We start from the raw sequence: 72089 nt of genomic DNA, 5'->3' as shown, positions 1-72089 counted from the left end.
TGGAGAAAAACAAATCTCAAAAATTGCAGGAATATGATGCTACTTCCTTGATCTCAAAGCTTCATGATTTATCTGCTACCATTTTAATTGATCAGGTATGAGCAGAATGTCTCTTATTTAAATGTCACCCCACATGACACAACTCTTTGTCTATTTAGTTTCAAATTTAGTTTGTTTTCTCATTCTTCTGGGTGCAGGGGGAGGATGACAAATTCTTACACGATCAACTTCTGGTACACAAGTTTGAGGAGGCATGTAGGAGTGTTAATGCTCCACTGTTATTGCGATTGCAGCCTGGTTATGATCACTCCTACTTCTTGATTTCCACCTTCATTCATGATCACATCCGCCACCACGCTCAAGCTCTTAAGCTCTAATTTCATCAGGTTTTGTGCACTTTGAAAATCTAGTGACCCGAAGCACTGTTAAAACAACTATGGACTATTTCCTGTAAAATGCTGATCTTTTTGTTCACTGCTGTGACTTTACTTTTGATTTGAGGATAATTTTCTCCAGTCGTAAATACTGTTGGGTCTGAAGCAATAACATAATAATGCAACATAGTAACGAGAAAGCAATATATCATAATAACTTCATAAGAAATAAATAATAATTAATAATCAATAATACAAAAAAAAAGTAAATCAAAATTTACTTGAAAAATCATTCATGTATGTAGAAAAAACTACGAATCAATGAAAAAATTATATTATTAAATAATGAATAAATAAAGCTTTTTTTATTTAAAATTAGAGTTTTTTTTTCAAGGGAGCAAAGTCTTACAATAAAGGGAAAGGGGGAGGGTGGGTTTGAACTTAAGTCTTATATCTTTTTAAAGTTTGCTTGGTTACAAATGCATTCTAAATTTATGTTTAGAGAATTTTAATTTAGATTTTTGTTGATCAAATTACATGAGATTGAATTATAAATGTATCGACAAAATTTCAATTTAATTATATCACAGATTGATTTTTATTCAACTTTTTAATCAAATTAGTACTCTCTTTTTCTTTTTTTTTCCTCTCTTTGGCGACTCTACCATTTTCACGCCAATTTAAGGCAACATTTACCTTTTATTTTAAACTTAAGCTTTTGACTTAAAACATTAATAGAATGTGGTTGGACCCACAGTATAATAATCTCCTCTTCCGATCTTATTAAAAAGAGAATCATCTTATAATAATCTCATTTAAAATTTATCTTGGTTAAAGAATTTATTTCTATTAAATTATTATAAAGTTTAAGTTTTTCTCTGAAAAATATTTTAGTCAAAATATTTATTGCATTTTCATTAGTATAGACTCTTTTAGTGTGTTTTCATGAGCTCCAAATATGACTATCTCCTAACAATTGATATTAAAGTAAAAAATTTAACTTAGATGCAGCAAATATGGTAATATGTGAAAGCAAAATATCCAAAAAAATGATGTACTAAGTCAATCGATAATTGAGTAGATGCTTAGGAAATATTGAGACAGCCTAAACCCACATAAAAAAAAGGTTAAATCTTAGGCCTAAGGTGCATTGGGATCATTCAAGATGCATTAGAATAGGTGCCTGGGCTAAAGAATATGTTAATCAATTTGTTCGCACCAGAAGTTTATCAAAACTCACAAATAAACAAAGAAAATTATTGAGGTGGTTTACACATGAGGAAACAATTTTACATCACTAAAAAATGATATTGAAATATCCTCTTTCTCTCTCTATATAAATACTAATTTTTTTTTCATGTGCTATGCACGTAATTATTAATCAAATTATATATAAAAAATAATTTTAATACTTTTATAGTAATAAAATTGAAATAACTACCATCATACTAAATTAAATTAAAAATATAAATTTAAGTTTGAAAAAAATAAATATAACAAAAATTTTAAATTAAAATTCCAGTAAAAAATAAATATTTAATCTTTCTCTATTTTAACTTTTTTTTAAAAGTATTCTTTTAAGTCTTTTGATCTTAGGTCATCACATTCATTCATTTTTTATATATTTTTCTTTCTTTTTAAAAATTTTTCAAATGGTTGTCTTCTATTACAATCAAATCGAATTTTGTACTTCTCTTTCTTATCCATTTTATACTTTTTTTTCCAATTTTTTCTTTTAACTTATTTGGTAGTAGATTTTTATTTTCAATTTTATAAATTTTTGAAGCAGTCGATTATTTTACTTTTTATCTATTTACTATTAAAAATTTAAATTCTTTTATTTTGATTTGAAACTATATTGTTATAAAGTTTTTATTGCATGAAATAAAGTAAATATACAACATTTTCTTTTTCATGATCAGTTACTTCTGATTTTGATATGTACTCATTTATGTCATATAAATTATTTTGTAGTTTAATTTTATATTAAAAAAATGCATACTTACATGAATTTTACTAATTAAAAAATATTAATTTATAAAACAAAAAAATGAAATGAACTATAACATTATTGTTTCAAAGAATACAATAATTGGTTAAAAAACTAAAAAAGCTTTGATCATTCAATAAAATACACATAATTAATCAATATCTTTTACTATCAAAACACAAAATTATGTTAAAGTATTCTTAATTGAAAAAATAAATTTATATTTTTCAAGAAAAAATCATAAAATATATTAATAATATAGATTTTTAAATTTTACAAATGAAATTAGCAACGTGACATATACCTTTTAGGTTTTAAAGTATATTAAAAAAAACTAACAAAAAAAAAGTTAACGATATGTTAATTTCTTAACTTGCTTGTAAAGATAAAAAAACTCAACTAACAATAAACCAAATAATTTCTTTTCTTCAATATTAATGTTTCTTAGCAATATTGACTTTAGTTTCATAAAAAATCATAAATACTAAATATTTGAAATTAAATATAAAAAATAATGATAGATTGAAATTAACTTGGGTTTAGTATAGAATAAATCTATAGAAGATAAAATAAAAACTAAGTTTTGTAACAATTTAATAATACACGAGATTACATTCATAAAGTAAAAATTCATTTAGGTATTGTAATGTTAAGGCATGATTGCATAGAATGATTAGAAATATTATAATTAATTATTGCAATAATTAAACATATAAATGTATATTTATCATAAAAAATAAAAAAAAAAACATACAAACTTACCATAATACGTGTATTAATCTTTTTGAATAATTTTTTGATAATTTAATTTATAATTTCGTATGAACTTTAATTTTAATTAATCTAAATTAAAAAATAAAAAATCTAAATATATTTAAAGACTCATGATGTACCATTAAAGAAAATAAAAAGTAAATTAGATTGTATCTTGAAAATGAAAAATCATATGTTTTACTTTAAATAAAGTTAAATGTTTTGGGGGCATGTACATTATGATTTAATAATTTAGACTAAAATAATTAGTAATTGAGAAACAAATAAAAATTTTTATTTATGTTTTTTTTAATATCATTGACTCATAGTATACCACAGCCCATAAGATGAAAATGTGTTTTTAATGAATTTGATTAAATTATTACTTATAAAATTAACAAAAATAATTTTTAAAAATAAAGATGAGAGTAATTTTAAGTTAATTTTAGACAACAGATCTATTATATCCTACAAATAAATATTTAATGTAGTATAATTTGATATAAATTTTATTTGTAAATTTTTAATAGATTTAAATTTAAATAACTACGAATAAAAAATTATATATTTTATGATAAATAATCTTTATTAAATAAATAAATAATGTTAGAAATTGAAATATAAATTTGTTATTTTTTTAAATTTATAAGGGTATTTATGTTATTCATTTTTAACGCTTTTAGATATAAATTTAAATAATTAACTAATAAAAGTTATATATTTAATAACAAATCATCTTTATTAAATAAATAAAAAATGTTAAAAATTTAAAGATAAATTTTTTATTTTTTAAAATTTATAAAAATATTTATATTATTCACTTTTAATATTTTTGGAATTCATATTTTTATTTATAGATGATATACACAGAGAATTCAAAAATTCAATAATTTAAAATTTTAAACTCAAGTAGTGTTAAAAAATATATATGTATAAACTTCTTTAATATGCTCTTATGGGCTTAAAAAATGACTTATCTCCCAACAAATACAACGGAACTGGTTGGAGTGCTCTTTGAGGAGAGAAGAAATATATTGCGGCTGACTAAAACATCTAAAATAACACCATCCGCACCAATATTTACCCGTATTTTCTAACGTAACTAACCACTAAATCAAGAACAATTCCCTTCCCCCCTCTCCCAAAAAGAAAAAAAAATCATATGTACATGCTATTAATTTAGTGTGAAAATGAATGCAATCTGAACGAATGACATATTATTATGTTCGTGATATATTCGATTATTTGTATTTAATAAAAATTTTTATCTTATGTTTGATTTTGTTTAAATATTAAAATGTTTAAATTTGATTTAGGATCAATTCATTTAAATTAAATGAATTTATTCATAAATATTAAATAAATATATTTATAAATACAAATAAACATAAAATAATAATTAATAAATTAGTCTTGTAAATCAATGACTTGGGTTTTCAAGAACAAAAGGGACATATCTATTTATAAAAAGTTTTCTTTCCTATATTGATTTTCGAGATGAAGAACATAAACAAAAAAAATCTATTTTATAACTTTTCAATTGTACATTTTAAATAATTAAAAGTTATATTTTAATAATATTTTTAAAATACTATGAAAAATTTTTAATATATATTAAGTGTATTTTTAAATGTATTAATATTAAATTATGATTAAAATTTTATTAAAAGATATTTAATTATAAAATAAATATTTGAGAAAAAATAAAATAAAATAAAAATAAATATTTATTGAATTTGTTCATAAATTTTAATCGAATTTATTCGAAAATATAAACAAACGAAATTCTGTTAGCTCATGTTGATAAACAGTTCATTGATTCCTTTACGAGTCTAAGCTACTATTCCATTTCCGTGTCTATCTCGTTCATGTCTCCCAGCAATTCCAGTCAAAACAGGACAGAACAAAAGCATGACTTCGCCAATAATAAGGGCGCAACCTAGTGGGCGCAAAAGACATGTGAACTGCTTCAAATATTGGTGGACATATGCCAGATGGGCGACGGCTAATGGTCAAAACTGTTTGCTGTGCCGCGTTCGGAGTTGATTTTGTCGCTTGTCAACAAATTCGGTGTTTTGTTATTTGACAGGGAAATTCGCTCGTTGACGATTTTTAGGGCGATAATCAAACTCTATGTTTTAAGATCCAAACCAAAATACTTCTCTCTTCACTTATAATTATCAAAGAAAAATTATTCGAGTAGAGTTTTTTAATTTTATAAATCAGGTTGAGATGATAATAAATATATATTTTTTAAAATTAAAATTTTTAAAATATATAAATAATATATTTTATTATTAATTTTATTTGTAAAATTAAAAAATTTTACTGATAAGTTTTCGTTATCTAATGACATAGTCATTATCTAATTACATACCGTTTCAAATAAGGTGCATTTTGCTTATAATTTGTTTTTATAATTTTATAGTTATTTAATTATAATAAAAAATTATTTAAGTATTCATCATTTATATAAATATAAATTTGATATAATATTTGAATAAATTTCATATAATTTTAAATTTTAATTAATTAATTATAATATAATTACGATAAATGATGAGTTTCCTAACAAAATGAGGGTAGAAAATGAAAACCATTACTCCATCTTTTTACACAGGGACATACTAAAAAGTCGGAAAAATTATCAATTGACTAGGCCGAAAGTGAAACATCATAAAGGTCTACAAAGTTTGCATTATTTACACAAAATGTCAGAATTATATTTCTTCTCTTTCCGATGGGGAGCATTTAAGGCATCATTATTATAAACCCTGCATAAATGTTTCAATCAGAGCTTGGATTATTAATTATACATATATATATGAGAGAATAGATAAATTTATATAATGTAAAATTTAAAAAATTATATATTTTTTTAATTATTGATTTTAATAAATTTAAAAAATAAGAAAGATAAAAAAATAAAAAAATAATTTAATCTTATTCATTGGATATATTAAAATTAAAAAAATATGAAACTTTTTTTAATTTTACATTTTACAAGTTTATTCCTCATATATATATATATATATATAGATAAATTAAACATTCACTTACATTAATTTCACAAAAGAAATGAGACCAGCTAATTCCACAAAAGAAAAAAGTTTTTTTTTTACTTCACGAGTTACAACTCAAAATTTTTATTCTTTTATTTTGATTGACTTGACTATAAATCAATTCCTTTTTTATTTAAGAGTATTGAATACACTCATAATTTTGAGCTTCATGTTACTCCTCAACGTTTATCCTAAGCCAGGATCGAACTGTTTATTAGATTCTTAGTTGCATCACTTATAGCTTTTTTGTTCATAAAAAAGCCAATTCAAAATTGTCTTTCATTTTAAGGAATAACACGTATCCATGTGCTTCATATTTGCCTGGAATTTGCTCCCACAAACATAGTCATCTCTACCCTTTATGAATCCCATGAGCCTTTTATTCATTCTTATTCAATCATAGTGGAAAAGCAAGGCAAAATTAAAAAATTCACATTGAATTTAGGGATAATCAAGCTTAAACTGATGATTTTCGTCATGTCAAGGTGACACTCTACTACTAAGTTATATTCCTTTCTTGCCTCATCGAAAAATAAAATTGGATAATTTTAAGGTAAAAGATCGAGAAACTTAAAAATTTCAAAACAATTTGCAGCAAGACTTTCCTTTTGCATTATTACAAATACAAAAATAATGAAAAAAATTGGATTCAATTATCAACTGCTTTTATTGAAAATGTGATTGATTAAGGATTTGAGCCATAAAACATCGTTTCATAAAACTTTACGATTTAATATAGCTCTTATATTTTTTTGGATCCTTAAATTAACATATTAAATTTAAAAATATTATTTTAAATAAATAAATCATAAACTTAATTTTAATCTAATAATTTAAAACATAAAAATTATATTAATATAAATAAATCTCTCAAATGTGTATATATGTATCTTACTTCTATATAGTTTTGACTACAAACCATTTACCTATATGCCACGTGTTTTTTTAGGATAAAAAAGAATTATTTTATTTGCTGGAGATAATAATGAAATTTTACAATCGAATACGGATAAACAAGGAATGAGAAGATAATTCTAGAACTAACTAGAAGTATGAAAAAAAAAAAAAAAGGAGAGAAATGCGAAACAAAACAACAATCCTAAATTAGTCCAAGCCAATCTTCACCTTTGTCAGATTTGGAAACTCACCTCTCCTTTATTAAGTCAGCTCAACTCTTTCCTTCTCCTCTTAGGTGAGTCACTTCTCTTGCTTTTCTTAATTTTTCACTTCAACCACACTCTTTTTATTTACTAAACTTCCATCAAAAGTTTTATTTGTCTACAAAATTTACTCATTTGCTTAACTCATACTCACCAATAACTAATCTGATGAGTTAGAGGACCAAAAAATGGCATTGAATATTTTCAATTGGGCATGTGATGGTAATGGGTTTTCCTCAAATTATTTTGTTTATAGCTTTATGTTTAGAATTTTGGCTAATAAAGATAGACTGAAAAGGTTTCAAAGGAGTTTAAGGGAAATGAAAGATCAAAGTAGGAATTTAAGGTTTTTATTGTTATTTTTGGTATATCTCATTACCGGAGCAAAATTAGCTTGGTTAGTTTGGATTAAAATTATTTGTATTCCATTAATGCATGTCTTGAGCAAGTTGGAAAGGTAATTCTTTATTTTGATTTTATTTTAAAAGATTAAAGAAGATAATTTGCTTTTGAATGTTTATGTATTTTCTTTTTGGATTAAAGAAAGAGAATAAAAAAAGAGCGAGATAGAGTTTTCAAGCATGTTTGAGGTTATTTTCCACTAATTAATGCCTGCAATTTTTAAATTTGTTGACAAAATAATGTTTTAAAATATTTTATGGCATATTTGACTAATTTGACATGTTTAAGGTAATTCAACTAGGCCAATGCCTTTACTACTCTTTATTGCTCTTATATACAAAATTTGAGGTGGAATTTGCTAATTTCTAAAGGTATTAATTGAGTTTAGAATTTTAATTGGTTTTAATTTGTTTATTACTTTTTGATATTCAATAAATTTATTATTTTTTTATAATTTTAGGATGAGGTTCTAAAATCCCAAAAGATTTGAAGTATAAACAAAAAAGGTAGGTTACATATCTAAATAATTCAAAATTTGGCTTCTTTGTTTTATGAAATTTTTTTTTTTAATTTTGTTAGAAATTTTTTTTTAAATGATATCATGATGTTTGTGATAACATCTTTAACTACTATATGGGTACTATTAGTCATTGTTTGTTAAAGTCCTTTCCCTTATGTTTGTTAGATTATGTTACTAAGTTTATTTGTTTCTTTTGCTTTAGTCACTTTTGGATTCCTAAAATAGCTATTTTTGCAACATTTGATAACATGGAATATTGAGAAGGTTTACATTTATTTCACTCACTTCTTTTTGTTGCAACATTTGATAAAATGAAATGCTTTAATTGTTAAAGCTTGTCCTAACATAAATTGTTGTATTTGTATAGCAGGATATATGACACCTAACACAAAAATGGGTCATTAAGCGTATGCTAGAGGTGAATATTATGACAAGTGATTTCTAGCACATCACTTGCAATGCCAATTTTTTTAATATTTATTTTATATAGATAGATATGTAAATCTTTAAATTATTTATTTGGTAGTCAAATACCTTTTTTGTTGGTATAATTGATAACTTTGTCAATCACTAGATTTTATGCATTTTTCCAATTTCAACACACATTTCAAAATATAGCATTTCTACCATCCTTGTAGAAATACTTGAACTAGAAATAAAGTTTTTTAGCGTGGGAATCGTCTTCTTGATAAGGTTGACATGGTTTTTTCAATTTTTGAAAAATGAAAAGCTTGAAGATTTATGTTTTACATTGACTTCCACGTTGGCAACAACATTATATTTGGCCTTAGGTACACCAATACAATTTGAAAAACATGTATCAAAAGCAAACATCCTATATGTAATGATTCTTGCAAAAAAAATTGAAGGTAAAAACACATAAAAGTCTACTTAAAAAAGATTTTTTTTTTCAATTTTTTGCACAAAAGATATGATTAGAACCTTTAGTTGTTAGCCAAGGCCCTATATGCATGAAATGCTAGAATAGACAACCTTTTTTGTTTTTTTTTTTTTTTTGTTTTTGGCTAAAGGATTATATTTTTCAAAATCAAATATTTAGTTAACCAAGTTATGTCTTTTATATATATGCTCTATTTATGCTTACTCATTGTTTTAGCGGATTTTATGATATTAATAATAGTCTTCCTATGTATGATGATTGTGGCATTAAATTTAAAGTTTAATGGTGACTCAAACATTTAAAGTCGACAGAAAATACTCAATTTTTTTAGATTCTTTCCTAATAAATAAAATAACATAGAAGCCGAAAGTTTTTTGTGTTGATGTTTATGTAGAATGCATCGTTTTAAACACTTATAAATAAATATGAGCCTCTCTTTTTATGTGAAGCCTTTATAAGTTTTCCTCAAAGTTACTTATGAATCAATCAATTGGTGTCAATTGTCACCTTTTCATCTTATTTAATCATCTACCTCTGGGATAAAGGGAAAAAAAAAACATTAACTTTATGATGTGAGTTCTTGGGCATATATGAGTTTTGGGGCATGTGATTAGTAATCAAACCTTTTGGATCTCAAGTTAAAGAATCAATTGAAGTTCAAATTAACAAGATTGACTCAATTAGGAGGTTACCATTCAATGTTATTTAGTTTTGTAACTAAATTACCTTTTAATTTGCATATATTCTTATCAAGATTGACAATACCATAAATTCTAAATATATATCTTTTAAGCTTTTGAGCTTAACTCTTTAATGTTGGAACATATATTATCTTTTTCTTTTGGACTTTGGCGTTTTTATTCATACTACTAAATTTAAGTTTGTGTTTAAGAAATAAGTTTTAAACATTAGAGCTTTTAATTTTTGGAGTTTTATGTTTTGCTAATTACATGTTGTTTGGTTGATTCTGTGTTGAGTTGCTTTTGTTACAGGTAATGTGTTATATAAATTTGGCTTTCTAAACTTTTCTCATATTATTTTAAGAGTTTATTTTTAATATTTGATGATATAGTTGTTGTTTGTTCTTAAGTTATGTTTTACATATATACATTTTTCAATTAGATTCTATCTCTTATTATATTGTTGTAAACATCACTTTATTTATTATTATTATTATTATTTTTTCTTTTTTTGACACATTTCGGTCGACCATTGATAGTCACACTGCGAGCGGCTTTAACAACCATTGCTAATGACTTTGACAACCACCAGCAGTCGCTCTAATAATCGATAGCTGCCTTAATAATAGGTAGCCAAAATTTCAAAATTTTTGCTCTATTTATAGAGCCACAAGAACGCAGAACAAAAAAAAAATCAGAAAGAAAAGCCTTGCAACAAAAAAAAAAATGAAAAATTAGATTAAAAATAAAAATTTTGGTCAAATCCCAAAATAAAATCTTGGTAAAAAAATCCAAGAAAACAAAAAAAAAAAAATCTTTGAAATGGGGTCTTAGCGCAAAAAAAAATAAAAAAAATCATTTTGGTCTAATCTTTCAAGTTATATATACGCAGTTGGAGGTCAAATTTTGAAAAGTAGGTTTAAATTAGTGTTTAAGGGGTTGGAGGGAAGATTTTTTGTGAGTTTGATTTTTTGGGCAATCGATGGACGACAATGATGATCGACGAACGACATGGCAACGACCATCGGGTTTTGGATTTCTAAAGAGACTGAGAGCGTCTAAGAGGAAAAGAAAGAAAGTGGAAGAAAAAAAAATGATTTGGCCTTTAAATAGGCCTTTAAAACGATGTGGTTTTGAGGTAAGATGATATGTGCATTGACTTAGGTCTGACCTAGGGTTTGCGCATTCGACCCGTAACCTAATTTTTTTTCAGGTTAGATTGGTTCTTGAACCATCAAAAGCTAGGTTCAGATCATAGTTGATAGCTCGCCTAGATGAATGTTGATTGATCTGGTTCAGATAAAATTTTTTTTTTTTTAATTTTGATTTATTTTTTTAATATTATTTTTGTTATTTTAAATTTTATTATTAATGTTTATGCATGTAAAAATATTTACATTTGTTAGAATAAATTTTTGTTGTAACAAATAATTAATCAATAAATAAAAATAAATGATGAATTATATAGTTAAAATTTTTAATAATTTTGTTGGTTTTAAAATAAACCTTGTAAGATAATAATAATTGAAAATAAAAATAGTACAAATAAAAAAATAAAAAATGTAAGAAAAGAAAATTTTTATCTGACGATGAGATTCAAAGGTATTTCGAGTAGTGATATCTACGAAATTTTTAAGTGAGAAAATTGTTTTTAAATACTATTAACGTATTGGAGTATTTATAAAGTGTTTTCAATATAATAAAATTTTTTTGGCTAAAATAGTAAATAAAAAATTAACTAATTTGTTAAAAATAAAATAATGAAGAATGAGGAAAAAAAATATCATCCGAATATGAGATTTTAAAAGTATTTTGAATTGTGATGCTTTATTAAATTTTTAGATGAAGATATTTTTTAAAATATTATAAGTGTATTGAAATATTTATAAAAATTTTCAATATAATAAAATTTTCTTTTTCTTCAATAAAACAAGAAGAATAATAATTCAATAAATAAAGTCAATAAAATTTTTAAAGGAGTAAAATAAAATGTTTGCATCAATATATTAGCATATTGCATTGCATGCACAATATAGATTTTTACAAAAAGTAAATTTAAGCTTATGAGAATGAGATTCTAAGGTATTTTGAAAAGTGATGCTTAAGAAATTTTTATGTGAGAAAGAGTTTTTATAATGTTATCAATGTATTAAAATATTTTAAGAATTATTTTAATAGAAAGGTTCTAATTTATTTTTTTTGAATAAAAATGGAACAATAAATAATAAAAGATATTAAAAAAAAATCAAAATTTCAATAAGAAAAATTAAGGAAATTATTTTTCAAACATTGAAAATAAAATTATTTTTATCAAAATTAATGGATAATACATAATTAATTGGTACTGTTTTAAATAGGTGCTGTGAATGTACTAATTTTTTCTTACAAGTAATTGATTTTTAGACCCAAATTATTTTTCAGATTTTAAAATTATTTTTTTAATAAATTTTAATATTTTATTAAAATGATAAATTTGAATAGGTGGCTAATCTCACATAGTCAAAAAAGATTGATAGCAATTTCTTTTTTTTTTGTTTTTTTATTTTTATTTTCAAATTTATCGAGTAAAGAGAAAATCATTATGATAATTGTTATTTTTACACACATACACATATACACATATATATGTTCATTATAAATTTTTATTATTGATTTTAGTGTATTAAATTCACAGACTCCACATCATACCTTCACAGAAACAAAAGTTGGGGCCGTCTCATTTGAAAGTTTAAGAAAAAAATCATCCTTAGCAAAATGTTCAAATTGCACAATCGTGATAATACTTTTCTTGCCATAAGCTCTAACAGTAACTTGAGGTAAGATCTTACCCTTGCTAAATAAGAATTGATCCTAGGTATGGTTGGAGCAACTTTTCTAATATATATATATATATATATATATATATATAAATATATAGATATATAGATATATATATATATATAAGTCAATTATACACGATAAAACAAAAAAAAAAAAAACACTCAAAAACATGTACACAAAGCTGCTTACATTTTATAATATTATAATTCTTTATCAATAATGCATGTGACATGGTATCTACAATTTATTGTGATAGCATATATATTTATATATAAAAAAGAACAAACAGGATACATGTTTTTAAAATTTAAATCATATATCAATTTGGTTTTTAAATTTGTTGATGGGGTTTTTGGAGGTCTTAATTAGAAGGAAAAAGATTAGGTTGAAAGGAAATATAGCTATGACCTATAGTCAGAAAATACGGTCAGATGACGTTGAGGTTGTTATTCCAAAACACATTTTAACACTCAAGTCAATGCGATGCTTGAGATTGAGTTAAGAAGTAAAGAAGAGGGAAATGATGAAATGTGTGTGAGAAGCTTCATTGGAGGAAAAGTTATAAAGAGTTAGGTCTAGTTCTGTGTTACTTTAAGTATTTGGTTTTCCACCTACCTTTTATGTGAGATCAACAGTAATATTTTAACTGAAACAGTTAATAATTTTAAGTAAGCGTGAACTATATTTAATGATCTCAGATAAATTAAGTGTTGATGAATCAATTTTAACGTGATTGTTTTGACAAGTTATTAATGAAACTTTAGGTGAGTTCCCTTTTTTGGGTAAAGGATGGGCAATCTACTTAAAATAAATGACATGATTGTTTATATGTGCTTCTTTTAGACAATTTAAAAACTCAACTATTTTAATTTTGACCGTTATTTAGATGTAACAAAATTACTTATGATTTTTATATTTTTTATGTTATAATGAAATAATTTTTTAATTAATCTTTTTTAAAAATAAAAAAAATGTATTAGAGTAGTTAACATTGAAAAAGAAAAGAAAAGACAAAAAAAAAGGTAGTAATACTATTTCAACGCAATTTTCTCCTTAAAACTTCCTTTTTGTCAATGGTGACCCAATGTCCATGATCATTGCTCCTCAATTTCTTATTAAAAAATTTAAACAACTTGCAGATAGTACAGATAAAGAGTGATTTTTTTTATATACAATTTGTAAAATTCTTTGATAAAAAAGTTACATATAAAATTTGTGAAATTTTTTATTAAAATTGATCACATAAAAATTAAATTAAAAAATTAAATTGATACATTAAAAATTTTATTATATATGTCAAATGTATAAAATTTATAAAAATTTATAAAAATTTAAAAATTTTGATACATTTTGTAGATAAATAATTTTTTAAAAATATTAATTAAAATTTTTATAATTAAATAAATATAAATTATTGTTTTATTAATTTTAATTAAACATTTCAACAAAAAAAAAAAAAACCAAATCTTGTCAACTGAAATGATGCCGCGGAATTAGTGTTAATTTTTTTTTACAACAAGAAGATAAAAAAAAAAGAAAAAAAAAACTTAACAACTAATCTAGAAATGGCAATCCTGCAATAAAGTACAAAATTAAATCTACTTTGATAAACTCTAGCTTGATAAATATTCCATAGATAAACTCAACAAAAAACACAGAGAGAAAGTAAAAGCTCATTTTTGCTAAGAAAAGTGTTCGAAGCATGTCAGGTGGATACCCTCACCACCCTCCGGGCTACGGCTACGGCCCTCCACCGGGTCAGTCCTACACAGCCGCTCCATACACTGCCGGCGCCCCGCCGCCGCCTCAACCCTACGGTGCCCCATACGCCGCTGCACCATACGGAGCACCTTCTGCTCCCTACTCTGTGCCTCCAGGGGAGAAGCCACCAAAGGACAAGCTCCAGGCACACGGAGTCGGAGGCGCTCCTCCAGTTCACGGCGGAAGTTATCCTCCTGCAGGGGGTTACGCTAGCCCATTCGGGGCTCTGTTGCCGTCGGCGTTTCCACCAGGTACAGATCCTAACATTGTGGCTTGCTTTCAAATGGCTGATCGAGATGTAAGTGGGTTTATTGATGACAAAGAATTGCAAGGAGCGCTTTCTTCGTATAATCAAAGCTTCAGTTTGAGAACCGTTCGTTTGCTCATGTATCTCTTCACCAACACTAACACCAGAAAGATCGGTCAGTTTGTTTTTTTTCGTACTTGCATTATTATTTTAAATTAAAGCTTTAATTTCACTGCTTTTCGACCACAATTACAATTGAATTACGAGTGCTGCTAAATTAAGTAATTTTATTTATAAAAATTAAAAAAAAATAAAATGTAAAGGGAAAAGTGGGGAGCGCATTAAGCAGGGCCGTTGAATTATTAGGTTAATTTTACATTGATTGACTAAAATAACCCTCGTATACCATTATGCCACACGTTTTCTAGGATTTGTGCAGTGCAGCAGGGATATTTGGGTCCATTCGAGAGGTGTCATGTTTATTACGCGGGGACATAGAAAAGATATTTTCTCAATCATCTATCCCTTATCTATTTCGACACAATGTATAAAGATGATGTGACATGTTGTAGGGGTTTTTATGTAATTAGGGTTCATTAATTATTTTAATTTTCTTGTTTTTTTTGTTTCTTGGGAGCATTGGATTTGAATCTTTTATGAAAATTTGACCTTAATGCAGGTCCTAAGGAGTTCACTTCAGTGTTCTATAGTCTTCAGAATTGGAGGGTAATTTCCATGAGAATGGTTTTTTTTTTTTTTTTTTTTCTATGATTGAATTTATGGGGTTTTATTCAATTACAAGAAAATGGGGGTATGGTGCGTGCAGGCCATCTTTGAGAAATTCGACAGGGACAGGAGTGGTAAAATCGATGCCAATGAACTGAGAGAGGCACTCTTGAGTCTAGGATTTGCAGTCTCCCCGGTTGTTTTGGATTTGCTTGTATCCAAATTTGATAAAACTGGGGGCAAAAACAAGGCCATTGAATATGACAACTTCATTGAGTACGATTTCTGTTTACCATGTTTCACTTAAAAAAATTTGCAGACCATTAATTTCATTGAATTAGTCTCATTCTTCTCTCTTTTTGTTTCTGATGCAGGTGCTGCCTTACAGTTAAAGTAAGCTCTCATTCTGTATTTCCATTCTACTCGATGAGTTTTGGTTTTGTGTTAATGGTTTTAAACAATGTTCTTTGTTTGCGTAGGGACTAACTGAGAAATTCAAGGAGAAGGACACCATGTACAGTGGTAATGCGACTTTTACGTACGAAGCGTTTATGCTCACCGTTCTTCCATTCCTAATTGCATAGGTTAATGGAAAATATAATAATAGTTTTGGTTTGTCTATGATAGCAATAGTATATAATAATAAAGCTTGAAAAAGCGTTTGAATTTGTCTCTTGTATTTTGGAGTCAATGCCAAGTTTTTATGCAGTTTTCACTTGTGATGTTCTATTGTTCCATAGGGCCCATGTGTTGTTACTTTCTGAAAGTTTTGCTCACGCTTGTCGCGGGCCTTTTACTCCTATTGGACTTCTTATTTTCTTATTGTACTTAATACGTGTAAGGCCTTTTGCTCAAGGGAGGCCCTTTGTTTTTCTTTAGCCCATATGTTTGTTATTATCGTTGCTGGAATAGGGAGAGAATGTGCTGATTATCTATAATTATTACATTATAATTAAACAATAACAATTCAAAAATTCAGAATTGCATGAGGTTAATTAAAATTTTATATGGAGTTTATATTTATAAATGGTAAATTTTTATATTTTTTATTATAATAATTGAATAATTATAAAATTATAATAAAAATAATTATAATTGAAATCTTGAAATCAGAAAATCTCATAATGCAAGAAAAAGATGGGAAGAATATAATATTCGATTATACAGTATAATTTTAATTTCTCTCTCTCTCTCTCTTATCGTTTTTTTCTTCTGGTGATCAGAATAGTTGCTATTTAGTATTTACCGGAATTTGTATTCGATTCATATTGATTCTGGAGTTAATATCAGAATATTCAAACCAAGTTTTGTATTAGCAACATAAATGTATGTATCATTTTTTTAATGGATGCGTATATATCATTGGAAGGTTAATACATAGATATCTTTGATAAGCGTATTGTCAGAATTACAGGAATCAAATTCAATAATTTGTTCATTGCGAAAGAATTAAGTATTATTGCTACAATCAAAATATAGTGATTGGGATAGAGAAGGGAGAGAATTAATTTTATTTGGATCATGGTGGAAACGTCTGTCACATATATTTAGCTATGGGACATCAATTATTTGATTCATCAATCTATTTTAAGTACAGACAGCACTCCCTTATATAGTGTTAATACCGTTATATGGGGTTCATCAATCATCAGTTTTCAAGTCTTAATTACCGCTCGTCGGTGGATCATACAGTAAGACAGGTCTTCCATTCAGTGGTTGAGTTGGCCTTGCGTTGTTTCTGTTTTGCTGAAAAGGAAAAAAAAGGAAGAAATCAACAAAGGAAATTGAAGTTTCATAGAGGTCGTAAGGGTAAATGCAGGTATTGAGATTAAAATTTCACCATGAAATTTATTTTTTAAAAGAAATAGATGAACCATTTGAATTAAATCTTATACATAATTTTATATAAAAAAATTTCAAACTCATAATGAGTAAATAAGAAATTTGACTCAATTTAGAAACACTTACAGGAGGAAGGACATGCTTTAATGCATCAACTTGAGAATGGGAGACCGTCTTGACCTTTATAATTAAGATGATAACAATATATAAGTTAAGAAACATTAATCCAGTAATATATAAGTTGAGAGGCGGTCAACAGGGATGTTGAGTAAAAGACCTGTTGGAAGACTTTCCAAACCACACCCTCTGAGCAGGAAGGAGTTGTAAGTGAACCCTTGTATCGATAATAGTTTCTGCCAGGAAACTTGATGCTTTCTGGATTAACAGGCCCCAGTGGTCTGTCTTTGGTTTTAAGAGTTTTTAAGGAGCCAAACAGCTGTTATGAAACCATGCAAGGACAAGAAAAAAACCAACTTAATTAAAGCAATAACTAAAAACCAAACCCAAAGATATTAACTATATAACATGAAAATTATATCAATCAACATAAGAAATAGAAGCTTTCGATTCATTTCGTTAAATCTCATCTTATTATTCATCTCAAGATTTGGATTCGAGAATTTTTATATGGAACCTTAAATTCCATCACTAGGTGTCCCTTTGACTGTAAAATTTAACTGTAACAGTACTTGTCATGAAAACGCTTTCAATTCAAGTGAAGAAGATTCTATATCCAAAAAAAAAAAAAAAACAAAAAACCAAAACAAGAGGTTGACAGACCCTATCAATGAAGGGATCAGGCGAGCCATATCGGTAAAGAATTGCAACAACCGCAGTCTGATTTTGATCGCTCGTATGAACTATGTGAATCTCCAACGGATACCTGTAAACAAAAGTATATGTAAACATTTCTTTTAGAGGAAAAGAGAAACAGAAACGGTGCTTTCCTTTCATTACAAATGAATTGAATTTTTTGAATGGAAAAGGCAATTAGAAAATAACAAGAAAAAATTATACCTAATTCCATTGAGGGTGTGCTCCGCAGGTGAGTGCCAGTGACAGTTATCCACTGTATAAACAGTCCCATTTATAGTAATGCTTCCAGCATTCCCTAACCATACCACCTGAGGAATATCAAAATTTTTTCAACTACTTGTACAAGTAAGGATGGGTTACAAAAAAAAAAAAAAAAAGAAGACAGGAAAAGTGGAAAACAGTCAATGTATATATATATTTTTTACCGCAGCATATTCGGTATTATTCCTCAAAACAGCAGGAGCTGATACGTAGTTCCTTTGCAAATCTCCCAATTCAGAACGAACCTGAACTGCTTCAATATTTATAGGAGATTGCTGTCGTCCAATGCTGCAATTTTTCCATTCTGGTTTGAGTAAGCCCCAACGCGATGGCCCCCTGCCTGATGCTTCATCGTAATTAAATTCATGATCTGTCGCACCCCCCAACCCCAAAATTTAGTAGGAGAAATTTTTTTTCTGATTTCATGAATTCTAAATATATAAAATTCTAATATATGTTGTTACAATTAGCTGCTATATTCTATAGCTTATCTTGAATATGAAACACAAATAAAAAGAAAATATATCAGCTTCATAAAATGTCCGAAGTCCAAAATTTTAAAAATCTTTGAATAATCAAAGGCCAATATATAGTTATTGTCAACAAAAGGTAAGAGAAATGAAAATGTGAATTAATACTGGCTTTGCTTTTAAGTGAAAATGTGAATTAATACTGCTTTTGCTTTTACTTTTCCTTTATCCCAATGAACAATAGTATCAGTAACTTTCATATATTAGCCAAAAATGAAATTTATAACTTCATTGTATTTTACTTTAATCTTGTCACTTTTTGTTCGATTACTCAACTTTCTTGTCTTTCAAATTTCTGGCAAGCAAAGTAATCAAGTAGGATAATATATAACAGACAGGCAATGTGATTTCATATAATGGGTTTCTAGCAAGAGAAAAAAAAAGTATGAGAAAAAAGAAAAAAGAAAGACAAGATGTGAAGGAAAATCAAGGCAAGAAAAAAGCATATATATATATGTAAAATGCTTAAAAGTTAGTTAAAAATATATAATAGAAATGATGATGCTACAGTAATGTTATTTAAAAGATAAATAAATAGATAAAAATAAAAGAAAGAAAGCATAAGAGAGAAATAATATATACCCTCAGACTCAGATTGAGAGTAAGCTGAGAGAATGAGAGAAGAAAATAGGAAAAAGCTAAAGGCGAAGGGTGTCTTAAGATTGATATTGCTGTACTTCATGGTTTGGTTTCCTTCCTCTGTCTCAACTCTCAATCCCTCAAATTCCTGACATGGTTCAGCTTCTTTGTCAGAGGGATTTAAAAGGAAGCTGGAAGTGGCGAGTGCAAGAGTACGTGCGACAAGTCTATGCATGGCCCCTTTTAATTACTCGCATCATCTAGACTACGCTTACACTATTCCAAAATGGACAACATTTTATGTTTTAGAACTATTTTTTTTGTAAAATTTACTTTGGAGTATTTGATTTTGATGCATTATATATTAGTATTGCGTGTCATCTTCTTGATAGTTTAATTGGTGACATTCATGAATTAAACAAAAGCTGAGGACAATGTCGGTTTTATCATGTCTTGAGAGGAGAAATTTTGAGAGGACATCTTGGGTAGGTCTGCTTGTGAGATGAAGTTGGATTTTGAGGCTTTCAGCATTTCATCTAGTTTATGAGTTCCTCTCGGCGGATGCTCGGAGAGTGAAGTTTTTCAAGGCAATGAAAATGATTTAGTTTTATTTATTTTTTCTTTTGTGTTAAAAAAAAAAAGAGCAGGGTTAATTTCACGATACAATTTTAAAATTCTCAACTTGAAAAATGAAAATATTAAATTTTTACTTAATTAAGTTGCGTTTTGACTTTAAAATTAAAAATTAATATTTTTATTATACAATCTAAAATCAAATAATTAACCATTCTTTTATATATTTTAAAAAAATTAAAGATAAAAAATGTTATAATGGAAATTAAAGATGGTATATTAGTATATCGGGTGGTCTAGCATGGATTTATATTGAGACTGTGTTTCCAATTACTAACAAACATATATAATTTTCAACTTAATTATTATTTTATATCCTAGCCAGGAAGCGGTAATAATAAACTCCTACAGGGTGACAATTAATCTTGTAATTAATCTTACGTAAGTATATATAGCAGAGATTAGACAATTACAATAGAACATGTTGTTATTATTTGGTACTTACTTTTTTGGCAAAAAAAAAGTAATTTCCTTGAAAAAGTCAATGCAAAAGTTTCACTATATATAATTATAAAATAGAGCATATATATTTTTTTGATTTGAAATCACTCGAGATTGGACTTTATTACTAATTTCAAGATTCTACATCGGATTACACACTATTATTGATTATTTATAGATTTTACCTTAAGATTAAACAAATTTATTTTATATTTTATGTATATATCTAGTGAGTCTTTGCTTTTTTTTTTTTTTTGTCAATTTGATACTCATTTAACTTTGTAAGATAACTTTGCATCACGGCTTGAATTATCTAAATCTCTGCTCAAGTTTTCATCTCACATTTGCTATTTCAGTTAAGCTAAAATGACCGACTTTTTAAGATATAATTCTATATGAACTTTTAATAAAAAATCTTGTCTTGCACTTTCTTTCCAAAATTCTTATAATTTTTTTTCTAATACATGCAATAAGGAAAGATAATAATAGTTTTACCTCCTTAATTTCTTAATTTGGTTTTAATAGTCATGTAGTTTTAATTTTGAATCTCTAAATGTCATGGAATTTTTTGAGTTATAACTTATGCCCTTTTTTTTTTTGTATTTGATATTACCCATATTAATTTATATCACATGATCATTAAAATTAAGAGTTTAATATTTTATTAATAAATCATGTGCAACTTTTCATATGTTGATGACAAGCTTATTGGATATCATGAAGAATTCCTTACTATAGAAGAAAAAAAAAAGAACTTTTCTTTCTTTCCTTTTCTGAACTTAATGAACATTATGTCGTTTGAAATTGTGAATGTACTAACTAGAACTATATTTGTTTCATCTACCAATTTAATTATCTTAGTTGTCTTTCTGCCATTTTGTAACGTTATCATCAAAACCCACAGCGAAATAGTATGTGTCCTTGTCATTATTTATTAATCCACCTTACCCTTTTAAAAGCGTTAATCTTCATTTAAAACCAATCTTTCACATACAGAGGGAAACAACCATAAAAACAATTAAGAACTAACTATCCTTTCCTAATTATTTTAGTACATTTAACAAAAAATTTAAAATGTATGAAATTGATGACTATATATATTTGAAATATTGCTATTTGATAAAGGATTTTTTTCACTTTGATCACTAGTACGTTTAAGAACCTATTGAATAATATCATATAAGTTTTAATATTTAATAATAAGCTATTTTTTATATTAAAAAATATAAATAGTTACTAAATATAATATCGGAGTTGGTGGACCACCTAGATTACTTCCTGAAAATTGTTGTTGCACAAAATTCATAAGAGTATAGAATCGATCATGTAATTACTAAAATTTTGCATGTTCTTGGTCCATTCTAGCATGTTTTTCTTTAATTTTAGCATGCTCATGTTCTCCTTTTGCTTTCATTTGCTGAAAATATTGTTGCAAGTTTGCAACTCCTCTTTCAATATAAAAATGTCTCTCGAAGACTGACTTGCTTAGAATGTAAATTGTTGAGAGCTACGTCCATAGTAGCTGGATGGTGTTGGATCTAATCTAAGGCCTTGGACCCGTCCATGTCTTTCTTTTCTAGCAACTTCTGTGAAAATTCAAATTTTCAATTCTTGCATGTTGATAGAACCATCAGATGCTACTTTAATCTCAATAACTATTTTCTCTTTCACTTTCTCCTGTAAATTAATCAGGTAAAACTATCAAGTTTAATGATTAATTTATAATATATTTAAAATAGTAAATATTTACTTTCTATATAAAACAAATGCAACAAATTATCATAATTTCTTATTTTTTGACATTTAGGTAAGATTTGTATTTGTGTGTGTGGATTAATCGAAAAAGTTCTACAGGTCCAATTTTTTCACCTATCTCTATCTCCTATATAAAAACATATATTATTGTTAACTACATATCAATTGCAACTTATTCATGCATATCAAGCCTGTCAATCAAGTTAAAAAATTCAAATAAGTTTAATCTCATGTATTTAATCTATCTAAATTGTTAAAATAGAAATATAACTGTAAAATTATATTTTTGCCCTTTAACAGCACAAAAATCTTAAACAAATATAAAAAATAAAAGTATTTTAGCCTTTCACAAATATCAATCATGGAAACCAAATTCAATTATTTGGATAAGTTTAGTATCATATCTTGAAGCTATCCAAACTGTTAAAACAAAATAATAACAACATCTTTGTATTTTTGCCTTTTAATGGCAAAAAAAGTCCTAAACAAAGGTAAACAACAACTTTTTCATATATATCAACTGTGAAAATCAAGTTCAATCATTCGAAAAAGTTTAATATCATGTTTTGAAGCTATCTAAACTATAAAAATAGAAAAATAACAGAAAATTGTATTTTTACCTTTAATTCATCAAGGTGAGCTTGATTTTTAGTTTGGTTAACTAAAAATTTAGCTAATTTAATCATCCTTTTTTAAAATTGAGATTTATTTTCAATCAGATGGGATATTCAAATATTATTGAAAAGATTATAGGTCTCTGTTTAGACATATCACAAATAACTTTTTTTGCATTGCGTCTTTTTTTTTTTTGGACAATTTGATGCTATGTGACCTTCTTCTTCACATATAAAATTTTTGCATTTTTGTTTACTAGAAGTTTTTCCTCTAACAACAAATTTTTTGCCTTTGGTAGCTTTTTTCTTAGGTTTCCATTTTTTCATAAAATATTCTTTATCTATTTCATTTGAAAAAAAATGATTTGATTGTTTTTCACAACCAAATTCAAACTCATTTTTCAAAATTTTAGTGCATTGTTTATCACTAAGTTTGCTTTTGACTGGTTTTGCTGCCTTTTGTTTAAGACATTATTTAATAACTTATTTTTAATATAATTAACTCTATTACCTTAGGGTATTTTTGCAAAATTTTTTCTATTTTTGCTTTTGTAACAAGTGGTATTTCTATCGATCCATGTTTAGAATCGTTAGCTATAGTATCACCACTAAATTTTTCAATATGGCATTTAATCCATGGTTGAAAAGTTTTGAAAAAACTATTTTGATAAATATAATCTTTTTTTATGATTTGTAATTTTTTAAGTTTTTCTTCTGAAATTGTACGAGTTTTTCCCATATAATTTATTAATAAAGTCATTTTTTCTTCAACTTGGTTAACTGAACTTGAAATGGAAGAGGTTTTTGACTTTTTTCCTTGATTAGAAGATGTATTTGTCATAAAAAGAAACTTTATTTCACTATCAGACGTATCTTATTCAGATTCAAAAAATAATTCGTAAAATATTTCTTCATCAGATAAATCTTTTGCAAAACAAAGGGTTAAATCTTGTTGTTCAAGAGTTTTAATAACTTTTTTAGCACTTCGTCTGGTTTTTCCATTTTTTGATATTAAGGCTTTTGATAAATCTAAATAAGTTTTTTCTGTAGCAACATTTCTCTTGTCTAGAGATTCAATGTTGGTATTATTAGAACTTTAGGATGAGATATACGTACTGTTTGTACTATTAGATCTTTGAAATCCTAAACAAGAATGTTTATGTGGAGTAGCAAAAGATTGATTGCTAGATAGACTTTCTATATCATCTTTTCGATTAGAAAATGAAGGGATTGAAGAGGGTAGTACCATATCAAGCTTTGAATTAGAACTACTTGCTTCAAGATTTTTAAATATATGTTGTTTCTTAATGCAAAAAATTCTAAATAGATGATTCTGCGATGTGTAGGTCTTTCATCTGAAATATCCTCCAATAACCATCTTGTAGGTATTCAAAGATCTCTTAGATCCATAAATCTGGATTTGATTTCTGAATCAAAAGTTTTAGGTCCAAAAATTTCAATGATTTTTGGATCTATTTGTTTGATAGATGTAGAAGTATTATTTGTTAATTCATAAATAACGGTCCATTGATATAAAGATCATAAGCCATTTCTTTTAAATTAGAATTTTTTGTTTTAATTTTTAGCCTCAAACAATCTTCAATCAAAGGATCATAAATGGATATAAAATAATTTGGTCTTACTTTAAACCAAACAACTCTTGTAATTAAATTAGATTGAATTCCTCCAATTATAAAATTAATAGGGTTTGAAAATCTTTTATCCATTAAAATAGCTAAAATAGGAATGCTTTTTCCTGAAATAAAAAGAGGTTTTATAGTTATCATAATAACTCCAATATGTATATATTTAACCTTGGGGTATTTTTGCAAAAATTTTTCTCTAATCTACAGTAAAAAGTATTACTAGTGAGAATTCCAACCAGTATTGATTTGCTGTAAGCAGTATTGTAACAAAAAAATTTATCTCAATTTGCTCAGAATCCTAACCAATGAACTCCTATTTCATATTTTAAAATTGTCAAACAAATAGAAAATCTATTGACACCACAAAAAATGTCTAGTATAGAAATAAAATATTTCTATAACCTTGGTCTTAATACAGAGACATATAATTTTCTCAATAATATTTGGAAATTCCATCTTACCGAAAATAAATCTCAATTTAGAAAAAAGATGACCAAATTAGCTAAATTTTTAGTTAACCAAACTAAGATTCAAGCTCATCTTAATGAAATGGTTTTCAAAAATCTTTGTTCATCAAACTTGCTAAAACAGTAAGATATTGATTTCTTTGCAATGGAAGAAAACCAATACAATATTGAGAAAATAAACAATTTCCTTAATTTGTGTGAATATTTCTCATACAAAAGTTATCCCAAAATAGTAAAACTAAAAAAACTTTTATTATTTAAAAAAGTAGCAATATTCTTACCAAAAGAAATATTTTCGCGTATCAACAATTCAATTATTCTTCTAACAGAAAAACTGTTAAAAGAAAATTTTGAAGAATACTGTTTTTTTCCTATCTAGAAACACTAAAAATAAGAGAAACTTTTCCTAAAATCAAATTCAAAATTGATCATGATTCTTTCAATATAACAAGTATTGACTTAGGAATTGTTGGTCAAATTGTAATACAAAGTTTTTTCTTTAATCATCTCAAATATTTTCCTGCTTTTATCAAATTAAAATTTGCTAATTTTGTAAAAAAAGATCAATATTTTTTCTATATTCATTTCAAAGTCACAAGTCTTTTAGACTCTTTCAAAGAGAAAATTTTTTTATACTTTACTAGATTTAGGAAATATGAAAATTAATTTCTAGTCCTCTCATTGAATAACAATTAAATTCCATCGAAGACCTATATTAACTGGAGAATGTTGTCAAAAAATTCTTAAATTTAATCAATATCAATTTCAAGTAGGAATCAAAATGATGCAATATGCCAAATCCCTAGTGTTTGAAGCTACTCATCCTAATTTTCTTTTACCATGATTTACTGTTTGTAGATTTGGTTTTTCTTTTTCTTCTTTTGTTTTTTCAAAAGTTTCAGATTCTATTTCTTTTTCTTTAACTATTGGGTTCGTAGCTAAGATATTATCAAAGTTATCATCAATGTTTTCATCACCACTTTCTTCTGTAGTATCGGAATTAAGTATATAATGATAATTGAATTTTTTGAAGATTTCTTTATGTGTTTCATAAAGTTTTTCTATTTTGTGCAGATATTCAACCCTTGTTTAGGGTGTTTTTTATTTTTCCATTTTTTTTATAAAATGTTTAATCAGATTGTTGTATGACTTAAAATCTAAAATCTCTTGTTTAGAGAAATTGAAATATTTTAAAAATGAAGGTTTATCATCTTTCAAAGTCATAATAGTATTTCCATAAAATAAAAGTCCAAAATCACTGGATTGTGATATTTGTTCTATTTTAATGGTAATATTATCAATTTTTCTTCAATTTTATCAATTTTTACAAAAAGTTTTTTTGTAAAAAGAAGTTGATAAATCTACAAATCTATTTGCAGATCTACTAATAGCTTGCGGTTGAAATTCTAAAGAGGGTTCTATATGTAAACTATGATTGTAAGTTTTTTCAAAACAAATATAGTTATCTTATTTAGTTTGTTCCATAGTTTAGATGCCCAAAACCATTCATTTTTCATAAAAGGTTTCACCAAAACCAGTTAAACAACTTCACACAAGCAATAATACTAGCTATAAGAAACCAAAAAAAAAAAAAATATGGGCTTCAAAATATAAAATAGGTATCAAGAAAATAACAATAAAAGTTTAGAAAACTTACAATTTAAGTATGCACTTCAAACTTTCTTGTCTGGAAACATTAGAAAAATAAATGATTGGGCACAGTCTTTGTCTATTGTAGTAACCCACTACAAAAACTCTTGGACAAAAGAAAAACTTTTAAATTATTTTTGTGGAACTTGGCAAGGAGATGTTTTACAATTTCTCTAAAAATGGAAAAAATTTTGAATTAGGAAAAACCCAACAAGGGAATCTCTTAAATCAAATCACTACAATTCTTTATTTACTCAAAAGTCCAACCTAGATCTTAAAAAATGTGTTTTATGGAAGAATGAATGAAGCTTATCCAAACAGTGAAGCTCAATACATTCTTTCAAAATTAAAATTATGTAATATTAGAAGTCTAGATGATTAGTCAAAAAATATATGAGTGAATATTAAAAACTAGATGAAGAACATTAAGCTTTTTAGAAAGAACAATTTTTTCATAGACTTCTCTTACCATAGTATGAATTATATTTACAAAATTATTCCACTTACCTAGAATTACAAATAAGAAAATTTAGTACTTCTACTAGTACTAGTAATAATATTTCTTTATATGATACTCTTGGTAATAGAGTTAATTATATTAAAAAACAAGTTATTAAATACTATCCTAAACAAAAGACAGTAAAACAAGTCAAAAACCAACCTAGTGATAAACAATGCACTAAGATTTTGGAAAATGAGTTTGAATTTGATTGTAAAACACAATCAAAGTATTTTTCAAAAGAAATAGAAAAAAAATATTTTATGAAAAATGGAAATCTAAAAACAAGGTTACCAAAGGCATAAAATTTGTTGTTAAAAGAAAAACTTCTAATAAACAAAAATGCAAATATTTTATATGTGAAGAAGAAGGTTGCATAGCATCAAATTGTCTTTAAAAAAGATGTAGTGCTAAAAAAGTTGTTAAAACTCTCAAACAATAGGATTGAGCCACTTGTTTTGCAAAAGATTTATTTGATGAAGAAATTTTTTATGAATTATTTTTTGAATTTGAATTAGATACATTTGCTCATGAAACAAAGTTTATTTTTATGATAAATACATCTTCTAATCAAAGAGAAAATTCAGAAACCTCTTTCATTTCAAGTTCAGTTAACCAAACTGAAGAACAAATGACTTCATTAAGAAATTATATGGGAAAAACTCATACAATTGAAGAAAAACTCAAAAATTATAAATCATCAAAAAAGATGATATTTATCAAAATAGTTTATTCAAAACTTTTCAATTATGGATTAAATGCCATATGGAAAAAGTTAGTGGTGATACTATAGCTAACGATTCTAAACAAATATTGGTAGAAATACCACTTTTTACAAAAACAAAAATAGAAAAATTTTTGCAAAAATACCCTAAGGTTAAATATATACATATCAGAGTTATTATGATAACTACAAAACTTTTTTTTATTTCAAGAAATACATTCATATTTTAGTTGTTTTAATGGATAAAAGATTTTCAAACCCTGTTAATTCTATAATTTGAGGAATTTAATCCAATTTAGTTACAGGAGTTGTTTGGTTTAAAGTAAAACCAAAATATTTTATATCCATTTATGATCCTTTGATTAAAGATTGTTTAAGGCTAAGAAATAAAACAAAAAATTCTGATTTCAAAGAAATAGCTCATGATCTTTTTATCAATTGGACCGTTATTTATGAATTAACAAATATTACTTCTACATCTATTAAATAGATAAATCCTAAAATCATTGAAATTTTTGAACATAAAACTTTTGATTCAGAAATCAAACCTAGATTTATGGATCTAAGAGATCTTTCAATACCTACGGATGGTTAATAAAGGATATTTTAAATGAAAGACCTGCACATCGCAAGGTCAACTCTTTATAATTTTTTACATTAGGAAACAACTTGTATTTTAAAAATCCTAAAGCAAAAAGTTTTAATTCAAACCCTGATTTAGTACTACCCTATTCAATCCCTTCATTGTCTAATCAAGAAGATGATACATAAGTCTATTTAGCAATCAGTCTTTTTCTACTCTATATAGACATTCTTTTTCAGGATTTCAAAGATCTAATAGTACAAATAGTACTTATATACCTATTTTTCCAAGTGATAATCAATCACAACCTTCAGTTTACAATACAATAAACTTAGTTTTAAATTTTTTCACTTCTATAAACAATAGGAAAGAAGAAACTAAAAGTTTAAATATCATTACTTAAGTTAAACTTGGGCATAATGATGTTATTACATTTTCCAATAATCAACCAAAAAGGTTTTATAATTATGTTAATGGAGAATTTCGTTTTCAAAAATATAAACCTTATTCTCTTCATATTTTACTAGATACTGGATTAACAATCTCTAGTTGCCACAGTAATGCTTTTCCACTAAACAAATGAGAACCTATGAAACATCCTATAATAATAATAGGAATAGATGGTAAAAAAACCACCATTGGTTTTAAAGCAAAAAAAATTCTAATATATTTTAATAATCAAAAGTTTATAATACCAAAAATCATATGTTTTCCACATACGCATGGAGATATGCTATTAGGTAATAATTTTCTCTATAATTATTTACCTTCTAGTTTAAGTTTAGAAAAAATTACATTAACTATAGATAAACAATCTATAGAAATTCCTTTAATAGAAAATCACAAGCATATTTATGGTAAAAATTTTCAACCTGAAGCTAATGAAGCTGAAGTAAAAACAATCAGCGAAAAACACTAGTTATTTAAAATTTTTTCTAAAAATTTTAGTGAAAAACCACTAAAATTATGATTTAAAAGCCCTACATATTGTACTTTTAAAATTATAGAACCAAATGAAATTATTCGTATTAAACCCATGATCTATACCAAACAGGATATAAATGAATTTAAAGTTCAAATAAATGATCTTTTACAAAAAGGACTAATTGAAACAACAAATAGTCCGCATTTCAGTCCTGTTTTCATGGTAAGAAACCATGCTGAGTAAAAATATGGTAAAGCCAGAATATTAATAAATTGTAAAAGGCTAAACCAAAATTTAATTTTTAATGGGTATTTTATACCGAGAAAATATGTTTTAATTAATTTAGTAAAAAATGCTAAGTTTTTTTTGCAAATTTGATTGTAAATTTGGATTTTAGCAAATTATACTTTCAAAAGAGTCAAAACCCTTGACTGCTTTTAGTGCTCTTCAGGGACAATATCATTGAACAGTAATGCCATTTGATCTTTGTAATGCACCTTAAATTTTTCAAAGATAGATACACATAATGTTTGGAAAACATAAAAAATATTGTTGTGTCTATATTGATGATATTCTGGTATTCTTAGAAACACTAGATTTACACATAACACATTTAAATTTAATTTTCAAGAATTTATCTGACACGGAATTATTCTTAGTCCAAAAAAGATTGAGTTAAAAAAAATGAAATAGAGTTTTTGGGATTAAACCTTACTTCCAATGGTTTAAGTCTTCAAGACCATATTATTTCAAAAATCAAAGATTTTTCAAAAACTTTGAAAAATAAAAAATATTTACAACAACTTTTATGTCTTCTTAACTATGGAAGACAATTTATAAAAACCCTATATAAAAAAGAAGATTTTATAGGAAAAACTAAAAAAATAATATACCATTTTCTTAGAATAAACAAGGTATTGATATTATCATACAGATAAAATTAGATCATATTTATATTCTTAAAGTTTATCTACCTAAATAAAAAGATTTATTAATATTAGAAATAGATATCTTAGAAGAACATTGGGGTTGTGTTTTAAAAGTTAAAGTTCAAAATAATGAACTTATTTATGGTTATAATTCTAGTAAATTTAAACCAAATGAAATAAAGTATATTATTTTTGAAAAAGAATTATTTGCTATAAAAAATACAGTAACTCGTTTTCATATCTCTTTTGCACCTAAAAATTTTACAATAAGAACTGATATTCAGGTTATAAGAGATTTTCTTAAAAATAAGAAAATAGAAACTAATTCAAGAAAGATTAGAAAATATAATTTTCGTTGTCAATATAATTTTAAAATTAAATTTATTAACGAAGATAAAAATGCTCTTGTAGATCTTCTCAGCAAACCTAGTAAATAGGGGTAAAAAGCCCTTTAAACAAAAAAGAGAATGGAAAATGATTCAAAAGAAGCATACCAAAAAGGTTACTTCTTTTTCTTTTCTCAAAATCCTAACCTAGGATTTACATCATTTGTCTATCCACCCAGAGGATATTTAATCCAAAATATTCTTTAAAGACCTTATTATCAATTTCCCCAACCTGCATTACAACTAGCATTGTAGCAACAAAATTTATCTCAATTTGCTCAGGATCCTAACCAATAGACTCCTATTTCATATTCTCAAATTGTCAAACAAACAGAAAATCTATTGACACCACCAAAAATGCCTGGTATAGAAATAAAAGATTTCTATAACCTCGATCTTAATACATAGACCTATAATCTTTTTAATAATATTTGAAAATCCCATCTTACTAAAAATAAATCTCAATTTAGAAAAGAGATAACCAAATTAGTTGAATTTTTAGTTACCCAAACTAAAAATTAAGCTCATCTTGATGAATTGGTTTTCAAAAATCTTTGTTCATCAAACTTGCTAAAACAACAAGATATTGATTTCTTTGTAATAGAAAAAAACCAAAACAATATTGAGGAAATAAACAATTTCCTTGATTTGTGTGAATATTTCTCATACAAAAGTTCTCCCAAAATAGTAAAACTAAAAAGAGTTTTATTATTTAAAAAGGCAGTAATATTTTTACCAAAAGAAATATTTTTGTGTATCAACAATTCAATCATTCTTCTAACAAAAAAAAAACTATTAAAAGAAAATTTTGAAGAATACTATTTTTTTTCCTATATAGAAATACCAAAAATAGGAGAAACTTTTCCTAAAATCAAATTTAAAATTGATCATGATCTTTTCGATATAACAAGTATCAATTTAGGAATTGTTGGTCAAATCATAATACAAAATTTATCCTTTAATCATCTCAAATATTTTCCTACTTTTATCAAATCAAAATTTGCTAATTTTGTAAAAAATGTTTAATTTTTTTTTATATTCATTTCAAAATCACAAGTCTTTTAGGACTATTTCAAAAAGAAAGATTTTTCATATCCTACCAGATTAAAGAAAGACGAAAATTAATTTTTGGTCCTCTAATTGAACAACAATTAAATTTCATCGAAAACCCAAAACAACTGGAGACTGTTATAAAAAAATTGTCATATTTTCATCAATATCAGTTTCAAATAGGAATCATAATGATGCAATATGCAAAATCCTTAGTGTATGAAGCTACTTATTTTAATTATCCAAGAATTTTTGTACGGATAGATGAAAAAAAGATAATCATTATGAGAAATTATCCTCACCCAGAAATTGATCTACCATCATCAAATCCTACTACATTTGAGTTGTTAAACAAACTGTCATAGATGAAAGATCTAGATTATCCACAACACCTCTTTTATCAATATCAAGAAAGATGGTAAATTTGAAATAAATCTAGAATAAATTCTTCTCGATCTTTAATCCAAAAGATGAAGAATTGACTAATCTGGATAATATCTAAGAAGAATAAAGATATCCAGCATCTGAAGAGGTAAGAATAAGCCAACTGCTAAAGTCAAAAGGATCAAGATAGCTATCAAACTGCAATCATTATAGCAATCACTGTAACAAACAATTATAAGATAACAGTTACTGTAGCAATCATTGTAAAAGTTACTTTTATTGTTGAGTTTTATTTGTAACTACAGTTAACTCAACTCGAGTTTATTTTTGGATCTATAAATATACGGTTTTTATTTAGTTATATGCAGAGTCTTTTGGAGCTTCTCTCACTCCGATATATTTCTTTCTCTACTTCTACACTTTTTTCTTAAACATTTTAGCTTTCAGCTCTTAATTAAAGAGTTTTTTTCTTATCCTTTCTTTTTATTTTATGATCCTTAACCTTTTTTTTTTTTTGTAAATGATATTAGAGCTTTGTAATTAAGTATTGTATATTTTTGTTTCAAATATATATATATATATATATATATATATATAAGAGTCTGAAGTGTGTACTAAAATTATAAGTCTTTTAAACTTTTATTGTTATTTTCTTGATACTTGATTTATATTTTTAGTTTTACTATTTTACATTTTCCAATAATCAACCAAAAAGGTTGTATAATTATGTTAAAGGAGAATTTTGTTTTCAAAAATATAAACCTTATTCTTTTCATATTTTACTAGATACTACAGCAATAATCTCTAATTGTTGAAGTACTGCTATTCCATTAAACAAATGGGAACCTATGAAATATCCTATAGCAATAATAGAAATAGATGGTAAAGAAACTATCATTGATTTTAAAGCAAAAAATATTCTAGTATATTTTAATAATAAAAAGTTTATAAAACCAAAAATCATATGTTTTCCACAAATGCATGGAGATATGTTGTTAGGTAATAATTTTCTCTATAATTATTTACCTTTCAATTTAAGTTTAGAAAAAGTTAAATTAACTATAGATAAACAATTTATAGAAATTGTTTTGATAAAAAATCATAAGCATATTTGTGATAACAATTTTCAACCTGAAGCTAATAAAGCTGAGGTAAAAATAATCAATGAAAAACACTAGTTATTTAAAATTCTTTTTGAAAATTTTGGTGAAGAACCACTAAAATTATGTTCTAGAGGCTTTAGATATTGTACTCTTGAAATTATATATCCAAACAGAATTATTCATGTTAAACCAATTATCTATACCAAATAGGATATAAATGAATTTGAAGTTCAAATAAATGATTTTTTACAAAAAAGACTAATTGAACCAACAAATAGTCCACACTCTAGTCCTACTTTCATGGTAAGAAACCTTGCTGAGCAAAAATGTGGTAAAGCCAAAATGGTAATTAACTATAAAAAGGTTAAACCAAAATTTAGTTTTTGATGGGTATTTTATACTGATAAAAGATGTTTTAATTAATTTAGCAAAAAATACTAAGGTTTTTTAGCAAATTTGATTGTAAATTTGGATTTTGGCAAGTTTTGCTTTCAAAGGAGTCAAAACCCTTGACTACTTTTAATGCTCTTTAGGGACAATATCAATGGATAGTAATACCATTTGGTCTTTGTAATGCATCTCAAAATTTTCAAAGATGGATGAACACAAGTTTTGGAAAACACAAAAAATTATTGTTGTGTCTATATTAATGACATTCTTGTATTTTAAAAAATAATGCATTTACATAGAACACATTTAAATTTGATTTTTAAAGAATTTATCCAACACGGATTAGCCAGATTGAAAAGGGTAGTACTAAATCAGGGTTTGAATTAGAACTACTTACTTTAGGATTTTTAAAATACAGGTTATTTCCTGATGCAAAAAATTTTAAAGAGTTGTCTTTGTGATGTGTAGGTCTTTCATTTGAAATATCCTTCAATAATCATCCTGTAGGTACTAAAAGATCTCTTAGATTCATAAATCTTGGTTTGATTTCTGAATCAAAAGTTTTAGGTTCAAAATTTTCAATGATTTTTGGATCTTTTTGTTTGATAGATGTAAAAGTAATATTTGTTAATTCATAAATAACGGTCCAACTGATAGAAAGATCATGAGCTATTTTTTTTAAATCATAATTTTTTATTTTAATTCTTAGCCTCAAACAATATTCAATCAAGGGATCATAAATGGATATAAAATAATTTGGTTTTACTTTAAACCAAACAACTCTGTAACTAAATTAGATTAAATTTCTCCAATTATAGAATTAATATGGTTTGAAAATCTTTTATCCATTAAAATAGCTAAAATAGGAATGCCTTTTCTTGAAATAAAAATAAGTTTTATAATTATCATATAACTTCGATATGTATATATTTAACCTTAGGGTATTTTTGCAAAAAATTTTCTATTTTTGCTTTTGTAAAAAGTGATATTTCTATCGATCCTTGTTTAGAATCGTTAGCTATAGTATCACCACTAACTTTTTCACTATGGCATTTAATCTATGATTGAAAAGTTTTGAAAAAACTATTTTGATCAATATCATCTTTTTTTATGATTTGTAATTTTTTAAGTTTTTCTTCTGAAATTGTATGAGTTTTTCCCATATAATTTCTTAATGAAGTTAGTTGTTCTTCAGTTTGGTTAATTGAACTTGAAATGAAAGATGTTTTTGAATTTTTTCCTTGGTTAAAAGATGTATTTATTATAAAAATAAACTCTATTTCACTATCAAATGTATCTGATTTAGATAGACATAGCAACAGTTTTTATGTTTTTCAAAAATTATGTCCATCCATCTTTGAAAAATTAGAGATACATTACAAAGACCAAATGGCATTACTGTCCATTGATAGTCCCCAATGAGCACTAAAAGCAGTCAAGGATTTTGACTCTTTTGAAAGCATGATTTGTCAAATTTTAGATTTACAATCAAATTTGCTAAAAAACTTAGCATTTTTTGCTAAATTAATTAAAATATCTTTTCTCGGTATAAAATATCTATCAAAAACTAAATTTTGGTTTAGCCTCTTATAGTTAATTACCATTATAGCTTTACCACGTTTTTGCTTATCATGGTTTTTTATCATGAAAGTAGAACTGGATTGTGGACTATTTGTTGGTTCAGTTAGTCTTTTTTGTAAAAGATCATTTATTTGAATTTCAAATTCATCTATTTTCTATTTGGTATAGATCATGGGTTTAACACGAATAATTCTGTTTGGATCTATAATTTCAAGAGTACAATATCTAGGGCTTCTAGATTATAATTTTAGAGGTTTTTTTTTCTTTAACTACTAGGTTAGTAGCTAAGTTATTATCAAAGTTATCATCAATGCTTTCATCACTACTTTCTTCTATAGTATCATAATTAAGCATATAATGATAATTGAATTTTTTTGAAGATTTCTTTATGTGTTTTGTAGACACCCAATTAGGTCCGGGCCCAGATCAATTGGGCCTGACCCAAATGGGTAAGGCCCATTTCAATCCTGTATATATTTTTTTTTCTTCTTTTGTATTTTATGTATTCTATTATTATTATTATTATTATTATTATGTATATCTTTATTTATTTATTTATTTTTATTCAGATTAGATTTATATGTATTTTATTTATACAGTTATATATTATTATTATTATTTTTTTGTAATATATACTTGGGTTTATCTTATTTTATTATTATTATTATTATTATTATTATTATTTTTCATTATCTGTTCTGATTTTTCCTGATTATCAGATATTTTTTTTTTTTAAATATCTTTTGATTTATCTGATTATTATCTAGTATTTTTTTATTTTTGATTTTGGAGGGCTAAGATTGAAGCTGAAGAATCCTACCGGGAATGGGAATTCAATCAAGAGAGTCCAATTGGATTCAAAGACTGAATTCCCGTCCAAGGAGGAATTGGGATTGATCAGAAACTCCTGATCAATCCCTATATAAAGCACCTCCTGGAACAGTTCAAGAACACACAGAAAACAGTAAGCAAAGCTACTGATTTGAGAGAAAAGGAGGCGTATAGGAAGCTAGGAAAAGTTTAGGAGTGGTCTGGGAGTGAGAAAAAATTTTTAGAAATTTTTGGCGAAAAAATTTTCTGGAAATTTCTGGGAAATTTCCAGATTCCGGCAAAAATTCCGGCGAAGTTTGAATTTTCTGGCGATAGTTCCGGCCAAACTTGAAGTTTCCGGCAATAATCCCAGTTTCCGACGAAGAATCCTAGAAACCGACGATCTTTCGGCAACTTCCGGCGAACTTCCGACGAAATTTTCCAGATTCCGGCGAGAATTTCCAGAATCCGGCGAAATCCCACCGGTGTTCTTCAGTCTTTAGAGAGAAGGTAGAGGAAAGAAGGAAGAAGAGAGAGAGAGAGGAGGGGCGGTCTGCCGAAAAACAGAGGGTAGTGCCTTTTATACCCTCCCAAAACGACGTCGTTTTGGCTTTAAGTTAATCAGAGGATCCGCGCGTTTTGCCGAAAATCCGACCCGACCCGGGCGTCGACCCGCTTTCTGACCCGCGCGTGCAGCCCCTCCGAGCCGAGCCGAGCCGAGCCAAGCCACCAAGCCGCTTCCCCCGAGCCGTTTTCCTGCCTTGAGCCGAGCCGAGCCGAGCCGCGATCCGAGCCGCTCCAGGTTTTTTTTTTTTTTTTTTTTTTTTTCTTTCTTTGAATTTTTTTTTTCTTTGTCTATTTGTTTATTTTATTTTTTATTTATTAGATTAGGTTTATGTAATATTCTTTTTATTTATTTTTATTTATTTTTTATTATTTTATTTTCTTTAAATAAAAATAAAAAATTTTCAAAAAATATTTTTGGGGAAAAGTTGAAAGTATCAATTTTCCTCAGAAATAAATTTCAAAAAAAAAATATTTTTAGGGAAAAGTTGAAAGTATCAATTTTTCTTAGAAATAAATTTCCAAAAAATATTTTTGGGGAAAAGTTGAAAGTATCAATTTTCCTTAGAAATAAATTTTCAAAAAAAGGGTTTTTGAGGAAAAGTTGAAAGTATCAATTTTCCTTGAAAATCGAAATTTCCAAAAAAATATTTTTGGGGAAAAGTTGAAAGTATCAATTTTCCTTAGAAATAAATTTTCAAAAAAAAAAGGGGGTTTTTGAGGAAAAGTTGAAAGTATCAATTTTCCTTAGAAATAAATTTTCAAAAAAAAAGGGGGTTTTTGAGGAAAAGTTGAAAGTATCAATTTTCCTTGAAAATCGAAATTTTCAAAAAATATTTTTAGGGAAAAGTTGAAAGTATCAATTTTCCCTAAAAAAAAAATCATTCTTTCATTCCTTTCTATCTTAATTTTGATTTTTTTTTCTTTAAATAATCCGACGACGGAGCCTCTGTAAGTGGAACAGTAGTTTTCTTGCATACTCCTGAGGTGAGGGAATTTTCTCAATTTTCTGCTAAAAGTATTAGAGTCAATTGAGAATAATTTCCAATAACTAATTACTTGGTAAAATTTTAAAGCTTTTGGATAACACAAATTTAAGCTGGTACCATCTTTTGATGGGCGTTGTGAGGGTGCTATAACCTTCCTCACACGTAACCGAACTCCCGAACCCTGTTCTGGTTAGTAGACCTGAACCTATTCTTTTAGGGACCCTTAAGCTTAGGTGTTCCCTGAAAGGACAGATTCCTTAGGTGGCCAATCGCACCTAGATAAAAAAGATTGGTGGCGACTCCCTGAAAGTCAATGTCTAGCGATAGATCCCCGGATCTAGATGTTACGATAGCTTGGCGACTCCACTGGGGACTTTGAGAGTCAGGCCAGCAAATAATTTGTGTTATCCAAAAGCCAAATAAAATTGAACCATTTTTGTATATATATGTTATTATTCATTCCTGTTTATTTACCTTATTAATTATGTCATTCATGTGCATGTGCATAACATGAGCTCTATACCCGAGCTCCGTCCCTCTAGGAGGGAGTAAAGTACCTATTGCTTTCGTGAGGTCTAATGCCTCCGCAGTGGCTAGCGAAATACTCCCACTCAAATTGAACCTTTTCCGCTTGTAGCCTGTAATGGGTGAGGATTAGGGTGCCTTACTAGTCTGTGATGGACAAGGATGTAAGGAACAATTTGAGGACCTTTAGACTTTAACCCTAAAACCACATATAGTGAACCTTAAGAGTGCCTAACCCATAGATAGAGCCATCACTCTTCCCTGTTAGAATTGACCAAAAGCTAAGATCCATCCTTTTACTTTTGTGTGATGTTTAAATTTATTTTGTTATTTATTCTTTTTCTGGGTATACTAACCTTTTTTTTTTCTTTTGCATTGGTTCATGTGCATATCATAAAGTTGCATAAAGAACATTTGCCTGAAAAATGATCTTCAACAAATTTTTTTTATGGATACCAATGAACGGCTAGTTTGTTCTTCATCAGTATTAGCACCCTGTGGGACACCTAACGAAGTAAGGGCCCTGTCAGAAAAGACCCAACTGAAGATGGGAGATTGCTTGCCAATTGGGTATGAGTCTACTTTGTCTCAAGAAACATCTATCCTCCTCAAACAGAATAATTTAGAAGATTTGGTTGATATATGGAAGAAGATGAGTCCATCAAGACAAGAGCAGTTTTGTCAGAAACATGGGCATATAGCACACCTTCTAGCAGTGGCTGTTGATGATCAACTAATTAGAACTGCAACACAATTCTGGGACCCTGCATACAGGTGTTTCATCTTTAACGAAGCTGATATGACTCCCATCATAGAAGAATATTCGGTCTTATTGGGTTTGCATCTAAAGACTCCTGACAAGATATATGTCAAAAAACATAAGTCAGGATTTCGTAAAAGTCTGGCTCAACTCATGGGGATAGACAAGGAAGTTGTGGATTCTCATACAAAGAAGAAACAAGAACAGGTTTGCTTACCTTGGAAGTTCTTTCATGAGTTTCTGATGCAACACATCAATGAAGAACGAGGGTTAGACATATTTGCCTTGGCTATATACGGACTGGTAATCTTTCCAAAGGTTTTGGGACATATTGAGATAGCAGTGGTTGATTTCTTTGAGAGTGTGATCAATGGCTGTAATCCTTCAACGATAATATTAGCAGAGACTATCAGATCTTTGAGTTATTGTTGTCGGAATGGAGGGCGCTTCATAGGATGCATACAGCTATTGTACGTATGGATGAAAAGCCATTTTGAACAAGGAAATGGGGCTTTCTCGAAGATTTATATCCGTAATCGCTTTCCGATCAAAGAGTTCTGTGAAAGTGGGTGGTCAAAGCAGAAGTCTAAACAAGAATGGATAACTTTCTTGCAAAAGTTGGAAGGTGCCAGAGTGAGATGGTTAGTCCCATGGATGAATCGAGAGCCTATGTTATACCAATGTGGAGATAGTACAGTGGTTCCACTTCTGGGTTTATGGGGAGTGACGAATTATGCACCGCTCTTAGTGAGGAGACAATTAGGGGGAGAACAGTTTATTCCTATGACTTATGGGCTTCATCAGTTAGATTTCTCTTATAGTGAGCCTAAAGCATTTCAGAGGATGAATGGGATGATCAAAGCATGGAAAAATCCCCAAAGAGTGAGTCCTGGACCATTCACTGAAAAAGTCACTCCAGGTTACTTGGTTTGGAGAACAAAGAGAAGACAGGAAATGGTATTCACTTATGAAGTCTCTCAACCACCGACAGAAGAAAAGCTTGAAGAGATACCATCAGAGTTAGAGCTGGCAACAAAAGAGTTTGAATTTGAAAAGATCAAGTTAAAGAAAGAGATTCAAGAACTTCAAGAAGAAAAAGCCCAGTGGAAAGGTAGAGCTGAAAATTATGAAGTTAAAGTTCATAAGATTGCTAGAGAACGTGATGCAGCTACTGAAGATCTAGCAAGGTTACACCAGGAGCATAAGAGGCTATGTGTGAGAGAAAGGGCCAAAGGGATAACCATTGTCGAGCTGACTGAGGAAAACACAAGACTGAAGCAAGAGTATGCCGAATTAGAAGAAGAAAGTACTGAAGCACAGGCAGAAATTAACATGCTAAACAGTTATTTGAGCGGGCTAAGTCAAAGGTTGGATGAACAAGGAGACCACATTGCTGCATTGGTTAGAGAACATAGAGAATTATCATACCAAGTCTGGTGTGGTAAAAGAGAGAACCTAGGGAGGCAGAAATACATTGAGCACTTAACAGCCCAAATCCATAAAGGGGTGCGTAAGGCAAGAGAGATGGTGGAAGAGGCAGAGGCATTAAGACAAGTGGTGGCCCCAGTAGGAGAACATGGATAGCGTCTCTTGAACTTCATAGAAGAAGCCAAAGCTCAGTATGAACAGATCAAACAATTTTATGGCTATAATGCTAGGATGATAAACTTAATGTAGACCAAAGTTTTTTGGAATATATGAAATTTTTTAGTTGAATACCGTTTTGAGGCAAATGTTCTTTGCATACATGCATTTCTCATTCATTACATTCTCATTCATTGCATTCTCATTCATTACACTTACAAAATAACCATGTGATGATCATGCCAATTTACTGATTCTAAGATATGGTACTCAAGGTTCCAGGATAGCTCCGTCTAGCGAAAATCCAACCCATCGATTCAACACAAGATTCAGAGTAAGGCAAATGGAGCAGGAAAATTCCCAAAGATTTGAAAAGATAGAGAAAGCCCAGGAGAAGATTGAGGGCGAGCTAAGCAAGATTCTGGAGGCTCTTAATAACATGAATAAAGGAAAAAGAGTTGAAGGAAGTACAAGCCAACAAATTCCCCCATTACAAGAAATAGCTGACCCCCTGTACCCTCCAGGTTTTGGCCCACCTCAAGCTCAGTCTGCCCAAGAGGTCCCACCACAACACTTCGCATATCCAACATATCCTGGAATGCCATCGACTTTCAACCCCGGGCAGTATAATAGCTATCTAAATCCTGTCTTCAATGAAAAGGCAGCAGAACCAATTCCTGATTTAGATGATTTAAAAGAGAAGGAAAGGGAAAAGATGAGGGTGGAAGCTGAGGAGAGTTCCAAGATTAGCATGCTGGAGCAAAGGCTAAGGGCCGTGAAAGGATTTAGCTTCTATGGGTCAGTTGATGCTGCGGGGCTCTGCCTAGTTCCTGATGTGGTTATCCCCCATAAGTTCAAGGTACCAAAATTTGAAAAATATGATGGTACAAAGTGCCCCAAAACCCATATCACCATGTATTGCAGGAAGATGGCAGCTCATGCACAGGATGAGAAACTCTTGATGCATGTTTTTCAAGACAGTCTTACTGGTTCTGCGGCCAGATGGTATGTTCAACTGGACAGGACTCGCATTCGCTCTTGGAGCGATATGGCGCATGACTTTATCAGTCAATACCGACATATCATCGATTTGGCTCCAAATCGTTTGTCTTTACAGAATCTGGAGAAAAAGACAAACGAATCTTTTAAAGAGTATGCCCAGAGGTGGAGAGATATTGCTTCTCAGGTACAGCCTCCTCTGACCGAGAAAGAAACTACAGTGCTATTTGTTAGCACTTTAAAACCTCCCTATTATGAAAAGATGATAGGGAATGCAACAAAGAATTTTACCGATATGGTAATTTCAGGAGAAATCATTGAGAGTGCCATCAAGAATGGCAAGCTAGAAGGGAATGAAGCATCTAGCAAAAGAATCCCAAAGAAAAAAGAAACTGAAGCTCAGGCTGTGAGCTTTGATAGACAGCAACTTAGGGGTTATTCGCCCTACCCCCCACCAGAATATCTGCCCTATCACCCCACTGTAAATAACACTTCTTTTCACCCATACCAACCACCATACCCCCAAACCTATCAAACCTCTCATAGACCCCAAAACACCATGTACAGTTCTAACATTCAACCCACCCCAAAACCACAAATTCGCCCAACTAACGCTGCTGGTGGCTCGCGGGAGCAACGAACCACTCGTGAAAGACCTGTTTTTGACCCTATTCCCATGACCTATACGAAATTATACAAGGAGCTCTACAACAATCATTTGATTGCTCCAAGTAAATTGGAACCCCTCAAGCCACCTTACCTAAAGTGGTATGATCCCACCGCCCACTGTGACTACCATTATGGGATTGCTGGTCACTCCACCGAAAATTGCACTACCCTGAAATATAAAGTGCAACGATTGATTAAGGATGGGATGATTTGCTTTGACACTGGAGGGATGACTGCACCAAATGTTAGTGGCAATCCTTTGCCAAATCATAATGTGAATGCTATAGATGAAGAGCATGAGCGCCATGTGAAGAAAGAAGTGGTAGATATTAAGACACCTCTCGATCAATTGTTTGATGTCTTACGAAAGGCAGACATGATGCAACTGGTAAGTCCACACAGCTATCATGGAGCATATATAGCTGGTACTAGTTGTAAGTATCATAGTAGGGCAAGAGGTCACTCCATTGAGACCTGTAAACAATTTCACCGAGAGGTGCAAAAACTCCTGAATTCACATCAGATAGAGGTCTACGAAGAAAAAGAAAGCTTGAAGAATGCTGAGGTGTGCATGAATGATAGGCCTGAAAAGCTATTTCCCAAACCAGTGACAATTCGGTGTGGAAACAAACCAAAATCAGTCATAGACAAGCTCCTCCCTAGGCCGGTAACTTTTAAAATCCTGACTCTTTTCCCATACAAAGATGATAAAGCTGTACCCTGGAGATATGGATGTGACGCTGTAGTGCAGGGGCAAAAAGAAGAGGTCTCCAAAGCCGATGCTTCTAACATTACTGGTGTAGGAGGCATTACTCGAAGTGGGAGATGTTACACCCCAGAAATGCTAGAAAAGGCTAGAAGAGAGAAGGCTAAAGAAGGAGAAAGACGAAATAATCCAGAGATAGAGCCTGAAGAAGATCAGCCAAAGCCAGTATCAGAAAGGGAGGTTTGTGAATTCCTGAAGCTGGTAAAACATAGTGAATATTCAGTTGTGGAACAGTTGAATAAAATGCCAGCTCGAATCTCATTGTTATCACTGTTGCTGAATTCAGAGCCACATCGAAATGCCTTGCTGAAAGTGTTGAATCAGGCATACGTGGCACATAACGTGTCTGTCGAATATGTGAATCACTTAGCTGGAAACTTAGTCATGCCAAATCACATTTCATTCAGTGATGATGAGATTTCTTTAGAGGGAAAGAGAAATGCTAAGGCCTTGCATATCACAGTAAAGTGCCAGAGCCATATCATAGCTAAAGTCCTTATCGATAATGGTTCTGCCATCAATGTCATGCCTATGTCAACTTTGGCGAGGCTACCCATCGATTATTCTCATATGCGAGATAGTCAGATGATTGTGAGAGCCTTTGATGGAACCAGAAAAGAAGTCCTGGGGGATATTGAGATGCCCTTACAAATTAGGCCGTGCACCTTCAATATAAAATTTCAAGTGATGGATATCTCTCCATCCTACAGCTGTCTGTTAGGAAGGCCATGGATTCACATGGCAGGAGTTGTACCTTCTACTTTGCATCAGAAGATCAAATTCAATGTGAAAAGTCAATTAGTAGTGGTAGTTGGGGAGGAAGACATGCTAGTGACCCAACCATTAAACACTCCATATGTAGAGGCTGCCGAAGAAGCATTGGAATGCTCCTATCGATCTTTTGAATTGGTCAATACTGTAAGTGAATGATTTCAAAGTCAGCCTTTTTCAAAGATAGTGGTGAGCCAAGTCATCAACAAAGGCTGGTGTCCAGGACTAGGGCTAGACAAAAATTTACAAGGAATCAAAGAACCTCCAACAATAGCAGACAATAGCGACAGGGTAGGCCTAGGCTATGAGATGGCAGAGTGGGAAGTCAAAAGAAGGCCATCAAGGAAAATAGCTAGACTGATGTTTATCCCACACTTGTATGAAACCTTCAGACCTGGAGGATTCATGTACCCAGTTGCAAAAGAAAGTGTGGAAGACGATTTTGCCCAGTTAGCCATTAATGTTGTTGAAGATGAAATGGGAGCTAATCAAGAGGAGTGGGTTCGCCTTTGTCCACAAGACTATGAGCTGAACAATTGGAGTGCCATTGAAATGCCTCTGACTTTTGATTTTGATTCAATGTAATAGTAACATCTCAATAGCTTTTGCCCAAGGCTATGGGGTGATCTTTTTTGTTTGGGCCATTCATCATTTATTATTTTTAATAAAAATTAAGAAGTATGCATTTTCATTCATTTCTTCTTGTGTCTTCATTTTTTTCATCTCTCCAAGCACATCTTGCCAACATATCCCCATTTCATTCAATTGCAGGTCTTTAAATGAACATGAAGATAATCATGATAACAATCAAGAGGTTAGCTTTGAGAATTCAATCAATACTGATGAACTTGATAATGAAGAGAATTTTGAAGAATATGTTATGCCTCCGGACCTAATGAGGATGGTTGAACAAGAGAATAAGCCAATTGAGCCTCATCAGGAGGTAGTGGACTTAGTGAATCTAGGAGATGAAGAGAATAAGAAAGAGGTCAGAATAGGTACTTCACTTACATCTGAAGATAGGCGACGGTTGGCAGATCTACTTCGTGAATTTATAGATATATTCGCTTGGTCTTACCAGGATATGCCAGGACTGAGCACAGAGATAGTGGAGCACAGATTGCCCCTAAAGCCAGAATGTAAGCCAGTTCAGCAAAAACTGAGACGGATGAAGCCCGAAATGCTGCTAAAGATTAAAGAGGAGGTGAAGAAACAATTTGATGCAGGTTTTCTACAAGTGGCCAAGTATCCAGAATGGGTAGCCAATATAGTCCCAGTTCCTAAGAAAGATGGAAAAGTACGAATGTGTGTGGATTATTGGGACTTGAATAAGGCTAGCCCAAAGGATAACTTTCCTTTGCCTCATATTGACACACTGGTAGATAACACAGCTAAGCATTCAATTTTCTCCTTTATGGATGGTTTCTCAGGGTATAATCAGATAAAGATGGCTGCAGATGATATGGAAAAGACTACTTTTGTGACCATGTGGGGAACTTTCTGCTACAAAGTCATGCCTTTTGGATTAAAGAATGCTGGGGCAACATATCAAAGGGCCATGGTAACACTCTTCCATGATATGATGCACAAAGAAATCGAAGTGTATGTAGATGATATGATTGCAAAGTCTTGTGGGGATGAAGATCATGTCACCAGCCTCAGAAAGTTATTTGAGAGGTTGAGAAAATTTCAGTTAAAATTAAACCCAGCCAAGTGCACCTTTGGGGTAAGGTCAGGGAAGTTGCTAGGTTTCGTGGTCAGTGAAAGAGGAATTGAAGTTGATCCCGATAAGATACAGGCCATCCAGAATTTATCGCCTCCCAGCACACCAAGAGAAGTTCAAGGTTTTTTGGGGAGATTGAACTACATTTCTCGGTTTATCTCTCAGCTTACTTACAAATGTGATCCCATATTTAAGCTTCTCCGTAAGAATAATCCTGGGAAATGGAGCGAAGAATGTCAGGAGGCGTTTGATAAAATTAAGCAATATTTATCGAACCCTCCAGTGTTGGTGCCACCTGTTCCAGGGAAACCTTTAATCTTATACTTAACAGTATGTGAAAGTTCAATGGGATGTGTGCTGGGGCAGCAAGACGAAGCTAGCCGAAAGGAGAGAGCTATTTACTACCTGAGTAAAAAGTTCACAGAATATGAATCCAAGTATTCTTCACTGGAGAAAATGTGTTGTGCATTAGCGTGGACTGCCAAAAGACTCAGACAGTATATGCTTTATCACACTACGTGGCTCATAGCAAAACTGGATCCCATTAAGTATATCTTCGAGAAGCCTTCTTTGTCTGGAAGAATTGCTAGATGGCAAGTAATGCTCTCGGAATATGATATTATATATATGAGCCAAAAAGCAATAAAAGGGAGCGCTATAGCAGAATTTCTTGCAGATCGCGCTACTGAAGAGTATGAGCCGATGAAGCTAGAATTTCCTGATGAAGACTTAATGACTATTTCTCAACTGGAGGAAGGGGGCATGTAGAAAAATGTTGGAGAATGTACTTTGATGGAGCTGCTAATGCCTTGGGACATGAAATTGGGGCAATTCTGATTTCTCCAGAAGAACGATATTATCCTGTAACAGCGAGGTTAAATTTCAATTGCACAAATAACATCGCTAAGTATGAGGCATGTGTTATGGGTTTGCAAGCTGCTATAGAAAGAAGAGTAAAAGCACTGAAAGTGTTCGGAGACTCAGCTCTAGTTATATACCAGTTGAAACGAGAATGGGAGACGAGAGATTCAAAACTCGTTCCGTATCATAAGTATATTCTAGAGTTGATGAAACAATTTGAAGATGTCCAGTTCGATCACTTACCTCGAGAAGAAAATGTGATTGCTGATGCATTGGCTACTCTGGCTGCAATGATTCGAATTAATGATGACACCGACATTCAGCCCATCAAGTTAGATGTTAAGGATATACCAGCGTATTGTTCTAATGTAGAGGGGGAAGAAGATGGAAAACCCTGGTATTATGACATCTTACAATATGTCAAGGATCAGCAGTATCCAGTTCATGCAACAGAAAATGATAAAAGGGTCATCCGAAGATTGGTTATGAGCTTTTTCCTGGATGGGGATATCCTTTACAAAAGAAGCAAGGATCAAGTACTATTGAGGTGTGTAAATGAGACTGAAGCGAAAAAAATCATTGAAGAGGTGCATGATGGAATATGTGGGGCACATACTAGTGGACATATGATGGCAAGACAGATTATGAGAGCGGGATATTACTGGTTGACAATGGAGAATGATTGCATTGATTATGCTCGTAAATGCCAGATATATGCTGATAAGATTCATGCTCCGCCGTCTGCTTTACATGTTATGGCACCACCATGGCCATTTTCAATGTGGGGCATGGATGTCATTGGTCCAATCACCCCAAAGGCTTCTAACAGGCACAGATTCATTTTTGTGATGATAGATTACTTCACAAAATGGGTAGAAGCAGCTTCATATGCAAACGTGACACACTCCGTGGTTTGCAAGTTCATAAAAAAGGAGATTATCTGTAGATATGGACTTCCGGAGAAAATCATTTCAGACAATGCCAAGAATCTAAATAGCAAGATAATGCAAGAAATATGTGCTCAATATAAGATCAAGCATCATAACTCGGCACCATACCGTCCAAAAATGAATGGGGCAGTTGAGGCAGCCAATAAGAACATAAAGAGGATTTTGGAAAAAATGACCGAGACTTACAAAGATTGGCATGAGAAGTTACCATTCGCATTGCATGCATACCGAACGTCAGTTCGCACCTCTACTGGGGCAACCCCATTTTCTTTGGTTTATGGGATGGAAGCTGTACTACCAGTGGAAGTAGAGATCCCCTCTTTGAGAGTTTTAAAAGAAGTTGAGTTAGAAAAAGCCGAATGGATTCGTGAACGTTATGAGCAGTTAAATTTCATAGAAGAGAAGAGATTGACTGCACTGTGCCATGGTCAGTTATACCAAAGAAGAATGATGAGGGCTCATGATAAGAAGACTCGGCCTCGTTGCTTTCGAGAAGAAGAGTTGGTTTTGAAAAGAATTCTCCCAATCCAGCACGATAGTAGAGGAAAATAGACTTCGAATTGGGAAGGGCCGTATGTGGTGAAACGGGCTTTTTCAGGTGGAGCATTGATACTGACTGAGATGGATGGAAACGATTTACCTCATCCTGTAAATTCTGATGCTGTGAAGAAATACTATGCTTGAAAAAAATACAAAAAAAATAAAAAAATAAAAAAAATGAAAAAATGGAAAAAATGAAAAATGATGAAAAATGAAAAAAAATGGAAAAAATGGAAAAAAAGAAAAAAGTGAATGAAAAAGGAGGACTCAAGGCGAAAACCCAAAAAGAGCGGTTTGAGTCATAGGGGGTTGTCTAAGTTGAAAACCTGAAAAGGCAGCTTAGATAAGGAGGATACGGCATCGAATTTAAAAGTCTGCTGATATAGGGGCTAGCAAGTTCGGAAGAGTTCCAAGTTGTTAAATACATCAGAGGGTTGAGTTTTCAGAAAAGACTTTGAGAGGTGTTATCATGATTATCTGATTGTTCATTTTGGGCTTTGTCCCCATACCTATCCTTGTAATTCTTTCTTGACCAAAGTTTGCCAACATTTTGCTAATAAGAGACATTCTATTCCATTCTTTGTGTCTTTTTTCTTATGACTGTTTCCCAACATTCAGATTCTTTTCTTTTTAATACCCCACCATTGAAGAAATGTGCAAATGCATTCTTACTTTTTGAATTTGAAATAATGATTGATGAATGAATAACAACAGGAAAGATTTTTACATTATATTGAATGAGTCAAGAGTGAAAAAGGCAGAATCGACATGTTCAGTTCCTAATTAGGAAATTGAATCTAGGAAGAGATTTCTTACAAGAAGAATGTGAGTGGAAGAGACAATTGAGAGCTACACTGGTTCGATCTTAGAAGAACAGTGCAATTGGATCCTTGAGGAATCAAAGGGCTTGACACCCAAGAAAAAAAGAGCTTGAGAAACTTGAGTACCATACATTGAACAGGAATTAATTGGCCAACATTTGCATGGCATGCATTGAAATTCATATGCATTGCACAGCACACACTACTTTCAGGAGAATATAGTGTACAAATTCAAGAAGCAAGGGTGTTCCAACATCCCACATGAAAAAGACAGATATGAAAAGACTTTGCAAGTTTGAGAAGAAACTTGTCAGGTAAGTTCCTAATCCTTGAAATAGGATGTCTCTTGGTATCAGGGTTGATTTATAAGACCTTTGGGCATAATCTCCTGAAATCCCTTCAAACACAACTTTCAACTCCTCCGGACATGATTGTCTAGGAGTATTTATTTTCCAAAGTCGTGGTGCCTCTGTTTAGAGGAGCAATTTACTTTTCAAAGTTCGTTGCCTCTGTTTAGAGGAGCAATTTACTTTCCCAAAGTCGTGGTACCTCTGTTTAGAGGAGCAATTTACTTTCCAAAGTCGTGGTGCCTCTGTTTAGAGGAGCAATTTACTTTCAAAGTTCCGTTGCCTCTGTTTAGAGGAGCAATTTACTTTTCCAAAGTCGTGGTGCCTCTGTTTAGAGGAGTAATTTATTTTTCAAAGTTCCGTTGCCTCTATTTAGAGGAGCAATTTACTTTTCAAAGTCGTGGTGCCTCTGTTTAGAGGAGCAATTTACTTTTCCAAAGTCGTGGTGCCTCTGTTTAGAGGAGCAATTTACTTTTCAAAGTCGTGGTGCCTTTGTTGAGAGGAGCAATTTACTTTCCAAAGTTCGTTGCCTCTGTTTAGAGGAGCAATTTACTTTTCAAAGTCGTGGTGCCTCTGTTTAGAGGAGCAATTTACTTTTCCAAAGTCGTGGTGCCTCTGTTTAGAGGAGCAATTTACTTTGCAAAGTCGTGGTGCCTCTGTTTAGAGGAGCAATTTATTTTTCAAAGTTCCGTTGCCTCTGTTTAGAGGAGCAATTTACTTTTCAAAGTCGTGGTACCTCTGTTTAGAGGAGCAATTTACTTTCAAAAGTCGTTGAGTCTCTGTTTAGAGGAGCTTCGGCCAAAAAAAAAACAAAAATAAAAAAAAAAAAATCAAAAATAAAAATGTTGAGTTGAGTCTTGATTGGGTGTCTACGTCTTTGCGCAATTTCTGTTTCACAAAAAATGTGCAAAGAGGGGCAGCTGTAGACACCCAATTAGGTCCGGGCCCAGATCAATTGGGCCTGACCCAAATGGGTAAGGCTCATTTCAATCCTGTATATATTTTTTTTTTCTTCTTTTGTATTTTATGTATTCTATTATTATTATTATTATTATTATGTATATCTTTATTTATTTATTTATTTTTATTCAGATTAGATTTATATGTATTTTATTTATACAGTTATATATTATTATTATTATTTTTTTGTAATATATACTTGGGTTTATCTTATTTTATTATTATTATTATTATTATTATTATTTTTAATTATCTGTTCTGATTTTTCCTGATTATCAGATATTTTTTTTTTTTAAATATCTTTTGATTTATCTGATTATTATCTAGTATTTTTTTATTTTTGATTTTGGAGGGCTAAGATTGAAGCTGAAGAATCCTACCGGGAATGGGAATTCAATCAAGAGAGTCCAATTGGATTCAAAGACTGAATTCCCGTCCAAGGAGGAATTGGGATTGATCAGAAACTCCTGATCAATCCGTATATAAAGCACCTCCTGGAACAGTTCAAGAACACACAGAAAACAGTAAGCAAAGCTACTGATTTGAGAGAAAAGGAGGCGTATAGGAAGCTAGGAAAAGTTTAGGAGTGGTCTGGGAGTGAGAAAAAATTTCTAGAAATTTTTGGCGAAAAAATTTTCTGGAAATTTTTGGGAAATTTCCAGATTCCGGCAAAAATTCCGGCGAAGTTTGAATTTTCCGGCGATAGTTCCGGCCAAACTTGAAGTTTCCGGCAATAATCCCAGTTTCCGACGAAGAATCCCAGAAACCGGCGATCTTTCGGCAACTTCCGGCGAACTTCCGGCGAAATTTTCCAGATTCCGGCGAGAATTTCCAGAATCCGACGAAATCCCACCGGTGTTCTTCAGTCTTTAGAGAGAAGGCAGAGGAAAGAAGGAAGAAGAGAGAGAGAGAGGAGGGGCGGTCTACCGAAAAACAGAGGGTAGTGCCTTTTATACCCTCCCAAAACGACGTCGTTTTGGCTTTAAGTTAATCAGAGGATCCGCGCGTTTTGCCGAAAACCCGACCCGACCCGGGCGTCGACCCGCTTTCTGACCCGCGCGTGCAGCCCCTCCGAGCCGAGCCGAGCCGAGCCAAGCCACCAAGCCGCTTCCCCCGAGCCGTTTTCCTGCCTTGAGCCGAGCCGAGCCGAGCCGCGATCCGAGCCGCTCCAGGTTTTTTTTTTTTTTTTTTTTTTTTCTTTCTTTGAATTTTTTTTTCTTTGTCTATTTGTTTATTTTATTTTTTATTTATTAGATTAGGTTTATGTAATATTCTTTTTATTTATTTTTATTTATTTTTTATTATTTTATTTTCTTTAAATAAAAATAAAAAATTTTCAAAAAATATTTTTGGGGAAAAGTTGAAAGTATCAATTTTCCTCAGAAATAAATTTCAAAAAAAAAATATTTTTAGGGAAAAGTTGAAAGTATCAATTTTTCTTAGAAATAAATTTCCAAAAAATATTTTTGGAGAAAAGTTGAAAGTATCAATTTTCCTCAGAAATAAATTTCAAAAAAAAAACATTTTTGAGGAAAAGTTGAAAGTATCAATTTTCCTTAGAAATAAAATTCCAAAAACTATTTTTGGGGAAAAGTTGAAAGTATCAATTTTCCTTAGAAATAAATTTTCAAAAAAAGGGTTTTTGAGGAAAAGTTGAAAGTATCAATTTTCCTTGAAAATCGAAATTTCCAAAAAAATATTTTTGGGGAAAAGTTGAAAGTATCAATTTTCCTTAGAAATAAATTTTCAAAAAAAAAAGGGGGTTTTTGAGGAAAAGTTGAAAGTATCAATTTTCCTTGAAAATCGAAATTTTCAAAAAATATTTTTAGGAAAAAGTTGAAAGTATCAATTTTCCCTAAAAAAAAAATCATTCTTTCATTCCTTTCTATCTTAATTTTGATTTTTTTTTCTTTAAATAATCCGACGACGGAGCCTCTGTAAGTGGAACAGTAGTTTTCTTGCATACTCCTGAGGTGAGGGAATTTTCTCAATTTTCTGCTAAAAGTATTAGAGTCAATTGAGAATAATTTCCAATAACTAATTACTTGGTAAAATTTTAAAGCTTTTGGATAACACAAATTTAAGCTGGTACCATCTTTTGATGGGCGTTGTGAGGGTGCTATAACCTTCCTCACACGTAACCGAACTCCCGAACCCTGTTCTGGTTAGTAGACCTGAACCTATTCTTTTAGGGACCCTTAAGCTTAAGTGTTCCCTGAAAGGACAGATTCCTTAGGTGGCCAATCGCACCTAGATAAAAAAGATTGGTGGCGACTCCCTGAAAGTCAATGTCTAGCGATAGATCCCCGGATCTAGATGTTACGACATGTTTCATAAAGTTCTTTTATTTTGTACAAATATTCAACCATTGTTTGGGGTGTTTATGATTTTTTTTCTTGTTTAAAAAGTTCAATAAGACTTTTGTATGACTTAAAATCCAAAATCTCTCGTTTAGAGAATTCATAATATTTTAAAGATGATGGTTTATCATCTTTAAAAGTCATAATAGTATTTTCATAAAATAAAGGTCCAAAATCAATGGTTTGTGATTTTTGCTCTATTTTAGTAATAATATTATCGATTTTTTCTTCAATTTTATCAATTTTTACAAAAAGTTTTTGAAAAAAGAAAAACTGATAAATCTATAAATCCATTCACAAATCTACTAATAGCTTGCGATTGAAATTCTAAGAATGGTTCTATATGTAAACTATGATTGTAAGTTTTTTTAGAATAAATATAGTTATCTTCTTTAGTCTGTTCCATATTTTAGGTGCCCAAAACCATCCGTTGTTCATAAAAGGTTTCACCAAAGCCAGTTAAACAGCTAAGATTTCTAGAAATATCTAATCCAAACATTATGGAACAACATTACCTTGCTTAATTAGATTTATCAAAGCCTCAGTATCATAATGTGAAAAATCATAGATGATTGGGCATAGTCTATGTCTATTGGAGTAACCCACTACAAAGACTCTAGGTTATCTTTATCCATTCTTCCACAAAACTCCTTTTTTAAGATCTAGGTTAGACATTTAAGTAAATAAAAAATTTTAGTGATTTGATTTAGGAGATTTTGTTTTTGAGTTTTTCTTAATTCAAAAATTTCCCATTTTTAGAGAAATTGTAAAACATCTCGTTGCCAAGTTCCACAAAAATAACTTAAAAAATTTTTTTTATTTTAAGAGTCTTTGTAGTAGGTTATTGTAATAGATGTAAACTATGCCTAATCATCTATGGTTTTTTATATTCTAATATTGAAGCTTTTGATAAATTTAAATAAGTTTCTCTTGTAGCAACATTTCTCTTGTTTAAAGATTCAATGATGGAATTATTAGAACTTTGGGATGTTTGCCTTGGTTTTGTTTGTTTTATCTCATCTTTTATTAAGTGAGGTAAATGTTGTTCCATAATGTTTGGATTAGACATTTTTGAAAATCTTAGTAAATCTCAATTTCTTCATTAGAAACTTTACCTATTTTTTTACCATGATCTACTATTTGTAAATTTACTATTTGTATCTTATTATCCTTCTTCCATTTGTTTGTATGGAAATTCTTGGATAATTAGGATGAGTAGTTTCATACACTAGGGATTTGGCATATTGTATCATTGTGATTCCTGTTTGAAATTGATATTGATGAAAATTTTGAAAATTTTTGGATAACATTCTCTAGTTGTTATGGTATTTCGATGGAATCTAATTGTTGTTCAATTAGAGGACCAAAAATTAATTTTTGTATTTTTGAATCTAGTAGGGTATAAAATATCTTTCTCCTTGAAAAAGTCTTAAAAGACTTGTGATTTTGAAATGAATATAGAAAAAAATATTGATCATTTTTTACAAAATTAACAAATTTTGATTTGATAAAAGCAAGAAAATATTTGAGATGATTAAAGGAAAAATTTTATATTATGATTTGACCAACAATTCCTAAATCGACACTTGTTATATCGATCATGATCAATTTTGATTTTAGGAAAATCTTCTCCTATTTCTTGTGTTTCCAAATAGGAAGAAAAATAGTATTCTTTGAATTTTTCTTTTAATAGTTTTTTTATTAGAAGAGTAATTGAATTGTTTATGCGCAGAAATATTTCTTTTAGTATGAATATTGTTGTTTTTTCAAATAATAAAACCTTTTTTAGTTCTACTATTTTGGGAGAACTTTTGCATGAGAAATATTCACATAGATCAAGGAAATTGTTTATTTCCTCAAGATTGTATTGGTTTTCTTCTATTACAAAGAAATTAATATCTTGTTGTTTTAGCAAGTTTGATAAACAAAGATTTTTGAAAACCAATTCATCAAGATGAGCTTGATTTTTAGTTTGGTTAACTAAAATTTTAACTAATTTGGTCATTTCTTTTCTAACTTGAGATTTATTTTCAATAAGATAGAATTTTCAAATATTACTGAGAAGATTATAGGTCTCTGTATTAAGATCAGAGTTATAAAAATCTTTTATTTCTATACCAAGTATTTTTTGAGGTGTCAACAAATTTTTTGTTTGTTCGACAATTTGAGAATATCAAATAGGAGTCCATTGGTTAGGATCATGAGCAAATTGAGATAAATTTTGTTGCTGTAATACTAGTTGTAATGCAAGTTAGGGAAATTGATAATAATGTCTTTCAGGAATATTTTAGATTAAATATCCTCTGGGTGGATAGACAAATGGTATAAATCCTGAGTTAGGATTTTGAGAAGAGGAAGAAGAAGTAACATTTTTGGTATGTTTCTTTTGTTGCTTCTTTTGAATTGTTCTCCATTCTCTTTTTTGTTTAAGAGGCTTTTTGCCTTGTCCATTAGGTCTGCTGAGAAGATCTGCAAGAACACTTTTACTTTCGTTAATAAATTCAATTTTAAAATTATATTGATAAAAAAAATTATACGATCTAATCCTTCTTGGATTAATTTCTATTTTCTTATTTTTAAGAAAATCTCTTACAGTTTGATTATCAATTTTTATTATAAAATTTTCAGGTGCAAGATAAATATGAAAATGAGTTATTGCATTTTTTATAGTGAATAATTGTTTTTCAAAAATAATATACTTTATTTCATTTGGTTTAAATTTTCTAAAATTATAATCACAAATAAGTTCATTATTTTGAACTTTAGCTTTTAAAACACAACCCTAGTATTCTTATGAGAATTTGTTTCTAATATTAATAAATCTTTTTATTTAGATAAATAAACTTTAGGAATATAAATAAGATCTGACTTTATTTATTTGATAATATCAATATCTTGTTTCTTCCAAGAAAATGGTATATTATTTTTTAGTTTTATTGCAAAATTTTTTCTTTCTTAGAGAGATTTTTTAAAAATTATCTTCCATAGTTAAAGAAGATCTAAAAGTTGTAAATATTTTTTATTTTCCAAAGTTTCTGGAAAATTTTTGATTTTTGAAATACCTAATTGCATAGGTTAATGGAAAATATAATAACAGTTTTGGTTTGTTTATGATAGCAATAATATATAATGATAATAAAACTTGAAAAAGCGTTTGAATTTGTCCCTTGTATTTTGGAGTCAATGCCAAGTTTTTATGCGGTTTTCACTTGTGATGTTCTATTGTTCCATAGGGCCCATGTGTTGTTAGTTCTGAAATTTTTGCTCACGCTTGTTGCGGGCCTTCTACTCCTATTGGACATTTTATTTTCCTATTGAACTTAATACGTGTAAGGCCTTTGTCTCAAGGGAGGCCCTTTATTTTTCTTTAGCCCATATTTTTTTATTATCATTGCAGAAATAGTGAGAGAATATGCTGATTATCTATAATTATCGTATTATAATTAAACAATCACAATTCAAAAATATAAAATTGTATTATAATTAAACAATCACAATTCAAAAATATAAAATTGTACGAGGCTAATTAAAATTTATATAGAGTTTATATTTATAAATTGTAAGTTTTTTATATTTTTTATTATAATAATTGAATAATTATAATTGAAATGCATCTTGAAATCAAAAATTTTCATAATACACGGAAAGATGGGAAGAATATAATATTCGATTATACAATATAATTTTAATAATTTTAATCTTTCTCTTTCTCTTATCTTTTTTTTTTTTTTGATGATCAGAATAGCTGCAATTTAATATTTATTGGAATTTGTGTTTGATTCATATTGATTCTGGAGTTAATATCAGAATATTCAAACCAAGTTTTTTATTAGCAACATAAATGTATGTATCATTTTTTTTAATGAATGCGTAATTATCATTGAAAAGTTAATACATTATTAAATAGGTATCTTTGATAAACGTATTGTCAGAATTACAGGAATCAAATTCAATAATTTGTTCATTGCTAAAGAATTAAGCATTATTGCTACAATCAAAATATAGTGATCGGAAAAAGAAGGGAGAGAAGAACTAATTTTATTTAGATCATGGTAGAAACGTCTGTAACAAATATATTTAGCTATTCGACATCATTTATTTGGTTCATCAGTTTATTTTAAGTGCAGACAGCACTCCTTTATATAAAGAGTGTAAATACCGTTATATGGGGTTCATCAATCATCGGTTTTCAAGTCTTAATTACCCCTCCTTGGTGGATCGTACAGTAAGACAGGTCTTCCGTTCAGAGGTTGGGTTGGCCTTGCGTTGTTTCTGTTTTGCTGAAAAAGAAAAAAAAGGAAGAAATCAACAAAGGAAATTCAAGTTTCATAGAGGTCATAAGGGTGAATGCAGGTGTTGAGATTCAAATTTTCACCATGAAATTTTTTTTTTAAAAGAAAATATAAAAAATTTTCATATAAAAAATTTTCAAACTCATAATCAGTAAATGAGAAATTTGACTCAATTTAGAAACACTTACAGGAGGAAGGACACGCTTTAATGCATCAACTTGAGAATGGGAGACCGTCTTGACCTTTATAATTAAGATGATAACAATATATAAGTTAAGAAACATTAATCCAACGATGCAATATAGGAAAAGGAGTTGAGAGGCGGTCAACAGGGATGTTGAGCAAAAGACCTGTTGGAAGACTGTCCAAACCACACCCTCTGAGCAGGGAGGAGTTGTAAGTGAACCCTTGTATCGATAATAATTTCTGCCAGGAAAGTCAATGCTTTCTGGATTAACAGACCCCAGTGGTCTGTCTTCGGTTGTAAGATTCTTTAAGGAGCCAAACAGCTGTTATGAAACCATGCAAGAACATGAACAAAACCAACTTAATTAAAGCAATAACTAAAAACCAAACCCAAGATATTAACTATATAACATGAAAATTATATCAATCAACATAAGAAAAAGAAGCTTTCGATTCATTTCGTTAAATCTCATCTTATTATTCATCTCAAGATTTGGATTCGAGAATTTTTATATGAAACCTTAAATTCCATCACTAGGTGTCCCTTGGGCACTTTGACTGTAAAATTTAACTGTCACTGTACTTATCATGAAAACGCTTTCGTTTCAAGTGAAGGAGATTCTATATAAAAAAAAAAAAAACCAAAATAAGAGGTTGACAGACCCTATCAATGAAGGGATCAGGCGAGCCATATCGGTAAAGAATTGCAACAACCGCAATCTGATTTTGAGCACTCCTATGAACTATGTGAATCTCCAACTCATACCTGTAAACAAAAGTATATATAAACATTTCTTTTAGAGGAAAAGAGAAACAGAAACGGTGCTCTCCTTTCAGTACAAATGAATCGAATTTTTTGAATGAAAAGGCAATTAGAAAATAACAAGAAAAATTATACTTAATTCCATTGAGGGTGTGCTCAGCAGGTGAGTGCCAGTGACAGTTATCCACTGTATAAACAGTCCTATTTATAGTAATGCTTCCAGCATTCCCTAACCATACCACCTGAGGAATATCAAAATTTTTTCAACAATTTGTACAAGTAAGGATGGGTTGCCAAAAAAAGAAGACAGGAAAAGTGGAAAACAGACAATGTATATATATATATATATATATATTTACCGCAACATCTTCGGTCCTATTCCTCAAAACAGCAGAAGCTGATGCGTAGTTCCTCTGCAAATCTCCCAATTGAGAACGAACCTGAAAATTTTCAATATTTATAGGAGATTGCTGTCGTCCAATGCTGCAATTTTTCCATTCTGGTTTGAGTAAGCCCCAACGCGATGGCCCCCTGCCTGATGCTTCGTCGTAATTAAATTCATGATCTGTCCCAAACCCCCCCCCCCCCCCCCACCCAACCCCAAAGTTTAGTAAGAGAAATTTATTTCTGATTTCATGAATTCTAAATATATAAAATTCTAATATATGTTGCTACAATTAGCTGCTATATTCTATAGCTTATCTTGAACATGAAACACAAAAAAAAAAAAGAAAATATATCAGCTTCATAAAAATGTCCGACGTCCAAAATTTTAAAAATCTTTGAATAATCAAAGGCCAATTTATAGTTATTGTCAACAAAAGTGTAAGAGAAATGAAAATGTGAATTAATACTGCTTTTGCTTTTCCTTTATCCCAATGAACAATAGTATCAGCAACTTTCATATATTAGCTAAAAATGAAACTTATAACTTCATTGTGTTATACTTTAATCTTGTCACTATTTGTTCAATTACTCAATTTTCTTTTCTTTCAAATTTCTAACAAGCAAAGTAATCAAGTAGGATAATATATAACAGACAAGCAATGTGATTTCATATAATGGGTCTGTAGCAAGAGAAAAAAAAAAGTATGAGAGAAAAAAGAAAAAAGAAAGACAAGATGTGAAGGAAAATCAAAGCAAGAAAAAAGCATATACATATATATATATATATATATATATATAAGTTAGTAAAAAATATATAATAGAAATGATGGTGTTGCAGTAATGTTATTTTAAAAGATAAATAAAGAGATAAAAATAAAAGAGAGAAAGCATAAGAGAGAAATAATATATACCCTCAGATTGAGAGTAAGCTGAGAGAATGAGAGAAGAAAAGAGGAAAAAGGTAAAGGCGAAGGGTGTCTTAAGATTGATATTGCTGCACTTCATGGTTTGGTTTCCTTCCTCTGTCTCAACTCTCAATCCCTTAAATTCCTGACATGGTTTAGCTTCATTGTCAGGGGTATTTAAAAGAAGATGGAAGTGGCGGGTGCAAGAGTACGTACGAAAAGTCTATGTATGGCGTCCTTAGTTGCTCGCATCATCTAGACTAGGCTTACACTATTCCCAAATGAACAACAATTTATGTTTTAGAACTTTTTTTAAATAAATTTACTTTGGAGTATTTGATTTTGATGCATTATATATTAATATTGCGTGTCATCTTCTTGATAGTTTAATTGGTGACATTCATGAGTTAAACAAAAGCTGAGGACAAGGTTGGTTTTATCATGTATTGGGAGGAGAAATTTTGAGAGGACATAGATCTGCTTGTGAGATGAAGTTTGATTTTGAGGCTCTTCAGCATCTCATCTAGTTTGTGAGTGCCTCTCGGCGGATGCTTGGAGATTGAAGTTTTTCAAGGCAATGAAAATGATTTAGTTTTATTTATTTTTCCTTTTGTTAAAAAAAAGAAAAAAAAACAAGGTTAATTTCGATACAACTTTAAAATTTTCAACTTGAAAAATGAAGATATTAAATTTTTACTGAATAAATTTGCTTTTTGACTTTAAAATTAAAAATTAACATTTTTATTATACAGTCTAAAATCAATTAATTAACCATTCTTTTATATATTTTAAAAAAGTTAAAAATAAAATAATGTTATAATGCAAATTAAAGATGGTATATTAATATATTGGGTGATCTTCAGCTTTTTCGTCTAATGACTAAAAGCTCTTGAGAGGATATAAAAGTTTAATTTCGAATTAAATTTTTTTTTATATAAAAAAATGATACATGGGAATTAAAATATATATTTCGTTGTTTGTAGATTAGAGAAAATTTGAGAGAAAGGGAGGCAACTTTCTAATTTAATCATTTTGAAGTGAGATAATTACAACGATTTATCAAGTTTAATTAATTGTCCTTAACATTATTTTGTTAATTATTTAAAATTTTTTTCTTTCCTTTTTATTTATGCTTATGTCCTCTTTTCCTCTAAATTATTTAAATTAGTTATGCCTAGAGGGCCTCTGCAAACATCTTCTTCCATAATAATAATGGTAAGTCGCTTATTATAATTATCATTGTAATTACGGTTATAGGATTCTAAAAACCATTATGGTTACAGAGATTCATTTATATTACTCTAAATCAATTATTAAAAACCATTAATCTTTATTAAATCAAGCGAACAAAGACATAGTTGAATTTTTTTATTTGACAATTACCCATTTTTATAGGAGTTATATAACTTTTTCCTTCCCATAGTTATTTCATGCAGCCTTTTAACCATGTCATCGGTTGATCCAGATGCAAAATTTTATGACAAAGATATAAAGTCAATAGTTGAGTTGGTCTAACTCGAATTAAAGTAAAAATTTGGCTGTGAATTGAAGTCGAATTAAATTATCAATTTGGCCATGAAAACTTAATTACTTGTCAAAACTTTATGTCAACTAGGATTAATTAATTGAATAATTTCAATTGAAAAATACGACCACCATTTGTGTTTTTCTAGTTTCCATTATTTTTTTAAAAATCCATTTTCATTTTTAGCATTTTTAGAATATTGTTAGCCTTCTATTTCCCCTTCCTATTTTTCTATATTAACCCTATTTTCCATAAAAATGTGATTTTTGGTCTATCAATTGCACATATATACAGTGGATGGTAGAAATCTTTGGTGAATTAATTTTGGAGAAATGTAATATAATTTATCTAATTATATTTGATTTTATATTTAATGCACTATGAGTGTATTGAATTTATATATTGTTAGTGAACCACGTCTTGACACTCATTAATAAATAAATAAAAATATTTTGTAATCCTTAACAATAAATATTCCAAAATTTTAATGAAGAAAACAGCTTAAGATTTAATTACTATTTTTCACAATTAAATACTTAAAATTTATGAGGATTTATGGTTAAGGACTTAAAAATATTTTAATTAATTTATTAATGTGTCAAGATGTAATTTAATCAATACATTAATAATATATCAAATATAATCCCATTATATTTTGAACGAACAATGTAAAATAATCTACTAACAAATACGTGTAATGGCAGAACGTAAAAATAAAACTTGATATCTAATTGTTGGCTTATTAGCAAAAATAAAAATGTAGTAACTCTTGATTTTAATTATATAGTTGGCTTTAATTTTAGAAAAATATAATTTCTCTCTTTTCTTGTTTTTAGCTAAATGAATTTTTGCTAATTACCTAGCGGCTGGGCACTCTGCTCTTAAAACATCCCGTATATTTCATTTGTTTGGGCACCAAATTAAAAAAATATATATATATCATTGGGAAAACAAGGACAAAATCATCAACAAACTCTGTGAGAAGGAAAGGAAGGATACATAAAGAAAAAATTAAAAAATAAAATAGAAATTGAAAACAAAGGATGATAGGAGGGTAAATAAACTTTTAGATTGCCACCAAAAATTCAAGGATTGAATAATCAACTATTATATAATAATTAAGTTATTATTATTTAATAATCAATTAATAAATTAAAATATAAATAAATAATTAAATTTTCATATAATGAGATTTGAATATAAAATTTTAAGATTTTAAAGCCTTCTCATTACCACTAAGTTAAGACTTCATGGATAATTTTTTAAGAACTTAAATATAATAGGTGATACCAAATCGGTTTATGAAGAAGATGAATTGATTTTTATTTTTTTTATTTTTTGATTTTTTGATTGATAGTTACATTAATCATATAGGTGGCAATTTGTGCACTTTTGAAATTTTTTGATAGGTCTATAGGTTTGAGTTATTTCGGGTCTAGTTGACATTCATTGAGGGTTTAAATCATTCAAATCATGTAAATTTAATTGGATAGTTTTGGTTAGAATTTTTAAGAGTTTAAATTATATCAAGTTTGAATTATTTTAAATACTTATTGTTTCAAGTTCATTGTATTCGACTTTGATCAATCCCTTTTTTGTCATTAAAGGTTTTAATTTTATGCGTTTCAAATTAGACCAATCTCATGTTCAAATTAATGCAGGTTTGAATTAGGATCACTTTAAGTTTGGACTTTTTCATTTTGAATCCCCTTTGATTTTAGATTGTTTTAAGTTTGGTTTTTTAAATTGGGTCTTTAACTTTTCTTCTTTTTATTTTTCAATCAATCCAAATAAAATTGAATTTGATCTCAGATTCGATCCGGATGAATGTTTGAATTCAATCAGATTTTACCACTTCTGGTTAATCAAATTGTTTCATAAATTCATCATCATTATGCATGTTATATTTTGACTTTAAATTTATATATGATATGAAGAAAAAATTTTTTTTTAAGAAATTTGAAGAGTCAACGTTAGTGTTGGAGAGACAAGTTTACAGTTTTAATTCCTCTCTTATATTGACCTTATTCAACTATACCAAAAATAATAAATATGGTATTCAATTTTAGTCAATAAATCTTGTTAGTCATGGTTTTCTACTTTAACAATAAAAATCTATCTAAATGTTAAATCAATTTAATTAGAGTACAAGATAAATAGATTAATATTAATAAAAAATTGTAATAATAATTTTTAAAATAATAAATTATTTCATAAAAATCATTCTCAACTAATTATATAAGATATCCATCAAAATATTATATGAAATTCGTATTTATAAATAATGAACAAGAATCCTTATATAGATATATATTATTTTGATTGAATTATTATAAAAGATATTAAATTATAATAAAAATAAATGTAGGTGATTTATTTCTCTTCCCACCACATCTGTTAGAAGATTAACTAACCAAATTAGGTCATTAAAAATTGTAGTTAATGTCAGGCATATATTCTTCAACCTGCAAGTTAATAGTAACAATAACTTTGCCACATTAATGATAAATATGAATGTTAATTGTCAAATTTCAATGATATGTCATAATTACCTTATTAGTTTGATCTATAGCTAGAGATACTAATTTTATTCATATTTCATGAGAAACCTAACTCTTTCGGAATGAGAGAGGGTATCATATTTTGTGTATGAGACTAGGGATATAGATGATTTTAAATTTTTATTAGATATAAGATGGGACGATAATATAATATCTAATCCGTACTTATACGTTATATATATATTTATATGTATTTAGTAAATATATTTTTTATTAAATAATATAAATTATTTTAAATTAATTAAAATTTTTTGAAAAAAATATTAATATATATTTATAAAAAACTATCAAAATATAAATATATAAAAGATAAAATAAAAAATATAAAAAATAAAAATTTATTTTTTTATTAAAAATTATGAGTATAAAAATTACCTATACTTATTAATTATTGCGAAATGGAGATTAGATTTGAAATACTCATTAAATATGAGTACAAAAATAAATAAAATATAAAAATTTAAAGATGAAGATTGAGAATACTCTATCATCTCTATATTTTATCCATTGATATCTCGATCTATACTTGACATTGTGGACTTTAAAGATGTATCCAATAACATTTTCTACAAATCAATTTTATGGATATATTGGTTGAGTTTTTTCATAAAATATATATGTGACATTAATTTTTTTTTTCCTCAATGGTGATCAACAAATTTTTATAATCACAAGTTATGCGGGCAACATTTCATGTATAAATCGTTTTATTACAAATTTATAATTATCTAATTAAAATAAAAAAAAATTATGTAAACGCTTTGATTATTATTATTATTATTATTATTATTATTATTACTCTTAAAAAAAATTATTATTAGTCACTTCATTACTTGGTTCAATGTTTTGCATTTGAAACTGTATTAAGATTTCATTTATTAGTATATAAAAAAAATCATTTTCCACTTATTGGCCACGCTATTACCTAGTCCTAATTGCAAGGATAATTGGAAAGAAATTTCTCCTATAAATCATTGTGCTGAATTCTGAGTCTGACAGATTATTGCCTTTCAGTTACGGCAGTATACTTGCGGCCTAATATTTGGTGGGTAATTTAATACGTTTACTTTTATCAATTGCCCCATCTTTTGCATGTGTTTCTTTTTATTTGAAAGCAGATGGGCAATGTAAACCCCACCTCAGAAAACTTGCTTGAAAAAGCTTGATCTGCATGTCAACTCTATTTAATAAATAAAGTAAAAGGCTCTTAAAATGGCTTAAACTTGAATAGATTCGATGATTTGTATCATCATATCATATAAAATATTATATTTATATAATATTTTATATAAAAATTATGTGTTATAATTTATATTAACATAAAATTATAAAATATAAATTTTTTATTTTATTAAATTTATTTATAATTTTTTTTAAAATTTTAAGCCATGTTATCTTTTATTCGTATTATTTTCGTATTGCGTTATCGTGTCGTATTTTAAATTATTAGATGATTTAAAATTTTTGAACTTGAGCAAAATCTAAATACTAAAAACTTGTAAAAATGACTATATGTTATATAAAATTTAAAAATGATTTGAATTAACTAAAATTTGAATTTGAACAGATTTGAATTCAAAATAATTTGAATTTGAAAAGACATATATATAAAATGATCCAAATTCAAAACAGCCTGAAAACGAAACGATCAAATCCGAACTTGCCTATTCGTATCTCTGGTTTTTGCAGTAAGGATTTTATAGTGAATGTTTAAGTCCATAATTCAATGAATACTTGCTAAATGTAGCTCTTAACTGGAGCAGGGCTAGTTGGAGATGATTCGTTTTCGAAACACTTCCTCCTTCCAGGAAAGTGGTAGATCATCCTAAGCTGGTGGTTTCACTTAGTGATTGCTTCCGCCTTGTCATGATCATCAGATCGGCCTCTAATTAGAGTCGTATAATTTGTTAAGTTATTATTAACAAGCTTATCAGGACCCATGATGATCCATATGAATTGGATCCACTGCTTTAAATTTGAGTGGACTTGAGATGTTAGACAAATTACTGTTGTTTTTCAAGAATAATGAAGTAAATACCGGTTGTCCTTGTTTTGTTTTGAATCAATGTCTCTTGTTCTCATTTCCCCCAGTTTTGAGAGTTTTTTGTTGTTCATTTTCATCTTATCATTCAGAATTTTGATGGCAAGAATACACATCAAGAGTTCTCCTTTCACACTCAAGATCAAAGCTCTGATAAAAAGAAATTGAAAAGTATTGGAAGTGATTGCCTTTGATTTACAAGCACCATGTTCCTGTAGGTGTGCCATGCTAACATTTTGTATAAAGAGTTGTTGGTTTTGCAGTAAGATAAGACTGTCATTGAGAATATTTTCATTAGCTCATGTTTGAGTTTCTATGCACATGTTGCTCTAGATGCAATTACTAATATATGACTTGATCTGATTTGCTTCAACCTTTGAAAATGAACATTTTTTTTATATGACCTTTCTGCAGCCATTAGTGCAATTTTCCATTGCTTGGGATATATCCAACAACTTTAGTTTGATCCTATGAATTGTGACTATTATTGACAATAGGATGGTTTTTGATAAGCATTAACATGATATTTTGCTTCCCAGGATATCAAGCTGTATGATGAATATTAAAAGTGAATATAAGAAAAAGGAAATTCTTCATAAATAAATGGAATTATTGCATTTGATTAGTTCCAACCAATTCGAGAAAAATGAAAACAAAGTGTATTTACTATCGTGAATATCTTCAAACAAAGCTACTTACAACTGCATCAATCTCGTTTTGGAAAAGCTTTATTAAATTTAAAATCTGAATAAAAGGTGATGCTGTAACCCTGGCAGGGAAGAAAGAACCATCTGCTCCAACGAAGTTTCTGGTCTCTTTCATTGTTTCTTGCCTGGAAAGATGGATGTAGATGCAACAATGAATTCTTTGTAGAATTATGAAATCATTCTTAGAAAATCTATTTACTTTTGCAAACTTAGCATCTGGATTTCTCATTGCTCTGAGCCACATGTCAGCCATTACTTTTGAGGAAATGCTCCCGAGCATATCTTGTCCCTTTGACACCACATGTTTTCCTTTTCTTCAAGACTTCCCCAATCCATATGCTACCAACCACTGCATAGCAGTTAGCCTGTGCCTCTCAGGATCCCATATGTTCCTTTTCCTTGCTGTTCGCACTTTCAAGTTGTTAGGCCAAATAGCTTCAATCCAATCACACCAATGGAAGCAAAATCAAACAATCAATTGATTATGACAAAGATAATAATTTAACGTGATTCGGACTAATCGACTTATGTCCATAAATGAGAAAAAAGATCTACTAATTGTAAAAAATTACAAATATACAATCTATATTAATAAGCACTCAACAATTAATATCAATAGGTCCTTTCAATCTCCTCTAAGCTTAAAGAGTATTTTCAACCCAAACAAATACATACTAATGTACATCCATGCATCATACTTATGTAAACTCTTTCAGTCTCATCTAGTCCATTCATAAACATTCAAATATACACATTCATAAGAGGTAAATCTCTAGTAGTTTTATGGGGTGTCTATGCCATAAAACTTTACAATTTTTTTATTTTTTTTCTCATACCTAACCCTTCAGAGACTTCATCTATTTATAAGTATACAAATTTACCTATTAAGAATCCTTTTACTTTTTGAATTTCTCTTCTGTAAGTCTTCTTATTTATCAAGCAATATCTAACAATCTTAAATAAATCACTTATGGGATTTGAGTCACTATTCCCAACAATCTCCACATTGACTCAAATTTCATCAAATCATTAGTTTTTATGCTAGATATGCTTGCCTGTACCTACAATTGAAGTCTCGTAATCGTCATTTTTTATATGTCTTTAAGTTTTTTGCAAACTAATTCTCAAAACATGAACTCGAATTTTTCACTTGAATCGAGTTCCTCTAGGCTTAACTCTTTCTATATCTTAAACTTTACCGCTTGTTAAGATAATAATAGCTCTAATACCACTTATTAAGCTAAAAAGCTATGGATTAATTAATCATCCAAGTAGCGAAAATATAATCAAATAATTAATCAACACAAAAGACAGTGATGTAAAGTGGTTCGGTATAACCAACTTATATTCACATATGAGAAAAAAATCAACCAATTGTAAGGAATTACATCAAAACAAATCAATTAGCACTCAACAATTAATACGTATAGATTCTTTCAATTTCTTTTAGCCTATGAAGTATTTTCAACTTAAACAAACATATATCAATGTGTACTCATGCATCATACTTATATAGACATTCTCAATCTCTTTTATTCTACTTACAAATATTCAAATATATATATATATATCTATAAGATGTAAATTTTTAGTAGTTTTATGGGTATTTATCTTACAAAATTTTACAATTCTCTTATATTTTTTTATACCTAATCTTATAGAGATTTTATCTATTTAAAAATATATAAACTTTTACTCTTAAAATTTTTTTTTTTACAAATTTTTTTGTCTACCAAATAATATCTAATCAATTTCAAATAAATCACTTATAAGATTTAAGTTATGGTCCTGATATAAGCCTCCAACTTGCAAACTCGTCGCTTTGAACCTCTTTCCATCATTATAGTTGTTGGCTTTGATGTCAGCACCTGATGCATGAATGAGTGCTAACACAGGAACTCCAACTGCCTCGTATCGCCATAGGGGATCCCGTAGCTGCACGACCACTGCAAGCGTCAGTGTTTCTGGGTCTCCTAGCTGAGCTTGAAATAAAGCTGTAATTTTTAATCAAATTCTCAAGAGGAACAGCAGAAGCCATTGGTTGATCCTGATCCGTTCCATTATCTGTTACCGTTTTTTCGATCAGTGCAGAGATATCAAAAGGAGCTTCGTTCTCTGTCACTTCTGCTTGTACTTTTAAGGCTTCAGCTGCCATTCCCTCAATATTCTGATTTGACAATGCTAGAATTTCCTCTGCTATCAATAGGTTTTCATTTGCATTCCATATTTCAGTTGCAATCCTTTCTAACAAATATATACTAAATGGTCCCCCCTGGCTTTGTCTAAGAAATTTACTGTCAATACAAAGTTTTAAGTAACTTTTAAAGCCATGACTACAAGTACCAACAGCTTTCCAATTCCCAAACAATTCTGCTGGCCTTGAAAATTCATTCATTTTATTGGGGGAGAGAAAATGGAAGGCTAGGGAATGTGTTTTTTTTAACAAGAGTCTGAGGGGAATGCTTGTAATCAGTGTTATCGCGAATAGTTAAAAACATATTTCTGAGTAATAAACAGATAATATGCAGACAGAAAAACAAACAAATTATAACAAATATGCACTAACAAACAGAAATTGATGAAAATATTGACTGATAAAGGCTTACTGTAAGAAGTGAGTGTCTGCGATGCCCGGTGTGGGACAGGCTGTCTCACAATTCGCTTAACGATGGAAGAGGCGGTTGTTTCGGCTACCGATATTTCCCCTGTTTTAGCCGTTTCATATTTCTCTTTAAGTTTGTTATTTTGTTATTCTTTTTTTTTTTTTAAATTAACACTTAATTGAAAAAAAGTCTTCCGTCTTCACTTTTTTTCCCTAATAATTAATAAAGTTAAAAAAAACATATAAAAGTAGATTTCTAATCTCACCATTTCTATTTCCTTATCTTTTAGATAAAAAATTCTTCTCCTTAATACAATAGATAAAAAATCTACTGATTAATACAATCTCATATATCTTGAATGGGAGTATATTACTTGTAACTTTTTTATTATAATCTTATAATTATTTAATTATAATAAAAAATTATATAAGATTCTACTACTTATAAATATTAAATTCATATAAAATTTTAATAAAATTTAAGCAATTTTAAATCATAATTAATTATTTATACTGTAATTATTGTAAATAAAATATTTTGAATATCTCTCCCAATGGCCAAGACATCCAAACATGAAATAAATAAAAAATAATCCATTTATTCTCACTATATAATTTAAATTTTATATAAATTTTATTTTTTTGGTTTTAGTGAAGATATTTCCTTATTTGCTAATTATAAAATATATAGAACAAAAAAAAACACAATATTTATTTTGAATCCTTGCACAATAATTGAAAATATACTATAATATTAAAAAAATCAAATCTTAACAATAAATATGTGATATTATATATTTGCAATTTACATTGTCAATATTAATAAGGTAAAATTTAACTGTCTAATTATGTAAATATCACATTATTAAATCATACCCAAACAACGGCGTTATGAATGATAGAATAAGGAAGGGTATGCGAGTGATATTTCTCAAATCGCAAGGACGATTGTGGTATTTTGCAAGAAAACACAAATAAAAGGAAAACCTAATCTCTTTTTCTCTTATATTAAGTACTTCACTTTGGTTTTGTTCATTGCTTTTGTTTCATCAACCACACAACCACAGACCCTGCGTTAAGCTTAAACCCTAATCAGAGACACAGAGAGAGCAGAGGGAATGGCAAGCTACGACTTAACCCCACGAATTACTTCGAACCTGGATAGGAACTTAAAATTTTTTCTTTGTTTTAAGAGTCTTTGTAGTAGGTTATTGTAATAGACATAAACTATGTCTAATCATCTATAGTTTTTTTATGTTCTAATATTGAGGCTTTTGATAAATTTAAATAAGTTTCTCTTGTAGCAACATTTCTCTTGTTTAGAGATTCAATGATGAAATTATTAGAACTTTGGGATGTTTGCCTTGGTTCTGTTTGTTTTATCTCATCTTTTATTAAGTGAGGTAAATGTTGTTCCATAATATTAGGATTAGACATTTCTGAAAATCTTAGTAAATCTCAGTTTCTTTGTTAGAAACTTTACCTATTTTTTTTACCATGATCTACTATTTATAAATTTACTATTTGTATCTTATTATCCTTCTTCCATTTGTTTGTATGGAAATTCTTGGCTAATCAGGATGAGTAGCTTCATACACTAAGGATTTGGCATATTGTATCATTATGATTCCTGTTTGAAATTGATATTGATGAAAATTTTGAGAATTTTTTGATAACATTCTCTAGTTGTTATGGTATTTCGATGGAATCTAATTGTTGTTCAATTAGAGGACCAAAAATTAATTTTTGTATTTTCGAAATATGGTAGGGTATAAAAAATCTTTCTCCTTGAAATAGTCTTAAAAGACTTGTGATTTTGAAATGAATATAGAAAAAAATAATGATCATTTTTTACAAAATTAACAAATTTTGATTTGATAAAAGCAGGAAAATATTTGAGATGATTAAAGGAAAAATTTTATATTATGATTTAACCAACAATTCCTAAATTGATACTCGTTGTATCGAAAGGATCATGATCAATTTTGAATTTGATTTTAGGAAAATCTTCTCCTATTTCTGGTGTTTCCAAATACGAAGAAAAAAAGTATTCTTTGAATTTTTCTTTTAACAGTTTTTTTATTAGAAGAGTAATTGAATTGTTTATGCGCAGAAATATTTCTTTTAGAATGAATATTGTTGCTTTTTCAAATAATAAAATCTTTTTTAGTTTTACTATTTTGGGAGAACTTTTGCATGAGAAATATTCACATAGATCAAGGAAATTGTTTATTTCCTCAAGATTATATTGGTATTCTTCTATTATAAAGAAATCAATATCTTGTTGTTTTAGCAAGTTTGATGAACATAGATTTTTGAAAACCAATTCATCAAGATGAGCTTGATTTTTAGTTTGGTTAATTAAAAATTTAACTAATTTGGTCATTTCTTTTCTAAATTGAGATTTATTTTCAGTAAGATAAGATTTTCAAATATTACTGAAAAGATTATAAGTCTCTGTATTAAGATCAAAATTATAAAAATCTTTTATTTCTATACCAAGTATTTTTGGAGGTGTCAACAGATTTTTTGTTTGTTTGACGATTTGAGAATATCAAATAGGAGTTCATTGGTTAGGATCACGAGCAAATTGAGATAAAATTTGTTGCGGGCCTTCTACTCCTATTGGACTTTTTATTTTCTTATTGTACTTAATACGTGTAAGGCCTTTGTCTGAAGGGAGGTCCTTTATTTTTCTTTAGCCCATATGTTTTTATTTATCGTTGCAAAAATAGTGAGAGAATATGCTGATTATCTATAATTATCGCATTATAATTAAACAATCACAATTCAAAAATTTAGAATTGTACGAGGCTAATTAAAATTTATATGGAGTTTATATTTATAAACTGTAAATTTTATATATTTTTTGTTATAATAATTGAATAATTATAAAATTATAATAAAAATAATTATAATTGAAATACATCTTGAAATCAGAAAATCTCATAATGCACAGGGAAAGATGGAAAGAGTATAATACTCGATTATATAATATAATTTTAATAATTTTAATCTTTCTTTCTCTCTTTCTTATCTTTATTTTCTTCTGGTGATCAAAATAGCTGCAATTTAATATTTATTGAAATTTGTGTTTGATTCATATTGATTCTGGAGTTAATATCAGAATATTCAAACCAAGTTTTTTATTAGCAACATAAATGTATGTATCATTTTTGTTAATGAATGCGTAATTATCATTGGAAGGTTAATACATTATTAAATAGGTATCTTTGATAAGCGTATTGTCAGAATTACAGGAATCAAATTCAATAATTTGTTCATTGCTAAAGAATTAAGCATTATTGCTACAATCAAAATATAGTGATTGGAAAAAGAAGGGAGAGAAGAACTAATTTTATTTAGATCATGGTAGAAACGTCTGTAACAAATATATTTAGCTATTCGACATCATTTATTTGGTTCATCAGTTTATTTTAAGTGCAGACAGCACTCCTTTATATAAAGAGTGTAAATACCGTTATATGGGGTTCATCAATCATCGGTTTTCAAGTCTTAATTACCCCTCCTTGGTGGATCGTACAGTAAGACAGGTCTTCCGTTCAGAGGTTGGGTTGGCCTTGCGTTGTTTCTGTTTTGCTGAAAAAGAAAAAAAAGGAAGAAATCAACAAAGGAAATTCAAGTTTCATAGAGGGATGAATGCAAGTGTTGAGATTCAAATTTTCAACATGAAATTTTTTTTTTAAAAGAAAATAGATAAACCATTTGAATTAAATCTTATACCTAATTTCATATAAAAAATTTTCAAACTCATAATCAGTAAATGAGAAATTTGACTCAATTTAGAAACACTTACAGGAGGAAGGACACGCTTTAATGCATCAACTTGAGAATGGGAGACCGTCTTGACCTTTATAATTAAGATGATAACAATATATAAGTTAAGAAACATTAATCCAACGATGCAATATAGGAA

At 29.1% G+C, this 72089-nt stretch overlaps 4 protein-coding genes and 1 pseudogene across 5 annotated transcripts in view; 2 read left to right on the top strand and 3 right to left on the bottom strand.

Annotated features, from left to right (window-relative positions):
• Window positions 1-495, top strand: part of LOC111295371 (S-formylglutathione hydrolase-like) — a 5452-nt pseudogene extending 4957 nt beyond the window's left edge. Inside the window, exons 6-7 of the transcript XR_016327695.1 lie at window positions 30-95; window positions 198-495. The product of XR_016327695.1 is annotated as an S-formylglutathione hydrolase-like (transcript). The remainder of the gene's footprint in view (window positions 1-29; window positions 96-197) is intronic.
• A 13821-nt stretch (window positions 496-14316) lies between these two features.
• On the top strand, window positions 14317-16274 carry LOC111293902 (calcium-binding protein CBP-like). The gene is made up of 5 exons (XM_022886955.2): window positions 14317-14845; window positions 15350-15396; window positions 15497-15672; window positions 15771-15789; window positions 15876-16274. The coding sequence occupies exons 1-5, from the start codon at window positions 14365-14367 to the stop codon at window positions 15978-15980; spliced, it is 828 nt and encodes a 275-aa protein (XP_022742690.1). The 5' UTR covers window positions 14317-14364; the 3' UTR covers window positions 15981-16274.
• A 129-nt stretch (window positions 16275-16403) lies between these two features.
• LOC111294872 (alpha carbonic anhydrase 4-like) lies at window positions 16404-19674 on the bottom strand. The gene is made up of 7 exons (XM_022888193.2): window positions 19428-19674; window positions 18480-18685; window positions 18256-18362; window positions 18019-18121; window positions 17516-17674; window positions 17365-17418; window positions 16404-17142 (listed from the first exon to the last, which is right to left on the bottom strand). The coding sequence occupies exons 1-7, from the start codon at window positions 19657-19659 to the stop codon at window positions 17059-17061; spliced, it is 945 nt and encodes a 314-aa protein (XP_022743928.2). The 5' UTR covers window positions 19660-19674; the 3' UTR covers window positions 16404-17058.
• Window positions 19675-55916: 36242 nt separating this feature from the next.
• LOC149515124 (alpha carbonic anhydrase 4-like) lies at window positions 55917-67945 on the bottom strand. Its single transcript, XM_089742989.1, has 7 exons — window positions 67444-67945; window positions 57784-57989; window positions 57560-57666; window positions 57325-57427; window positions 56826-56984; window positions 56664-56717; window positions 55917-56463 (listed from the first exon to the last, which is right to left on the bottom strand). Exons 1-7 carry the CDS (start codon window positions 67943-67945, stop codon window positions 56380-56382), a joined length of 1215 nt encoding a protein of 404 aa, XP_089599115.1. The 3' UTR covers window positions 55917-56379.
• Window positions 67946-71314: 3369 nt separating this feature from the next.
• The window catches only part of LOC111295241 (alpha carbonic anhydrase 4-like), a 3267-nt gene continuing 2492 nt past the window's right edge, over window positions 71315-72089 (bottom strand). Inside the window, exons 6-7 of the mRNA XM_089742909.1 lie at window positions 71970-72023; window positions 71315-71752 (exon numbers count right to left, since the gene is read on the bottom strand). Of these exons, the coding sequence (XP_089599035.1) occupies window positions 71669-71752; window positions 71970-72023 (138 nt within the window). The 3' untranslated portion in view covers window positions 71315-71668. The remainder of the gene's footprint in view (window positions 71753-71969; window positions 72024-72089) is intronic.

The sequence above is a fragment of the Durio zibethinus genome, chromosome 14 (genome assembly GCF_047325235.1).
Source record: "Durio zibethinus cultivar Kanyao isolate XHJ-2024 chromosome 14, ASM4732523v1, whole genome shotgun sequence".
Classification (NCBI taxonomy): Eukaryota; Viridiplantae; Streptophyta; class Magnoliopsida; order Malvales; family Malvaceae; genus Durio; species Durio zibethinus.
Note: the sequence above shows the minus strand (reverse complement) of the source record. Positions and strands in the feature narration are given on the sequence as shown.

Excerpts from the sequence above, each read along its gene's own strand:
- LOC111293902 (XM_022886955.2), top strand. The coding sequence starts at position 14,365 with ATGTCAGGTGGATACCCTCACCACCCTCCGGGCTACGGCTACGGCCCT. Across the intron at positions 14,846-15,349 it reads CACTAACACCAGAAAGATCG|GTCCTAAGGAGTTCACTTCA; the intron begins GTCAGTTTGTTT and ends ACCTTAATGCAG. Across the intron at positions 15,397-15,496 it reads ATAGTCTTCAGAATTGGAGG|GCCATCTTTGAGAAATTCGA; the intron begins GTAATTTCCATG and ends TGGTGCGTGCAG.
- LOC111294872 (XM_022888193.2), bottom strand. The coding sequence starts at position 19,659 with ATGCATAGACTTGTCGCACGTACTCTTGCACTCGCCACTTCCAGCTTC. Across the intron at positions 17,675-18,018 it reads CTGATCCCTTCATTGATAGG|CTGTTTGGCTCCTTAAAAAC; the intron begins GTCTGTCAACCT and ends GTTTCATAACAG. Across the intron at positions 17,419-17,515 it reads TTTGGAAAGTCTTCCAACAG|GTCAAGACGGTCTCCCATTC; the intron begins GTCTTTTACTCA and ends TTAATTATAAAG.
- LOC149515124 (XM_089742989.1), bottom strand. The coding sequence starts at position 67,945 with ATGAATGAATTTTCAAGGCCAGCAGAATTGTTTGGGAATTGGAAAGCT. Across the intron at positions 56,985-57,324 it reads CTGATCCCTTCATTGATAGG|CTGTTTGGCTCCTTAAAGAA; the intron begins GTCTGTCAACCT and ends GTTTCATAACAG. Across the intron at positions 56,718-56,825 it reads TTTGGACAGTCTTCCAACAG|GTCAAGACGGTCTCCCATTC; the intron begins GTCTTTTGCTCA and ends TTAATTATAAAG.